General features: G+C 41.0%; 1 protein-coding gene and 1 long non-coding RNA gene across 2 annotated transcripts; one reads left to right on the plus strand and one right to left on the minus strand.

Annotated features, from left to right (window-relative positions):
* Nucleotides 1–107: 107 nt before the first annotated feature.
* Nucleotides 108–832, minus strand: LOC118558792. The gene is made up of 3 exons (XR_004928474.1): nucleotides 745–832; nucleotides 487–495; nucleotides 108–193 (listed from the first exon to the last, which is right to left on the minus strand). It is a non-coding gene; the product is annotated as an uncharacterized LOC118558792 (long non-coding RNA).
* A 12,745-nt stretch (nucleotides 833–13,577) lies between these two features.
* Nucleotides 13,578–39,936, plus strand: LOC118558797 (hepatitis A virus cellular receptor 2 homolog). The gene is made up of 5 exons (XM_036129343.1): nucleotides 13,578–13,637; nucleotides 23,387–23,514; nucleotides 24,497–24,503; nucleotides 34,007–34,344; nucleotides 39,351–39,936. The coding sequence occupies exons 2-5, from the start codon at nucleotides 23,433–23,435 to the stop codon at nucleotides 39,542–39,544; spliced, it is 621 nt and encodes a 206-aa protein (XP_035985236.1). The 5' UTR covers nucleotides 13,578–13,637; nucleotides 23,387–23,432; the 3' UTR covers nucleotides 39,545–39,936.
* Nucleotides 39,937–72,089: the final 32,153 nt, after the last annotated feature.

Below are 72,089 nucleotides of genomic sequence, written 5' to 3' on the forward strand. Positions count from 1 at the left end.
CTGATGTAGTTCATGATACAGGTAGAACCAGCAGGTTGTCCCCATCTATCACACTGAGTCCTGGTTCCTCTGGTTCTGTTCCTCCTCACAGTCCATCCAGCAGAGCTGTTCTCCTCCTCACAGCTCAGAGACACAGAGTCTCCTTTAAAGAACTGAGATCTGCTGGGACTCACAGTCAGACCAGCTGAGAGGACTGAAAGTAAAGTTACAAAATATTAATGATTTTAGTTGTTAGAATTTATGAAAATTTTAAAATAATTATCTAAATCAGAAATGTTCAAATGTTAAAATCCTAAATGATTTAATACAACAGAACTGGACTTTAAAAACCTTCATTTATTGTTGTAAAAGAAAAGTTGTAAAACTGAGATTTAGGGTTTTTAATCAAGTATTCATGTCAGATGGTTTTTAAAAGTTTCTTTTTCTGAAACACTTTTAAAATGTCTGAATGTTAAAATACTTTTATTATTACAGAAAATTACCTACCTTTAATTACTGTACAGCAGAGCAAGGATGTCAGAACTGAAGGAAAATTAATATATTACAAAACTGTTTAACTTCTGACAAATATGGAAATCAAAAAAATTATATCTGCATTTTAAAACCTGTTTATTTTTCGTGAATGCTCTGAATTCTTGTCTTTTTTTTCAAACCAAAACCACCAGAAATACTAAAGACAGCAGGACTTTGATTGAACCAGATACTGGTAAAGTATCCAACCAGACTGGTAAAGTTTCTACTTACAGAGCAGATGTGGTAGAGCTGTGCCTCTCATCGTACCTCTGAATGATCTGACCATCCTTCACTTTAGCTGCTCACACCAAGCTGAGCCCGCCTCCTTCCTCTACATCATGGAGCTCAATACCCCCAGACTAAATAACTGAAAACTAAAAGACTTATGAATAGAAAGCTTAAAATTTAAACTAAAAATAAATCAGAGCTTTTAATTGGGAATAGGCACTGAAATCAAAGCTATTAAAAGAGAAATAAAGGTTAACTATGGGTATCCAGAATTAATGATGCTATCAACTGTAAACTGGATAATTTTGAAAATGTTAAAAATAAATATTTTAATATTTAGGCTAAATGTTGGAATCAAAACAAGTGAGCTCTACATTGATTATGTGTATAAATACAATTTCAAATCATTAATAAACAGCGTAAAAAAGAGATGGGGTCTTGGAACTAATCTCCTTGCCTGACCCAAGAAACTTCCCCAATTAGTTGAACATGATGGCTTAAATATGTTGTAATTTTCCTATTAACCTGAAGATTGCTCTTTGTGAAATGAAAAAAATTATATTATCTTAAAAAATTGTATATCCCTCCATCCATCCATCATCTTCCTCTTATCCGGGGTCGGGTCACGGGGGTAGCAGCTTCAGTAGGGAGGCCCAGACGTCCCTCTCCCCAGCCACTTGGGCCAGCTCCTCAGGAGGAATCCCAAGGCGTTCCCAGGCCAGCCGGGAGACATAGTCCCTCCAGCGTGTCCTGGGTCTTCCCCTGGGTCTCCTCCCGGTGGGACGTGCCCGGAACACCTCTCCAGGGAGGCGTCAAGGAGGCATCCTGACCAGATGCCCGAGCCACCTCAACTGGCTCCTCTCGACGTGGAGGAGCAGCGGCTCTACTCTGAGTCCTCCCCGGATGACTGAGCTCCTCACCCTATCTCTAAGAGAGAGCCCAGACACAATACGGAGAAAACTCATTTCAGCCGCTTGTATCTGGGATCTCGTTCTTTCGGTCACGACCCAAAGCTCATGACCATAGATGAGGGTAGGAACGTAGATCGACCGGTAAATCGAGAGCTTCGCCTTTTGGCTCAGCTCTCTCTTCACCACAACGGATCGGTACAGCGCCCGCTTCACAGCAGACGCTGCACCAATCCGCCTGTCGATCTCCCGCTCCATCTTCCCCTCATTCGTGAACAAGACCCCAAGATACTGGAACTCCTCCACTAGGGGCAGTACATCCTCCCCAACCTGGAGAAGGCACTCTACCCTTTTCCGGTTCAAGACCATGGTCTCGGATTTGGAGGCACTGATTCTCATCCCGGCTGCTTCGCACTCGGCTGCGAACCGCTCCAGTGAGAGCTGTAGATCACGTCCTGATGAAGCCAATAGGACCACGTCATCCGCGAATAGCAGAGACGCAATCCTAAGGCCACCAAAACGGATCCCCTCAACACCTTGGCTGCTCCTAGAAATTCTGTCCATAAAAGTTATGTTATCATCCAAGAACAAGATGAGGGACAGAGACATGTCTTTGGTTCTGAAGGAGGTGGTGACTGATGATGAAGGAACTGATGAGTCCTTCAGAGGAACAAGAGCCAAGAAGATATTTAAAGACTGATCCAGTCAGCATCTATATCCTGGATGTAGCTCCTCCTCCTCTAGGTAGGTCCTTCACTCTGTCGCTGGGTCGGTTTTTATTTATTATTAATTACACGACCAGGCATCAAAACTCACAGTTGCGTGATTTTTATGGCAGTTGGTTGTGTAATAAAAGAAAAAAACACCACATTGTGTTAAAAAAACGCACATTTGTTATGATATTTATCATTTATTTACGATGTAATCTGGTAGTGAGCCGCCCTGAAAGCTCTACAGCTACCAGAGTCAAGGATAGTTCTCCCATCAGCTCCCTGTAGAAAATATAAAGTTTATTAAATAATTCCAGCCAAGAAGGTCCTGGGTTCGAGTACACCCCTGGGTCTTTCTGCATGGAGTTTGCATGTTCTCCCTGTGCATGCGTGGGTTCTCTCCAGGTACTCCGGCTTCCTCCCACAGACCAAAAACATGACTGTTAGGTTAATTGGCTTCTCTAAATTCTCCTTAGGTGTCAGAGTGTGTGTGAATGGTTGTTTGTCCAGTTTTTCTCTGTGTTGCCCTGCGACAGACTAGCGACCTGTCCAGGGTGTACCCCGCCTCTCGCCCAGTGAACGCTGGAGATAGGCACCAGCAACCCCCGCGACCCCATGAGGGATAAAGCGGTTCGGAAAATGGATGGATAAATAATTCCTGTAGGTCTAGTTTTTGGACAGTAACAAGCTCAGCATCAACTAATAGAAAATATTTTTATAACATGTATAAAACAGAATTAAATACAGTCATAGTCAATTGAAGAGATTATTGAAAAAGTTTCTTAACTTCAGTAACTGATCTCTCAGTGAAACACATTATATAGATTAATTACACACTGACTGATATATCAATGCTTTATTTCTGTTAATTATGAGGATTTTCTGCTTCCAGCAAATGAAAGAAGAATTTAAGATTAAAATATTACATCAGAGCGATAAATACATTTTAATACAGAAATGTGGGCTTCATTAGAAGTATGTTTAATACCTGCTTAAAGGTTTTATTTCACCAAACGCCCTGCAGTATTTTAACAGTAGTTTTAGCTATCGACCTCTAGCAGAAACAATATTTCTATGTTTTATTGTAAATCTTTATTTCTTTCATAGAAAGCCTGTTGGAAACAACAAATGATTAAATTATATTTGTTATCTTGGTCAGAAACTTCTCCACTAAATCACAGCCTTGAATTCTGTAGACATAAACCAATGTGATCAAGTCTCATCAGCTTCACTCACTGTCATGATAATCCTTGATAAGAGGCTTCATTTAGTGTGTTTCATCAGTTTCATCTTGACTGTTTTATTTTTATACAAGTGGATCAGAAACACTTTGGGTGAGAATCTGTGAGCCTGTAGTTCTTCTATAGGACAGCAGGGAGCAGTCAATGCGAAGGAGTCGATAAAATCTAAACATTTATACATAATCTCTACAAATAGTGACATTAGGTCTGCTTGGGAAGGACTTTTTAAGAGTCTTGGGAAAATACATTTTTATATTTTCCACTAACCATTTAATAAATCATGTTATTCTATAGCAAGTAGAGGAATGATGGATGTTTTCAGCTCATGGATCAGATCTTCATGTCTCGGTTTCTGCAGAGCTGACAGAGAAACAGCCTTAAATCTGGAGGCTGTGGAGGAAGTCTCAGTTTTTAGCTCTGGAATAATAACGCTATTGTTTTAATTTAGATGATAAAGTTGAATGTTTTTCTGTTAGTGTTGTATTATGAATTGTGATGATTAACTTTATACTGGTGACTATTAATGAGCTAAAACAGAAACGGGCTAATAATTCACAGTATGAGTTATTTTGGGGTAAATTATAAACATGTTGATTGTTCATGTTCATTATTTACCTGGTACTTACATTCAAAAAGGTAATTTGAATACTTTAATTGACAAAATGCCCTATTAGTTAATTAAGGAAGCAAATCACGCGGTGAAACACAGTGTTTGATAATAAAATTGATAAAACATCATGGCAGCATGAAATATTTAGTTTTAAGTCAGTCTGGAGGAATTACAATTAACAGCCGATCACTTTTTCCCAAATTTCTTTTGACTTTCTTTGATGAAGGAAATACAATTTAATTAGATTCAATCAACTTTATTAATCCAAAAGGGTAATTAGTTAACAGCAGCATGTCTGCAACAGCAAATACACAAATCACACATTAACAACATACAAGCAGTGAGTATGTGAACACATAAACCCCAGAGGATCCACACAGAGCTTTGAAGCTTGATAGCAGAAGGGATGAAAGATTTGGAGCAGCGCTTCGTCTTACAATCTCTCTGTTTAAAACTGATGAATTTAGAACAGTTTTTTATAATGTCGTTCAGGATAATCCTGTATTTACCTGTCAGATTGAGAAACCACCAGATAAAAGAAAAACTTAAAAGACTCTGAATAAAAGTGATAAAATCTACCTAAGATGACCGGCGACTTTATTAAAGGCCTGCTGTGCATCATCTACGCTGATTTCAGATGAACTGTAGAACATGTGGGATTGATGTTGAGGAATTTTTTAGTAAAAATGTTTCAATTAATTAGCAAGTTATTCCAACAAAGAGCCTCTAAGTGACGCATTCTGTAAACCAATCAGCAGAGGCTCATCATTTAGATAGAATATTACTGAGGTTAAAGTTGATTTGAGGAAGTTATGTCTTTATGTGATAATGTTGAAGAAATGAAAAGTAAAATTCAAGTTATAAAATAATGTTTAATAAGATGACTCCTAGAAATATAAAACCTGCCTTTAACAGGAATCAAGTGCAGCTATAAGAACTGTAAGAACAGCAGATAAGTCATGAATCCATGTATCAAATGTAAATGTTCTCTTTTGTTTAATAAATGCTTCATTTGAGGAATAACTTGTCATCATTTAGTTATTTTTATCCTGGTCAATGTCAAACTGTGTTCAGAGAATACAACACAATGCTGAAAAGAATTACTATATTTAGATTTTCATTACTTTATCAGTAACAGACCAACTTCAAGCATCTAAACAATTCATTCAAATGAGTGAAGATGTTATTATAAAGAGAGAAATATGAACTATTTATTAAAACTAAATATTATTATTATTATCCAAGGATGGAAGGACACTATCCAACTAAAACTCCAAGAAACAAGTTTTTTGAGTAAATAACATGTGATCAAAAAGGCTCAAATGTATTCAATATTATGTAAAAAGAACAAAATCATTGAAAAAAGGCTTCTCCTTTAGGTGCTTTTAAAAAGCAGAGACGAAGGTGGGCTAAGAACATCATCATCTTCGCTCTGCAGACGCTGCCCACCCAACCCGCGATGAGGTGGCAGCCCAAGTCTCACCCCCAAAAAAGTCAAGCAGTCCAACCTTCCTAAAAAGCCAAAAAAAGCTCATGTCTAACAGTGCTCCACAAATCTATGTGTGAGTAGCAACATGATTAACACATAAGGAGGGACTGAGGAAAAGCAGCAAGGAGTGGCTGGTGTCTTGATGCATTGCAGGCCAAATATGGACTTCCTGTTCGCTCCTCCTCTGGTGGCATCAGGTGGGACAGGAGAACCTGGACCTGGAAGCCTCTGCACAGCAGACAGAGAGCTGACCTTTGACCCTGTGCCTCCTTAACAAAGCAGCATCCTGTGCCTTTCTAGTGAATCTTGGGTTTCAGCGTTGAAGCTTCCAGCAGAACGCTGAGATGAGATGTTTCTTTAAACCTTTAAACGTCCACATGTAGGAGTTCATAACAGAAACACAGATACCTGATCATCATGGCAGGAATAACCTTCAATAGCTCAGAGCTCTGGAGGCTACCAGGAGGAGTAGAGGACCCTCTGAGACTCCTGTCCATGTCCACCCTTAGTGGAGACCCTGGGGAGATGTCCATGAGGCGGGTCCACCTGGTCACCCTCAGAGGAGAACTCTGGAGTCAGATGAAGAAGAAGCCAGGAGGTTAAATGGTAATAAAGATGATTTAACCAGGAGTGCAGATGTAGGTGTGTCGAGGTGAGGATGAGGAGCTGCCACAGGAGTGATGAAGAGTCACAGAGTGGGTACAGGGGAGGCCTGAAGGATCTAGGGAGACGTAGACAGGAACAGTGGGAACCCTGGTCAGACCCTACAGAGATGGAGAGGAGCGTTTTCAGTAGCCTCGTGAGACCATCCAGATCTCGCGAGCTTTCAAGGTTTCACTCGCAGATCAGTCTGGCTACTCTCCGTTAAAGAAAATTTGGAGCCGTTCACCAAACGAACGTCCAATCAGCGTTGGCTTTGAGGCGGGTTGAGGTGTGACGCAACGGGAAGCGCGTCAGTTCAGTCTAAACAACATGGCGGTTTCAGCCGATGAAACTAGCGTTAGCGTGGCTATCGAGCAAGTTTTATCGGAATTACAGAGTATTTATTTGCTGAGCTAACGAGCCTTTACCTGCAGCAGCAAGAGTAGCTTGGCTTGTGGTTGTGTTTTCGTCGTCACTCGTAACAGAGCGACGACGAATCTGATTGGTTCATTTGGCCCGTCTATCACCAACATAGGCCAATCAGCTAACCAGTATTTTCGCCCCTTCCCAAAGTTACTTCAACGGAAGGTTTCCAGATGGATATGCGGAGCAAATCTATCTGGCGGAGTCAGGTAACGTTTTCAGACCATTGGCTGATGAAGAGGAGTTTGCAGAATAAAAATGAGTAAGCAGGTGGCATAGCTGATGCTGAGGATGATGGGAAATATTGGCTGAGGTGGTGAACCCTGCTGACCGAGGTAGAAGGAGTCCAGGTTCCTGCAGAACCTCAGGGTGGAGCTGCTGGTGTCTCCTGGGATGTTTAACCTTGGTTTAAAGACAGTAGATGGAGATTTTTCTGTTTGTCTGCTGGCTGAAGGCCCAACAGGCAGCACTGATGTGTCCATCTGAATACTTCCTGCCTCACTGGTACCAACAGAATGATGGGATTAATTATAAACCATCACTACAGGGACAATACATAGAAAGTCGGAGAAATGAGGATAGCAGAAGGAAACAGAAGAGAGGAAACAGTTATTTCAAGACTTAGATTTGGACACACAGGATTAAATAAAACACTATTCAAAATAGGGAAACATATGTCGGGCAAATGTGAATATTGTGAACAAGATGAAACAGTAGAACATGTAGTAATGTATTGTAAGAAGTATGAAGAAGAAAGAAGGAATTTGGTTAGAGATCTTAATAAGGAGAAAGTTAAATTTGATATAATAGATATTCTGCAGAAAAGGTAAAAAAAAATGTTATCAATATTTATTTAAATATTTAATAATAACAGGATGATAATTAGGATGATTTAGTATTTGTAAATTATATATATATATATATATATAAATACATAATTATAAGTATCTTTGGGAATATGGCCATTTTGACCCACACTCCTCACCAGTTGGTGGCAGTAATGCACACCAGAAAGCTGTTCGCCAACCACCAATAAACTCAAGAAGAAGAAGAAGAAGAAGGAAGAAGAAGAAAAAGACTGACTTTTGACAAAACTTTAATTACAAAAGGCCAAACAATTGAGAAGAAAGAAGAAGAATAACGAAGTGAAGAGAAAGCAGGGCGGGGGAACACCGAGCTGAGCTCCGCGGCGGAGAATTGAACACAACAAACAAAGAAGGCGGTAGGAGCTGAGTTGGTGGATCACATAAGCTGTACATTGACTGTAGTAGCATGGCTTCTACATCAGGAGGAAATAGGGGAAATGAAATGGAGTGGATGATATCGAGGTCAGCAAAAATGAAAAGAGCAATTAGAAAGAGACATGAAAGGGCAAGAAGTTGGTCGGAGGAAAGTGAGCCAGGAGCGGAAGGCTTTAAAAGGACAAAAATAAATCAAAGAGTGAGTTCACGGGAACAAGATAACAGTAATACAGAAGTGGAATACAAAGTTGTGGTGGAATTTCAGCAAGAAAGGGGTTATATTCATCCGATAAAGACAACTAAAGCAATAGAGGTTGAGATAGGGAAAATCAAAACGGCTAGAATCATGAACAACAGAAAAGTGATAATTCAAGCTATCAGTGAGGCACAACAACAGAAGATAATTAAAATGAAAACTCTGATGGGAGAAAAAATTAAATCATATATACCAGGTTATATGGCAAGGTTAAGAGGAGTAATTTCAGGAGTTCCACTTGAAATGAAAATGGAGGAGGTGAAGAATGAAATAAAAGGAGGGAAAATAACAAATGCCACCAGGATTAAAAGTAGAAGAGAAGGGGAACTCAAAGACACTATGGCTGTGATATTGCAGTTTGAAAATAACATGCCAGAAAATATACAGCTAGGATTCATGAACTATAAAGTTAGAGAGTACATCCCGAAACCGCTCAGATGTTTTACCTGTCAAAGAATGGGACACATTGCAAAAGAATGTAAGGGAAAAATTAGATGTGCAAGATGTGGAGGTCCACATGAATTTGGAAAGTGTGACAAAGACGCTAAAATCAAATGCTGTAACTGTGGTGGTGATCACAGTGCAGCCTATGGTGGATGTATAGTTCAAAGGGAAGCTAGAGAAGCCCAGAAAATCAAGATAACAGAAAGAGTTTCTTACGCAGAAGCATTAAAAAGAGTAAAGAAAGACAGTAGTACAAGAGGAATGAGGCTGGGAGAAACAGATCAAAGTTACGCTTATCGGAACACAAATCAAGGACTGAATGATCAGAGACAAATATTAATGCCAACAACAAATATGAATAATACCGTCCGTCCGTCCGTCTTCTTCCGCTTATCCGGGGTCGGGTCGCGGGGGTAGCAGCTTCAGTAGGGAGGCCCAGACGTCCCTCTCCCCAGCCACTTGGGCCAGCTCCTCAGGAGGAATCCCAAGGCGTTCCCAGGCCAGCCGGGAGACATAGTCCCTCCAGGATGTCCTGGGTCTTCCCCTGGGCCTCCTCCCGGTGGGACGTGCCCGGAACACCTCACCAGGGAGGCGTCCAGGAGGCATCCTGACCAGATGCCCGAGCCACCTCAACTGGCTCCTCTGGACGTGGAGGAGCAGCGGCTCTACTCTGAGTCCTCACCGGATGACTGAGCTCCTCACCCTATCTCTAAGGGACAGCCCAGACACACTACGGACACACGAATAATACATGTTTGCATAAATTTAAAATAGAGGAAAATACAATGATGGTGAAAAAAGAAAACTTTATAGCCTTTATATGTCATATTATTAATGTTACAGTTCAAATGAAGAAGAAAAGTGATAAAATAAAAGCAATAGTAACAGCAGCAGGGAGGTTCCTAGATATGAAAGAAATTCAAGCACATCAGATACATACCATATTGAGTGCCACTGAAATAACAGAAAATGGTCAGGATTAGGATATAAGCTTTGTAGATGGTTATTCATATTCTTCAATGGAATGCCAGAAGTTTAATAGCTAATGGACAAGAATTTAAAAAGTATATTTATGAATTAGAAGTAATACCAGATGTAATATGTATACAAGAAACGTGGTTAAACTCAAACTTAGATTTTAAAATTCCTGGATATAACATAGAAAGACAGGATAGAAGTAATGGTAGTGGTGGAGGATGTGCCACCTTAATTAAGGAAGGAATAGCTTATAAGAAAAACTCATTAAATAAAAAATTAGAATGTGTGAATATAGAAATATTTAATTTAAGGAAACATGGAAATATTAAAATCATAAATTATTATAATCCATGTAAAAATGTAGATAATGAAATATTTAAGGAAATAGGGAAAATACATAGAAGAGAAGTTTGGTGTGGAGATTTTAATGCTCACAACAGTCTATGGGGTAGCAAGAAGACGGATTATAATGGTAAAATAGTGGAAGAATTAATGGATGAAAGGTCATTAGTTTGTCTTAATAATGGAAAAGGTACAAGAGTAAATATACATAAAATACAATTTCATGTCTAGATATTACATTAATATCTGATTGTCTTGTTAGTGCATGTGAATGGGATGTAAATGGGGAATCTACATTAGGGAGTGATCACTTTCCAGTGAGTACAATAATTAATGATAATATAAATAGACAAGAAGAGTTTACATTAATAAGATGGTGCTTTAATAAAGCTGATTGGTTTAAATTTAAAACAAAATGTGAGGAAACAAGACATATAGTAACATTAGAAGGTAATATTGAAGAGTGTACAAATCAAATAATAGAACATATTATAAATGCTGCAAATTACAGCATACCAAAAATAAAAGTGAAAGGTCAGAAGAAAGTAGTTCCTTGGTGGAATAACGAATGTAGTAAAACAATTAAAGATCGTAATAAAGCTTTTAATATACTACAGAAAAATCTAACAATCGAAAACCTTATTGATTATAAAAGGAAAAGAGCAAAAGCTCGGAAAACTATAAAGGATGCAAAAAAGAAAACGTGGAGAGAATATTGTTCATCAATAGGTGCAGAAATAAATATAAAGAATGTGTGGTCAATGTTTAGAAAAATGACGGGGAAAAAGAACAATGTTAATATTCCATCCTTAATCAGAGGACAAGAGGTATTGGTTATAAATAAAGATAAGGCAGAGTTATTAGGAGAGACATTTGCGGCAGTTCATAGTGGTGATCACTTGACAGATATTCATAGAAGGCAGATGATCCAAAAACTTGGAAATCATAAAGACTTACTAGAAAAATGTCAAAAATGTATGACAACATTAGATATGAATATAACCATGAAAGAAATAAAAACAGTATTGAAAGGGACAGGATATTCAGCTCCAGGGGAGGACCAATTATGCTACGCTATGTTTCGACAGATTCCGGAAATAACACTGAAATTAATATTAGAATTATTTAATAAAATATGGAAAGAAGGATCAATACCAAATAGTTGGAAAAGGGCAGTAATCTTACCATTTAATAAGCCAGGTAAAGACTCTACCTGTCCAAATAATTACAGACCAATAGCTCTTACTTCTCATTTAAGTAAATGGATGGAGAAAATAATGGTTAATAGATTAGGATAATTTAATTAATGAATATCAATGTGGATTCAGAACAGGAAGATCAACAATGGATGCTCTAATTAGAGTCAGCAATGACATAGAGAAAGCTTTAAAAATGAAGGAAATAATGATTATAGTATTTTTTGACATAGAAAAAGCATATGATTCACTATGGAAAGAAGGATTACTTATAAAAATGAAACAGATGGGAATAGGTGGGAGAATGTATAATTGGATAGCAAATTTTCTACTAGATAGAAAGATAAGAGTAAAAGTTGGGAATGATTATTCAAATGAATATAATGTTGAAAATGGAATACCTCAAGGTAGTGTAATTAGTCCAATTTTATTTAATATAATGAATGATATTTTCAATGATATTTTCTATGATAATGATAAATGTATAAAATCTGCACTGTATGCAGATGATGGGGCCATATGGATGAAAGGGAAAAATATTAAATATGTGGTAGAAAATATTAAAAAAGCAATTAGTAAAGTAGAAAAATGGTCGTATGAATGGGGTTTCAAATTATCAGCAAGCAAGTCTTGTTATATGGTTTTCACAAAGAAGAGAAATATTAATATAGAAACAATAACATTGTATGGACAGACTTTAGAAAGAGTAACAGAATATAAATATCTAGGTTTATGGTTGGACAGTTCTTACTCATGGAAAACACATATAGATAACTTAGAAACCAAGTGTAAAAAAGTTATTAATCTGTTCAAGGCTGTGGCTGGAAATAATTGGGGGGCAGATAAACAGTCATTATTAAGCATATACAGGGCTCTCATGAGAGCAATAATAGATTATGGCAGTATTATATATGGAGCAGCAGCTAAAACATCATTACAAAAAATAGAAAGAATACAGTGTAGAGCTTTGCGTATATGTACAGGAGCAATAAAAACAACACCTATTAATGCTCTCTTAATTGAAAATGGGGAAACTCCACTGGAAATGAGGAGAATTAAATTAGCTTTAGCATATTGCATGAAAATTAAAAGTAATATAGATAATCATGTGAATTCAACTATTATACAAAATTGTTGGGAATATGTGAAGTTCCAAAGTAATGGATTTGGATGGATGGTTAGGAAATGGATTAAAAAGTATGGATTAGAAGACAAGGAAATAGCTCAATTTAACCCAATTAGCATTATTCCTCCATGGCTAATACCAGAGGTTAATGTAGATTTGCAAATTAATACAATGAAAAATGATTGGAATTTAAATGAAATAGGGATAAAAACTGATATTTATTTAAGAACTACATATGATAATTACCTTAAAATTTATACAGATGGTTCTAAGAATTTAAAAGGATATGTGGGAATAGGAATATATGTTGCAGAGTTTAAAAAATGTATTTATAAAAGAATATCAGATCATTTGTTGGTTTTTACAGCAGAAATGGTGGCAGTTATATTAAGCTTGCAATGGGTGGAGGAGATTCGACCAATCAGGGTAGTGGTGTGCACAGATTCTAAAGCAGTACTAGAAAGTATTAAGGGAGAAGGAAATGATAGAAAAGATTTGGTATTAGAAATTCATAATATTTTATTTAGATTATATAGGGGTGGAATAGATGTTTGATTTTGTTGGGTACCAGCACATGAAGGAGTAAAAGGCAATGAAAAGGCAGATAAATTAGCTAAAAGGGCTTTGGAGGGGGAAATAACAATTTCAATTCCTTTTGGGAAAGGGGAAGGGAAATCACTTATTAAAAGTAAAGAAATGGAGGAATGGCAAAAAATATGGAATGAAGATAAGAAAGGAAGAAGATTATATGAAGTGCAAAAGTCAGTTCAAATTCGAAGCATTAATGAAAGAAACAGAAGAGAAGAAATAATAATTAGTAGATTAAGAATAGGTCATACCTACTTAAAAGACATGCTTTATTTAATAGGAAGGAAAAATAGTGATAAATGTGAGAGATGTGGAGAAAAAGAAAATGTAGAACACATACTGATGAACTGTAAGTCATATAAACTTGAAAGGGAAAAATTAAAGAGAATAGTTAGAAGTATAGGGCATGAATGGAATCTTAAAGGTATATTAGGAAATGAAGGAAACATAACAGATATTCATAAATTAAGGAAAGCATTGTTTATTTATCTTAAGAATACAAAATTAATAAATAGAATCTAATAGATGTGAAGTAACGTTACTACACACTCATGTACAGTAGGTGGCGGTATGCACCTTAAAGTTGCTTGTGATCTGCCATAATAGAAAAGAAGAAGAAGAAGAATAACAACAAGAACAAGTAACAAGTAACAAGTTCTTGTTATTACACATAAATCACCGCAGAGAGTGCAGCAACCAACAGTGAGTATAAGCATAGTGTCAAGATATTTTTCTGGGATGAACCCGGACACAGCACGCACACACAGAGTCAGTTCTTATGGGTGAGTTTATTGAAGGGTGTAGCAGGTGAATGACGTGGAACCAGAGTCTTACAGCTGACGAGGGTGTAGAGCACAGAAGCTGGCCGGCAGGAGGCGTGTAACGTGACTGGCCGGGAAGAACTCAGGAGCCGAAGACTTGCGACCAGAACTTCAGAGACGTGGACTTGAGAACAGGACATCGGAGGCGTGAGCTTGAGACCAGAACATCGAAGGCGTGAGCTTGAGACCAGAACACCGGAGGCGTTGAGCCTGAGACCAGAACATCAGCGACGTGGAACTGAGACCAGAACATCAGCGGCATGGAACTGAGACCAGAACATCAGCGGCGTGGGCTTGAGACCAGAACCTCAGTGGCGTGAACTTGAGACCAGAACTTCAGAGGCGCGGACTTGAGAGCTGAGCTGGAGCTGGGCAGTGACTGAAACAAAACACAGTTGGAAAGAAAACCTCTGACAGGAACTGAGCGGGAGTGAGCACTATGGACCGGCGACGGGAACAGAAAGAGGTGAGTCTTATAAAGCGGTGGAAACAGGTGATGGCAGATCAGGGTTAATTGCTGCCTGACAGGTGACGGGGAGTTAAGGCTAATTAGTGTATGGAGCAGAGCGAGGGAGGGCTGAGTGAATTGCACACTAAAGACAGACAAAACCTAAACCATGATAGTACCCCCCCCCCCCCCCCCAAGGCCGGACACCGGACGGCCTAGAACCTCTTACCCAGGGTGGGTGGATGGGGGTTCTAGGATGGCGGGCAAGAGTCGAACAAAATCAGAACACAAGGGAAACAAAAGCCTAGGAGAAACACAGGGAGTACTAAGGCTAGAGACCATGGGGAACCAAAGGCTAGAGACCACTAGGGAACCAAGGAGCTAAAGAACACAGGGAACCAAGGAGCTAGAGAACACTAGGGAACCAAGGAGCTAGAGAACACTAGGGAACCAAGGAGCTAGAGAACACTAGGGAACCAAGGAGCTAGAGAACACGGGGGAACCAAGGAGCCAGAGAACACGGGGGGAACCAAGGAGCCAGAGAACACGGGGGAACCAAGGAGCCAGGGAACACTAGGGAGCCAAGAAGCTAGAGAACACGGGGGAACCGAGGAGCTAGAGAACACGGGGGAACCGAGGAGCTAGAGAACACGGGGGAACCGAGGAGCTAGAGAACACGGGGGGACCGAGGAGCCAGAGAACACGGTGGGACCGAGGAGCCAGAGAACACGGTGGGACCGAGGAGCCAGAGAACACGGGGGAACCAAGGAGCCAGAGAACACGGGGGAACCAAGGAGCCAGAGAACACGGGGGAACCAAGGAGCCAGAGAACACGGGGGAACCAAGGAGCCAGGGAACATTAGGGAGCCAAGGAGCTAGAGAACACGGGGGAACCAAGGAGCTAGAGAACACGGGGGAACCGAGGAGCTAGAGAACACGGGGGAACCAAGGAGCTAGAGAACACAGGGGAACCAAGGAGCTAAAGAACACTGATGTGCCAGAGCACAACCAGGGCGCGGCACATCAGGGAAAGGCACGAACGCTTGACTGCGCCGGGGGAAAGAGCGAGCGCAACACAGCGCCAAAGGAAAGGAAGGGGCGCAACACAGCGCCAAAGGGAAGGAACGGGCGCAACACGGCGCCAAAGGGAAGGAACGGGCGCAACACGGCGCCAAAGGGAAGGAACGGGCGCAACACGGCGCCAAAGGGAAGGAAGGGCGCAACACAGCGCCAAAGGGAAGGAACGGGCGCACGAAAGCGCCAAAGGGAAGGAACTGGCGTACACAGCGCCAAAAGGGAAGGAACGGGCGCACGACAGCGCCAAAAGGGAAGGAACGAGCGTACACAACGCCAAAGGGAAGGAACGGGCCAACGGCAGCGCTAAAAGGGAAGGAACGAGCGTACACAACGCCAAAGGGAAGGAACGGGCCAACGGCAGCGCCAAAGGGAAGGAACGAGCGTACACAACGCCAAAGGGAAGGAACGGGCGCACGACAGCGCCAAAAGGGAAGGAACGAGCGTACACAACGCCAAAGGGAAGGAACGGGCCAACGGCAGCGCTAAAGGGAAGGAGCGGGCGTAAACAATGCCATAGGGAAGGATCGGGCGTATGGAAACGCCAAAGGGAAGGAACGGGCGTATGGAAATGCCAAAGGGAAGGAACGGGCGTACACAACGCCAAAGGGAAGGAACGGGCGTACACAACGCCTAAAGGGAAGGAGCAGGCGTAAACAATGCCATAGGGAAGGAACGGGCGTATGGAAACGCCATAGGGAAGGAACGGGCGTATGGAAACGCCAAGGGGAAGGAACGGGCGTACGAAAACGCCAAGGGGAAGGAACGGGCGTACGGAAACGCCAAGGGGAAGGAACGGGCGTACGGAAACGCCAAGGGGAAGGAACGGGCGTACGGAAACGCCAAGGGGAAGGAACGGGCGTACGAAAACGCCAAGGGGAAGGAACGGGCGTACGAAAACGCCAAAGGGAAGGAACGGGCGTACGAAAACGCCAAAGGGAAGGAACGGGCATATGAAAACGCCAGAGGAAGGACGGGCGGCCTGATCCGCTAGGGCTCGTCAGCGTATGGAAACGCTGGGGCACAACTAGCGTACAGAAACGCCGAGGGGAGACAACGCCGGAGCGTGAGGGAAGCGCTGGAGCCCAAGGGACGAGATCGCCGGGGCGTGAGGGAACCGCCGGGCGCAAGGGAGAAGTTCGCCAGGGCGTGAGGGAACCGCCGGGGCGCAAGGGAGAAACTCGCCGGGGCATGAGGGAAACGCCGGGGCGCTAGGGAAAGATCACCAGGGCGTGAGGGAAACGCCGGGGCGCAAGGGAAGTAACTCGCCGGGGCGTGAGGGAAACGCCTGGGCGCAAAGGAAGAGACTGCCGGGGCGTGAAGTAAACGCCGAGATGTAAGATAAGAGTTCGCCGGGGCGTGTGGGAAACGCCGGGGCAAGAGGAAAGGATAGGCGTGCGACAACGCCAGGGGGGAAGAACTAGCGTTCTGCCAACACCAGGGTTCTACAGCACCCGCTGGAACACACCTGGCATGCAGAAGCGCCAGAATCCGCCGGGGCGTGAGGGAAACGCCGGGGCATGAGGAAAGGATAGGCGTGCGACAACGCCAGGGGGGAAGAACTAGCGTTCTGCCAACACCAGGGTTCTACAGCACCCGCTGGAACACACCTGGCATGCAGAAGCGCCAGAATCCGCCGGGGCGTGAGGGAAACGCCGGGGCATGAGGAAAGGATAGGCGTGCGACTGCGCCAGGGGGGAAGAACTAGCGTTCTGTCAACACCAGGGTTCTACAGCACCCGCTGGAACACACCTGGCGTGCAGAAGCGCCAGGAATCTGCCGGGGCGTGAGGGAAATGCTGGGGCGCGCCGGAGAATGGGGACATTAAAACTCGGGGAACCAGAAGGCGTCCTACCACGCCAGGAACCAGAGGGTGAGCTAGACCGCAACCGGCCAGGTGTGCCAGAGAGCTCTGGCAGTGACCTGCGGGCGCCGGCAACGACACACAGACACTCAAGGGTAAAGCAACAAAACTTAATTTAACAAAAACAGAACTAAGACTAGAGCCGCAGGGCCAGACAGGGACTACAGGGTCGAGACAGGGACTACAGGGTCGAGACAGGGACTACAGGGTCTAAACCTGAAAAGCTAGAAGACTCGGAAGGGGACAAAACACTAAAATAAAACTATACAACAAGCAAAGAGGGAGATGAGGGCAAGTACAGCTAAGCTAGAGAAAAAATAGATAACTAAAGCTAGAAATAAGAGTGCAAGGCAGTTCCAGAAGTCTAAGGTAAGAACTGAAAGCAAAACTCGGAAGATCTAAAGCTAACAATACGACCGAGCTGGAAAAACAAGGCTAAATAAAAGAAACTCAAAACTCCAGAAAAAGAAAACCCCAAAAAATCCTAAGTAACCAAAACTAAGGTTGAACCCAAACAAAAGATAAGAAGGCAGAAACCATTCTTCTAGAACTGTAAAAAATATACAGGGCTAGACAGGAAACTAAGCAAAACCAGAACACAACAAAACAAACCTAAAAAACTCTAAGAAATCAAAAGAACACTAAATACTCTACAACTAAGGAACCTTACGTAACTCAAAACCGAAACCGAAACTAGAAGGCGCTGGGCAGCAACTTCTGTATATGCTGAGCAGTGTCAGAGGCGGGTCTCACGGAGAGCGAAACGTGGGACAGAGTCATTGGCCGGGCGTCGCAGCACAGCGACCCAGGCGAGATGAACCAGAGGCGAGGGCAGACCCTGCCAACTTCTGTACATGGCTCTGTGCGTGCTCGGGTCCATCCCTTGGCCGGTCCATGATGTCAAGATATTTTTCTGGGATGAACCCGGACACAGCACGCACACACAGAGTCAGTTCTTATGGGTGAGTTTATTGAAGGGTGTAGCAGGTGAATGACGTGGAACCAGAGTCTTACAGCTGACGAGGGTGTAGAGCACAGAAGCTGGCCGGCAGGAGGCGTGTAACGTGACTGGCCGGGAAGAACTCAGGAGCCGAAGACTTGCGACCAGAACTTCAGAGACGTGGACTTGAGAACAGGACATCGGAGGCGTGAGCTTGAGACCAGAACATCGAAGGCGTGAGCTTGAGACCAGAACATCGAAGGCGTGAGCTTGAGACCAGAACACCGGAGGCGTTGAGCTTGAGACCAGAACATCAGCAGCGTGGACTTGAAACCAGAACATCAGCGACGTGGAACTGAGACCAGAACATCAGCGGCGTGGAACTGAGACCAGAACATCAGCGGCATGGGCTTGAGACCAGAACTTCAGAGGCGCGGACTTGAGAGCTGAGCTGGAGCTGGGCAGTGACTGAAACAAAACACAGTTGGAAAGAAAACCTCTGACAGGAACTGAGCGGGAGTGAGCACTATGGACCGGTGACGGGAACAGAAAGAGGTGAGTCTTATAAAGCGGTGGAAACAGGTGATGGCAGATCAGGGTTAATTGCTGCCTGACAGGTGACGGGGAGTTAAGGCTAATTAGTGTATGGAGCAGAGCGAGGGAGGGCTGAGTGAACTGCACACTAAAGACAGACAAAACCTAAACCATGACACATAGTTGGTTCGTGTAGTTGTTTCTTATGGGGTTCCACAGTGCTAACGCTAGTCGCTAACTTCTTATTTATTGTCGGTCACAATAAATAAGAAGTTAGCTAGTTGCTACCTTATTTATTGTCGGTGACAATAAATAAGAAGTTAGCGACTAGCTAACTTCTTATGATTATATGAATGAACTTTCTTGTAAGTTCATTCATATAATCACTGATATAATCATTGAGTGTATTTACTGGAATTGGAACTGTTACTGTTAGTTTATGTATTTAAAATGTGACACGTATTGCAGTTTTACAAAAAAATAACTGAATTATACTGTAAGCAGCCTCAATCAAATCTACTGGGTCTCTCATTTTGTTCGCTATCTTTCAGCCACGACAGAATAACACAAAAACACATGAAAGAACTTTAGAAGAAAATAGTTCAGATGAAGGAACCCCTGTAGTTCGAAAAAAGACGGTTAGAGAGCAATTTAAAGTATTTTTAAAGTTAAAGAAGAAGATGAAAACATTCAGATTTGACCGATTGCATTATCAAGAGAGCTTGAGAAGAAGATTAGAAAAAAAAATATTTTGCAAAAACACTCAGACGGTAGTGTAATGATTATTTGTAAAACAGAATAACAGAAAAACAGAGCTTTGACCATAGAAAGTATTTGTAGAAAAAATGTGAAAGACAAAAAGGATTGTTGGAGAAAAGAAAGATGATGAAGATTTATCATCTTAAAAAAACTTAAAAAGGGCATTCATTATGTGGAGGCGAGTCTGGTAAAAAGATTTTTGAAACTAATATATGGGGAAAGATTTGAAAGTTTATCAGTAATGGTAAAGCATATATCTATATATATATATATCTATATATATATATCTATATATATATATATATATATATATATATATATATATATATAAAATATACTTCCAGGGAGGATTAAGATAGGATTCATTAGCTTTCAAGTTAGGCCCTACATCCCTCCCCCACTCAGGTGTTGAAAATGTCAAAGGTACGGACGCGTTGTGGCAGTGTGTAGAGGAAAACAAAGATGTCCAAAATGTGGAGGTGATCATATATATAAGGAATTTGGAGAAAATGTTTAAGCTAAATGTTGTAATTGTGGGGGTGTAAAGTCAGAAAGAAACCCATTGAAGTGGAAAAATTAAGACGAGCAACAATATTAGTTATGCTGAAGCTGTAAAAAGGGTGGAAGGACAGAGTGAAAGGAGGCAGATAAATGTTCAACAAAAACCAAATCCTTAGATAACATCAACAGAGAAAACTGAACCTATGATAACAGTAGAAAAGATCATGTTATTTATTGCATATGTGATTAATTGTGCAGATCAAGTCAAGTATAAAACTGAGAAAATTAAAATGTAGTAAAAGGTTATTTTAAAGTGGAACGCACAGAGTTTAATAGTTATTGGACAAGAATTTAAAGGTTTTATTAAAAATTTTAGGAAAAAAAACGATCTCATATGTATACAGGAAACCTGGCTTAAACCTAATTTAGATTTTGTTATTAAAGGATATACTGGTGTACGTAGAGACAGAAATAAGATTCAAGGAGGAGGTTGTATGATATTTCTAAAAACAGGAATTCAGTTTAGATTGTTAGCAAAAGGAGTTCTATTAGAGTATATAGTTGTAGAAGTTTGGTATAAGAAAGAAAGTATTAAAGTAATACATTTTTATAATCCTCGGAAAAGGATCCAATATGAAACATTGAATGAAATTGAATTATTTAAATGGAAAGGTTGTTTGGTGTGATGATTTTAATGCACATAGTTAGTTATGGGGTACTAAAAATGATTGTAATGGTATAGTTATTGAAGAATTAATGGAGAATGAAAATCTTGTATGTCTTAATGATGGAAGGGAAACAAGAGTTGATAAGAAAACGGAAATAGAATCGGTAATAGTGTTGCACTGATACCAGTATCGGCCGTGGCTCCGACCCTGCACTAAAATGGTGGTATCGGTATCGGCGAGTACCAACAAATAGGTTACAGATACCATTTGGATGTTTGTGTGTCACTTAAACGCAGCCTTCTCTCTCCCGACACTCACTAGTTCTACTGGATTTACTTTGTATTAGTCTTTTTTTCCTGCTTTACAAAAGGTAGCAGCTTGACAAAGCCATGACGGCAGTTATTTTACATCCAAGCAATATGCAGTTCTTCATATATACACACACATAAATTTCAAACAGATGGTATCGGTATCGGCTGATACTGCACAGCTAGGTATCAGGTATCGGTATTGGGGCCAAAAAATGGCATCGGCACAACACTATTAATATCAGAATCAGAATCAGACATACTTTAATAAGCCCAGAGGGAAATTACTTAATAGATCTAACAATAATTTCAAATTCACTGGCATGTGTACGTTTATGGAAAATAAATAAATAAGTAACAATAGGAAGTGATCATTATCCCGTAGTGACAGAAATAAACTTATATTGAAAAGTATGACATGGGGGGGGGGGGGGGGGGGGGGGGTGGGGGTTTAAAGAAATTATCTTTCAGTAGTGCCAATTGTGAAAAATTTAGATCTATAAGTGAGCAGGAATTGAGAAAAATTAATATGAACATTAAAATTAATCATTTATATTTCTGTGTTTGTGATGTCATTTACATGCTGCTAATGACTCCATAAAGAAGAAAGAATGTAGGATGTCCATGGTGGACAAAGGAATGTGATAAAATAATTAAAAATCAAAATAAAGCTTTTAAAACTTTGGAAAGGAATCACAGTTCACATAACTTATAGAATATAAGAGATTTTAGGCTCTTGTGAGAAGAACTATAAAGAATGTAAAAAAGGATTGTTGGAGGAAATTTTGTAATTCAGTGGGAAGAGAAAGAGAGATTAATAAAGTATGGTCAATGATAAGAAGAATGGATGGTATTAAAAGAGAATATGGGTATCCAGTCCTGAGTGATGGTGAAGTAATAGCAGTTAAGGATGAAGAAAAGGTAGAATTGATGGCAAAGACTTTTATTAAAATACATAGCTCAGATAATATTACTCTGGAAGGAAAAAGGGGAAGAGAAATTACAATTTTAGAAAACAGACAAATATTAGAGAAGATAGAAAATGTAAATGATTTATTGAATTACGCAAAATCGGAATTAAATCGAGCGCTTCAGAAAGTTAAATTAACGACACAAGGAAAAGATCAAATTTGTTATTTAATGTTAAAGCATCTTAGTGAAACATCTAAAGAAATTTTATTAGGAAAAGAATAAGTGATGGACTTTCAGTTTATACAGGAGAAATGATTGCAATATTATTAGCTGTTCAATGGGTTGAAGAAGTTAAGCCACTAAGATCAGTAATATGTTCAGATTCTAGTTCATCCTTAATTGGTCTGCTGGTGAAGATTCTCAATCATCCAGGTCATGGTCATTCAAAAAAAGTTAGAAAACAAAACTGGACTTTATTCTGAAGTTTGAAGACATTTCGCTTCCTATCCAGGAAGCTTTCTCAAATTAAAATGTCTTGAGTGATGTGGAGTTGCAAGTTTCCCCATTACTAAGGGGTGGACCTGTTTTGGTTCAATATGCATCTTATCTAAGCCATTACAAGGTATTTGTTGGTCAGTAGTATAAAGCTTGTTGCTCCACATTACTCCAGACTTTTTGAATTGAGAAAGCTTCCTGGAGAGGAAGTAAAACGTCTTCAAACATCAGAATAAAGTCCAGTTTTGTTTTGTTTTTTTTACTCTTTTGGAATCCTTAATTAGTTTGAAGTATAATCAATCAGTAAGCAGGCCAGACATTTTAATAGAAATTCAACTGAGACTATATAGAATAAAAATATGATGGGTTTAATGATCCATTTTGTATGGATACCAGCACATTATGGAGATAAAATAAATTAACTGGTAGATAAGGCAGCAAAAGAAGCTGTTAGAAATGTAACAGTGGATTTTATTTTTAATTTTAGTAAATCTGAAGTTAAAATGTTAATTAAACAGAAAATGAAGGATAAATGGCAAAAGGAATGGGAGAAAGAGGAAAAAAAAGAAAAGAGGACCTTGGTTTTATAAAATTTAAAGAAAACTGGAGAAATGAGAAAACCGGAAGAACTAGAAGAGGAGAAACAATTATTTTGTGCAAAAGTCGAATCACGTGACTTCTTGGAGTGGGACGGTTTATATATTCTATTGGCTGTGACTTATAAATGTGCAAGTGAAAACGTGGGAACATTGGTGTTTTGAGATCACTGCTAAGTGTAGCAACTTATCCCGGTGGAAGAAAGTTGCCCCCTGACAGTTCATTGGAAAGTTCTTAAGGAGACGTCCTACAGATTCTGGCCCATGACTTAAGAAGGCGAAGGTGTCTCTGCTTTCCAGTCGTTCATAACGGAGCCAGAATCATCATATCTGTTATTGTGGATCCAGACAGGAGAGAAGACGCAGCGTGTTACGGGCCACGCTACTTCCTGATTGATTGTTTGGTATTAGACGCGCTCCTTATTTCACTTTGTTTTCTTATTTTATTCCCAAACAAAAGTTATTTAATTCCTTAATGTTGTAAAGCCAACATTTTCCAGCTGTGAGACATTCTTTCTTTGTCCTCCGCAGGGAACGTCTCACCTGTCCTACTGTCCATTTGTCTCTGCGGGACTTGATGGATGGCCAGACATCATCCCTCTATTGGTGCATGCTCTGTCTGGCTGTTCTGGGTCTCAAACCTGCAGGTGTCTCCACAGGTGAGCATAGCCAACTCTCAGGTCCACGAGCAGGCACAGATTAAAAATTTGCTAATCATCAACCAGTGGTCCAGATCCTGCAACATTTAAATTTTATTTAAATAGCACCAATTTATGAAACATGTCATCTCGAGGCACTTTACAAAGTCAAAATCAATAAATTATACAGATTGGTCAAAAAAATGTCCTATATAAGGGAACCAGTTGATTGCTTCAAAGTCCCGACAAGCAGCATTCACTCCTGGGGAACCGTAGAGCCACAGGGAGAGTCGTCTGCATTGTACATGGCTTTGCTGCAATCCCTCATACTGAGCAAGCATGAAGCGACAGTGGAAAGAAAAACTCCCCTTTAACGGGAAGGAAAAACCTCCGGCAGAACCGGGCTCAGTATGAACGGTCATCTGCCTCGACCGACTGGGGTTACAGAAGACAGAACAGAGACACAACAAGAGAGACAAAAAAGCACAGAAGCACACATTGATCTAGTAATCTGTTCTACATTAGATGGTAGTAGCGGGTGAGCCGTCTTCTCTGGATGATGTCACAGTTAACAGAACGCCAGACCAGGTGTACCTACTATGAAGAGAAAAATGACAGAGAACAAAAAGTTAAAAGCTGAAATGACAACAGTCATTTCAATGTAATGCAATGCAAAATTGGAGAACAGTAGAAATCAGTAGAGTGAGAGAAATAAATCCTGATGTCCTCCAGCAGCCTAGGCCCATAGCAGCATAACTATAGAGGTAGCTCAGGGTAACATGAGCCACTCTGACTATAAGCTTTGTCAAAAAGAAAAGTTTTAAGCCTAGTCTTAAAAGTAGACGGGGTGTCTGCCTCACGGACCAAAAGTGGGAGTTGGTTCCACAGGAGAGGAGCCTGATAGCTAAAGGATCTGCCTCCCATTCTACTTTTAGAGACTCTAGGAACCACCAGCAGACCTGCAGTCTGAGAGTGAAGTGCTCTGTTAGGAACATACGGGGTAATCAGAGCTCTGATATATGATGGAGCTTGATTATTAAGGGCTTTATAGGTTAGAAGAAGAATTTTAAATTCTATTCTGATTTAAAGGCATACTATGCAACATTTTTCCAGTAATTAATGTGTTCAATACCGTTTTGGATGATTAAATGAGTCATTTCAGGTTGAACAAAGGTTTTCTCGGCCGCCCTGGTGGTCTGTGGGGGAAATACCGCACTTGCAATTGCAAGAGCCCTCGGCTGGCACCCACAGGCTCAGAAGTCTTGTGCAAGACCGCGAGAGTCGGTCTTGCTTTACGGCGAGAACTCCATGTGTTTTTGCCCTGCCATTCACTATATGCACGCGCGAAAGCAACAACAAAGAACCGCAAGTTTTTTTAAAATTATTATTATTATTTTATTTTTTTTTTGAATGTTGGCGAGGCGGTAGAATTACAATAGTCCAGCCTTGAAGTAACAAATGCATGGACTAGCTAGTAGCTAAAGCAGCTAACTTTTCTATGGCCTAAAGTCAATATCACAATATATGGAGCAGTTCACCTCCATAATTATAAAGTTATTTATTTCCTTTAATAAATAAATAACTATTATAAGTGATAATACTTCACCTCCAGTTATAGCAGGACTTACAACTTTTATGGACATTTAAGAGAGAGCGGGTGCAGTTAACTGCGTCTCATTTTTAACCAGCTAAACAAGGAAGCAGACATGTTTTACTTTAGTTAACAGGTGAAAGAGAAGTGTCAGTACATTATTATTCACTTAGTGGTTAACACAACTGTTCTACTGTTGTTGTTTCTACACACCAACACTGCCTGATGTGAGGAGAATCACTTCTGTTTAATCTCCTTTCAAGTCATTTATGCTCAATATTTCACCTTCAGAACAAGTAAACAAGGCTGTGGTCCTTTTCCAGATTTCTAACAGAAATATAATTTGTTCTGATTGTCTCCAGAAATGATCTCTGCTGCCTCTAAACTCCTCCTTCCTTCCTGAGTCCATCCAGCTTTCTGCTTTATTCTTGTTAAACATTTTGTTTCTAGATAGACCCACATGGATGGGTCACATGAAACAGACACCAAATGTACAAATAATCACTAAATTAAGTAATAAAGTAGTTTTAAATTCTTATTCCGGTATTACTACACTTAAGAATTGAGAACAGCTTTTTTATTTTATTTTATTAAAGAGTTCCACTCCTGCAGGGTTCCTGCATGCTGGGCCTCTTCTTTCTTTTCTTTTTACCTCGTCCCTTTGGAGTCAGATATAAGAAACCAGTGTTTGGCCTTAGTTTTTAGGCAGAAGACAATCAGACTTGTATTACATTAAAAACATTAATGCCTCTAACATCCGTGTTGACCTGGATCTTTAAAGTCAGTATCTGACACTGACGGCTACAGACCTGAATGTAAGACTAGGGAATAATTTTAACTTTGATGCACAGATAAAATCTTTGGTCCAGTTCAGCTTTTTCAAACTGAGACAGCTGACTGAAGATTTTCATTTATACTTTAATTACAACTAGCTTAGATTCCTGCACTTCGCTTTACTTTGGACTTAATAAAATTCTTGTGGCTTAACATCAGGTAGTCTAAAATGTTGCTGCTTTTCTTTTAATTGCTATAAGAAAATAAGAGCACATTTCTCCAGTTTAGCCGCAATTCATCGGCTACTAGTTCACAAACTAAAAAACAGTTTGAGTTGTTAGCTTTTGACATTTTTACTGTTTTTTTTGCATCTTCATTTATTTTAGATTTTGCAGGCTTTAACTTTCTATCCTGTTTTGAATTACTAGTCTTTAGATTGTATAAATAATGCCGAGTTGAGAATATTATTAGTTTTAATAAAAACGGGGGAAATATGTTTTTTTTGCAAACAGAAGCTCTTCAAAAACACCTTTACAATATCACACAATTTTTTTATTCTCTGACGTTAACAAGAAAATATTGTAGCTGATTATAACAATTTTAAAACACTACAGATTATCATTAATCTGTTAATTTTATTTAGTGTAGATCTATGACCAAAATTTTTCAAGATGGCGCTGCGCGGACAGCTGCCAGTCATCTCGGCTGCGTCTTTTATTTCTTTACTTTCTCTTCTTTATAGTTTTTTTTTGGAGTGTTTTAATATTAGTGAATGCCGTATCAGTATCAGGCATTCCGGGATATGTGCACCGAAGAGGCATACTTTTGGGACTCTAGTGCTGAGTTTTTTGCTACTTTTGACACTCTTTGAAGCAGTAAAGGGAGACCCCCTTGTCCGCGACTGCGAGCCCATTGTTTACACTCGAGACCAGCTGCTCGGACTACGTGACTATGCGCTGCGGCCCTGCTCATCAACATGCTGAGAAACCTGTGATACCGGCTGAAATACGGAGGAAACGGAGAGGCTGCAGGGGCGGCAGGACAAAGCGGAGGAAGAGTTATCTACCATCGGTTATCATGGGGAACGTGAGGCCCCCATGGTGTCCTGGATTGTTGATTACCTGACGGGCAGACCACAGTATGTACGCCTACAGATGATGTCCAGGCTTTAGTCCATCTTAGACAATGTCTCACACCCTCTCCATGACACACTGGCCCAGCAGAGGAGCTCCTTTAGCAGAAGACTCCTCTTACCCAGATGCACCACAGAGCGCCACAGGAAATCATTCCTGCCTGTGGTCATCAATCTTTACAATGCCTCCCTCAGTTATCCTAACACCCCCCTCTGTAACTGACATTTATGCATTCTTTGCACTGTTCTTGCACAGCTCACCATCACTTCATTTGGATTCCCAAGGTGAAGTGATATGACTATTGTGATATGTTACTACCTTGTGTGGAATGTTGTGTGTATATATATATATATATAGATATAGATATAGATATAGATAGATAGATATATATATATATATATATATATATATATATATATATATATATATATATATATATATATATATCTATATATATATATCTATATAGATCGATCGATAGATAGATCGATAGATATAGATAGATATACATCTCTCGATCTCTCTATCTCTCTCTCTCTCTCTCTATCTATATATATATATCTATATATATATCTATATAGATATATATATATATATATAAATGACAACGTGTGTATTCTGGAGCATGTAACAAAAGTAATTTCCCACTGGGATTATTAAAGTATGTCTGATTCTGAACAACCCCCCCTGGAGGACCCCTGAGCTGAAAGTCCTCCTGAACCAGAAGAAGAGGGCTTTCTACTCAGGGTACAGAGAGGAGCAGCGTAGAGTCCAGCGGGAACTACAGTGGAGGATCAGGGCGGCAAAGAAGGATTATGGGAAGAAGATGGAGGAGCAGCTGGCACAGAACAACATCAGGGATGTGTGGAGAGGTTTGAAGAACATCTCCGGCTTTAGGCAGAGGACCAGCAGGGCTGCAGACGGTGACACCAAGTTTGTAGATGAACTGAACACATTCTTCACCCGTTTAGACTCCCCCCACACTGGCCCCCTCCCTGTCCTCAACTCTCCACACGTCTCCAACCACCAGCCCTCCAGAGACCTACCCTCCCCCCTGCCGCCACTCTCATCAACCCCCGAGCCATCCACACCTCCGGTCCTGCCTTCCTCCCCCCTCACAGTCACACCAATGCAGGTGAGAGGACAGCTGACGAGGCTGAAACAGAGGAAAGCATCAGGACCGGACGGCATCCCCCCCCAGGGTTCTGAGGACCTGTGCAGATGAGCTCTGTGAGGTCCTCAGCTACATCTACAACCTGAGCCTCAGCCTGGGGGTGGTGCCCACCCTGTGGAAGACCTCCTGTGTGGTACCGGTTCCCAAAACACCCCAGGCCAGGGAACCGGCCCACTTCAGACATGTTACTCTGACCTCCCACCTGATGAAGACCATGGAGCGCCTCATCCTCTGATGAAGACCATGGAGCGCCTCATCCTCTGATGAAGACCATGTAGCGCCTCATCCTCTGATGAAGACCATGGAGCCCCTCATCCTAGCTCACCTGCGCACCGTGATGAGCCCCACTCTGGACCCGCTGCAGTTTGCCTACCAGCCCAACATCGGAGTAGAGGACGCCATCATCTACCTGCTGCAGCGGGCGCTAACCCACCTGGAGTCCACTGGGAGCGCTGTGAGAGTCATGTTCTTTGACTTCTCCAGCGCTTTCAACACCATCAGACCGGTGCTACTGAGGGGGAAGCTGGAGGACGCTGGGGTGGACAAACATCTGGCTGACTGGACCATGGACTACCTCACTGACCGCCCTCAGTACGTGCGGCTGCACGGCTGTCAGTCAGAGGTGGCACTCTGCAGCACCGGGGCCCCCCAGGGCACCGTTCTGTCTCCGTTTCTCTTCACCCTTTACACCTCGGACTTTACTTACAACACGGACAGCTGCCACCTTCAGAAGTTCTCTGATGACTCGGCCATTGTGGGCTGTGTGTCTGAGGGGAACGAGCTGGAGTACCGGTCGGTCATCATGGACTTTGTGGACTGGTGTGAGAAAAACCATCTGTGTTTAAACACCAGTAAGACCAAGGAGATGGTGATCGACTTCAGGAGAAGACCCCCACCTCACTCACCTGTGAACATCCAGGGGCAGGACATAGAAACTGTGGAGAGTTTCAAATACCTGGGTGTTCACGTCAACAATAAGCTGGACTGGACTCACAACACAGATGCTCTGTATAGGAAGGGCCAGAGCCGCCTCCACCTCCTGAGGAGGCTGAGGTCCTTTGGAGTGAGCAGGCCTCTGCTAAAAACTTTCTATGACTCTGTGGTGGCCTCAGCCCTCCTCTACGCTGTCGTCTGCTGGGCTCCTGGCAGTGCAGAGCGGGACAGAAAGAGGCTGAATAAGCTGGTGAGGAAGGCCACCTCTGTCGTGGGCTGCACTCTGGACTCTGTGGAGGAAGTGGCTGAAAGGAGGGTGTTGTCCAAGTTCACATCCATCATGGACAACACCTTCCACCCCCTGCACCAGACTGTAGAGGAGCTGAGCAGCTCCTTTAGTGCAAGACTTAGACATCCTGTCTGTAAAAAGGAGTGTTACCGCAGATCATTCATTTCTGCTGCTACCAGAATATACAATGCTGCACTGTAACTGTAACCAACGTGCAACAATCTATCTAATCCACGGTGCGATAACACGTGCAATAATCCTGTAAGAAGTGACTTCTGCTGCTATCACACCCGAATATATGTCAATACACATGCGTATAAGCCACAGTGAATGCACAGAAGACATCCTCTGCCTTATTTGTTTTTGTATTATGTATGTGTTTTTTGCTTTTTCTTACCTACTCCTTTTGATCCATTGTATAACGAAGACATACTGTGTTTATATATGATGCATCTTGTCCTACTTGACACCTTCTTCCTATGATTACTGAGCCGATGTGACATGTGAATTTCTCCAATGTGAGATCAATAAAGACTATCATATCTTATCTTAATTGGTAAATGAGGCTGAGTTTCATCAAGCCTATATGGTCTGACATTTTCCTCTCAGCAGCAACACTGAAGGACACAGGTTCACGCTGCCAGGGTCGGCCCGAGGCAGAAGCGAACTAAGTGGCCACTTGGGGCCCCCAGACGAACTGAGCTGGATTTTTCTTTTTTTGGTCCGCAGTCAATTAACTTAAACAAGTATCACTATTCAACACATCCGTTTCAGACTGGTATAACTCTGTGGAACAAGTATATTTGTGCATCTGTTAAACATGCAGAGAATAGTTTATATCTGCTACACAGTAAGGACTCAGTCATGGTTTCCACAAACTATAAAAGACTGCCTGATTTTAGTGATGTAATAGGTGTAAACTATTGAATGAAATGTTTTTCTGCATGGCTGGCTTTATTTTCACTCTTATATTTAACGTTATGTTGCAACTTTTCAAGTGGATTGCCGATAATTTCTCCAAGTGCATTTTGGGTAAAACTCATCATCACTGAACGTCCACCAACAGCATCTTCTGTCACTTATCAACTGTTTGTGGAGCATTTTAACTACTAAGCTAACATGAGTGCTTCATATAAGCATAAAAGTGGAGCGGCAAAGATAAAAGAAAAGGGAAAAAGAGAACAAGGAAAAAGCCAAGTTACAAAAACTGTCCAGGAGATGAAGTTAATTGTTGGCAGCGATTCAGCCCCACCTGAACACAGCCAGGGAGGCGAGTTAATCACACGTAGCCCAACTAATAATCACTATTTATAATGTGTGAGTTCGTTGTAGACGAATTCCAGGCGCTTAGTTTATATCTCTTTCACCGCTATACTGCCGAGAGAGCTCCCATTGATTTAGCGTTATGGTTTTGAGTTAAGAGTTAAAATTCATGCACTTTTTATTCTTTTTTTGGAGTACCTGTATCTTTCTTTGACGGCGTGTTTAAGCGTTACCATAGTGACCAGAGTCAGAGCGTTAGAGCTGTGGATGCTGACAGAGAGGGTGAGGGAGAGGAGAGGAGGAGACAACTTAATTTCAACATCCAAACAACATTGTAGTGTTCTATAATTATAGTAAAAACATTTTTTTTACGTATATCAAGATAATAATGAAAGAAATGTGAAATTGCAGGTTCCCCTTTATTTATTTTCCACGTGCATTTTCATTTACGGGCAGAGATGATAAACTTTGATGCTAAACAAATGCCTGCGCAATTTTACAAAGAAGCTGCTAATACACTTTATATATATATATATATATATATATATATATATATATATATATATATATATATATATATTAGTGCTGTCAAACGATTAAAAATTTTAATCGCGATTAATCGCATAATGTCGATAGTTAACTCGAGATTAATCGCAAATTAATCGCATATTTTATCCTTTTATTTCTGAAAGTGTAATAGCCTGTTTGGGCATTTTAATATGCAATTTTGCAATAAAATACATGCTTGTACAAAAAATATTTTTATTTTTTTATTTTTCAAGCACTTTTCAGAATTGGAATAAAAACATCCTGGTGCCAAATGTTAAACTCTGGACTATAATGGCTAAATGACTAATCATGACGCCCTGATGTTTACATGTGTAAACAAATGTGTAAATAAATACCTGTTTTCATGCCGATATATTTTTTTTGCCTCTTAAACAAAGATAGACATGGTATTACGCATAAACATATAAATTAATAAACATTTCAATTTGTTCATTTCTTCTCTCTCTCTCTCTCTCTCTCACATCTAATTCTGAGCTTTTACACCAACAACAATAATTTCTTTGAATATTTTTGCTTGCTGTTTCTATCCATATTCATAGAGTTTAAGCCTGGAAAAAAGGTTTTAAATTTCCAGGTCATTCCAGTCTTACACTTTGCAACTGGGCAGGAGCTTAATACCCTTGAAAAAGACTGTTTAGTAACTGTTAAGTAACTCCAGGTCCTTCGTTTGGCAACGTGATTCAGCCTTAGTTTGTCAAATACAGAGAAAACAAATTAATAAGCATTAAAGTACGGTTAATGGGTTGGGATTCTGCAATGTTATCAGCATGTTAAAAACTCATCTTCAGAACCAATGTCTGCTTAAAATGGTATTCTGCACCAAGTAATCTATTTTCAGCAGTTATCACCGGTTATTGCACCGTAAACTGCAGCAAATACGAGCAGAGTTGCTCTCTCTGCCTTTACTACCGTCGGCTCCTATGGCGGAGGGATATTTCAGCTGGATACACTCAAATGTAGTGCAGGCAGGCCTCTTAATAACCCCTATTTCGTCACTTATTTTAGAGCCCATATAAGCGATTTCACTTTCAGAAACCTGCCCAAAAAAACCGCAACCCGTGACTTATGAAATTTAGAAGCGCTTTTAGAAAAAAGAAGCCCAAAGTCGCATGTGTTCGAGGGTAAAAGAAACCCTTCGGGGCGGGTGTGTTTTGCTACAGTTTTCTAGCACTCTTGAAACTACGGAAAGCGCCGAGGGTAAAAGAAACACAGTCCGGAGAGCGCGGCGGGGAAAAGACATTAGGGAACGGTGTGTGTGCTTTGACGCGCGATTAACGGCGACAAAAAAATTGTCGGCGTTAAAATGGGTTTACGTTAACGGTGTTAATAACGCGTTTAACTGACAGCACTAATATATATATATATATATATATATATATATATATATATATATATATATATATATATATATATATATATATATATATATATATATATATATGAAAACCCCAACCTGCGTGGTGGGAGGGGGGCCCCCAAATCAAATTCTGCTTTGGGCCCCCAAGAGGCTCGGGCCGGCACTGCACGCTGCGTCTTTATGCATGATCCAGCTGCTGATGTTTCCATCTTTTCAGCTCCATGCACTCCTAGACTGTTACAGTTTATAACCATTATCATCACCTTTCACAGCGACAGGTTTCTCATATCAGTTGCCGCGCTGACCAGACAAATCTCCTAAGTGACTGTAGAAAAAAAACACCTTTATGGTAACTTCTGGTATCAGAATTTATACTTAATGATACCGGTTAGAGGCGGTGAGGTGGGAGGATTTCACCTCCATTGGTGCGCTGCTCGCGAGGAATAGACAGTGGGGAAAATGTATAAATAAGGACTGTAAAGGGCTCATTTAGATGGAAGGAAGGGGAGAGGAGCAGTAAAAGCGTTGAGGCACAGAAACACGGCGCATGTAGTTTAAAAAGGCAGAATTAATAAAAACGAAACTTATAAACAGACTAAGTGGCGATTTAGACTGCATCTGGTTAACAGAACTGTTTTCTGATCCAGCTGCAGCCATGACTGGTTCTGAATGAAGGCTTTATCTGGCACCAGCTCTCCCCCTCTTTAAGCCGTGCTGAACTGTTCGACTGAACATGAAACATTAAATAGGGGGTGATTCTTTTCTCATTTAGCTAATATGACTACTGTTTAAACAATAACTAGTATGCCGTCCTATATGTTGTTTTGTGCTCATAAATAGTGCTGAAACATCCTGTCTTATGAGCCCTGAAAGGTAGTAGAGGGATGCCTGACTAAATGTTGCAGAAACAATACCAATAGTAAAATCAAAGAACAAAGCTCTACTAAATGTTGCTTCGAGTCGCATCCATCATGAATGATAAAGTAGGATACCATTCTCTGCACTGACTTCCTGACTTGTAATATTGACTTTAGGGTCGGTTCCAATGGAATCCTAACCTTTAGTTTTTAGTTTTTATTTTGGAATCCTGACATCTCCAACTGAGTTAACCATAACACTTTTTATTCTGGTTTACCCCATTCCAAGCTCCTAGTTTTGTTTTCCGGTGCATATTGAAGGCAACAGGACTGTCTTTGTATGTGCAAGTGCATTCTGGGATTTGTAGTCCTGTCTATAGACACACTGTACTGGTGAAACATGCATGTTGTGGTCCCCTGGCCTTCAGACTGATGGGAGGTCTTTAAAGTCTCAATTATTTAATGTAACAGGCAGCAGCTTCTTCTTCTCATCAGGTTTGTTTGGTTAATAACCAACAGTTTAATAAGTGACCTCTGACCTCTCTGCTCTGCTTCTCTCCTACAGACCCAACAAACGTCACAGCAGAACCAGGACAGAACGTCATTCTGCCATGTAGAACTCCTGACAGTAAACCTGTTATTGCTGTAGAGTGGAGCAGAACTGATCTGGGGTCAGAATATGTTCTTCTCTACAGAAATAACCAGTTTGATCTAGAACACCAGCATCCATCTTTTAAGAACAGGGTGGATCTGGAGGAGGGACAGATTAAGAAAGGAGATGTGTCTCTGGTTCTGAAGAACGTGGTGACTGATGACAGAGGAACATATGAGTGTCGAGTCTCCCAGTCGGAAACAAACAGCAGGAAGGAGACGGTTCTCTACATAAACCTGGATGTAGTTCCTCCTCCAGGTGAGTTGTTGTCTTTTAGTCTGTTTTAGTTTACAGTGGATGTGGATAAGTTTTAGTGCTTGGTGGTTTGGTACTGTTTGACAATTTTTTTTCTTTCGGATTTTCAGTCTGTTACGCAACGTTCATTTTATACATCCTGAGTTGTACGCCTACTTCGTACATGAGACCCCAGGACTGGGTGTCTTCTTGCAGAGAGCAACATTTCTATAATGTTGCAGCTGCCTGCTGGAAATAACTTTTTATTTATCTGATTAATAACATCTTTATGGATCGCTCTGTTATTGTTACTCTGTGCTGCTCTATCAATGTCTCTCTCCCTCTCTGTCATCGGACACAAATCAAATCAAACTTGTATTTTGTGGCGTAAATTGTCAAATATTCAGACTCAGATTTAGAAGCTGGTATTTGAAATAAAGTAAGAACACACACAGGTAGATGATCAGAGTTTAGTCCTCTGCTTCAGAGACGTTTCAGGTTGTGGAGGTGTGGTCCATCTGAATTTCTTTCTTTCTCTGAGCCACAGACGCTCTTGAAAATCCTCTGGATTCTGTTGTGGATATTGTGTGTAACTTTACTGCAGTTTTATTCAAATTAAGTTCGAATTTTATTTCCATAACCTTTGTTATGGTTACGTTGTAACTGCACCTGCAAATAATTTTTTCTTTGAAGATTGGGGGTGCATCAACCCAGTTGGGAGACAGAAGGGGGTGGGAGGCTAAAGAAGTTTGGGAGCTGCTGCTTTATAGTAGTGATTCAGCAGCAAACATGTTTGACCTGTGACCCTTCTTGAGGGTTGTAAGAACAGAATCTGCTGAAAAATTTAGATTTTGGGTCCAAAACTCCTGTTTTCTTTCATAATCTTGAGCTGAGGACATGCAGTGAAAATCCATCACCTGTAGAGCTGAGATTCACTGAATCATCATACAAACCCCTGAGAAGAAACATCAGAAATCTCCTGCAGCAGGAAGTTCTGCTTCCATCTGTTAAAGAATATAAAATCACATTATTTGTTAAAACATGAAGTAACGACAGAGAAAATCAGGAAACAGACATTAAGATGTGGAAAATATGTTTCAGTTCAGACTTTTCTCACGGCTACACTCCTTGTTGCCTTGAAATTTTTCAGGTTCACCAAAATTATGAAGAAGCTCTCTTTGGAAAAAAGGAAAAATAATTCCCGTGATGTGATCATGCCACCAGTGGCTAATAATGTGCGCTAAAGAAAATAATTAAAAGTAAGAAAATAAAATACTTAAAAGGGATTTGGGCCGTGCAGACTACGTCTCTGACTGATGGACCTACGCATCAATGTGACTGAAAAGTGATGAGTCAGACAGGAAGTGACACATTGCAGCATGTAAAACCCTTTTGGAAAAGTTCAAAGTAAGGTAAAGCATTTCAGGAAACAGTGTACTTACTCGTGACAGGAGCTCAAAAGTAAAGCAGAAATGTGAAAAAGCGATCTTTAGGCTCATGTTTTAAGCAACAGCCACTGCAGCTTTGTGGTTAATGTGTAATCTGATTGAATTTGACTTTGGAAAGTGCCTTGAGTTGACATGTATCATGAATTGGTGCTATAGAAATTGAATTACTGCCACACCGACTTGTGTTTATGCTGTTGGGATTTCTGTTAAATACGACGACTCGGCATTTTGATTAAGCGCATAGCCTCAGCAACATTTAAGCTGCCACAGCACAGGCTGTTAAAACAATATAAAGTGTATGAGATAAAAAAAATACACATTTCTAGCCTATATTTGTACACTTATACTAACCATAATCCAAGTTACAATGAATTTAAATATGAAACATTCAAGTATACTTCTGTCATGGTTTAGTTTTGATTCGGCTTTTGTTGCCATTGGTTTTCGGTTTTTCCACCTTGTTTTAGTTTTAGTTAGGGTTTGACTTTATTTATTGTTTTTAGTTTCTCCTTCCCCTCACTTCAGCCTTCCCTTCCACTGCAGTTAGTAACACCTGCCAGCCACTAATTAGCCAGACTCATTTCACCTGCCAGCCTCACTACTTAAGCCTCACTCTGCTGTCACTACTTTGCCGGTCCGTCATCATTCTACACCCTCTCCATGCCAGTCCCTCTGTAAGTCTTTATATTCTGCTGCTCGTTCTTGGAGAAGCTTTGCTTTTTGTCCAGGTGTCTCCTGTGGAGTGCTAACCTGACAAGCTACTCTGGAGAAACTCTGCTCTGTGCCCTGTTGTCTGCTATGGACTGCTAACCTGACTAGCCGCTCTGAGTAAGCTCAGATCTATACCATGCCACCCAGCTTTAACGGACTCTCTCTCCAGCTCCAGCACTCATCGTCTGCTCCAGCCCTGTAAAGTCTCAGGTTTTCATCCTCCACAACTCACCTTCTTAAATAAACTCTCTCTAACTGAGCTCAGTTTGTGTGGTCGTGCTTGGGTTCATGAAGATAACTCATGACAACTTCATTTTGTAAAAACCTACTCAGCCTGCTCTTTCTTTTCTGGCTGAAGCTGCCTGTGGCCTCTGGAGACGACAGTCCAGTGTTTTCATTTAGCCACTTCATCGCTAAATTTAGTCCTCCCTCGATCTCTCCTGGCAGCCCACCACCACGGCTTAATCTTAGAAGGAAGTCGCATATCTTTGTTTGTTTGTTTTTTTACTTTTTGCGAAACCTAACATTTTAAATAAGCTTAAAAAATGTAAGAAAGTGGAGATTCTTCATTAATCGTTTGGTCACAGTTGACACTGCTGCAACAATAGTGAAGACATTAACACTGTCCTACTTGATATTTTTAAACCCCCCCCCCCCCCCCCTTTTGGTCAGTGTTGGATGTGAGTGTTATGTGGGAATGTGTGTACAGCGTCTTTTTTTTTTTTTTTTTTTTTTTTCTCTCTCTGTGTGTGGTGAGTGGGGCACAAGGGAGGGATGGGGTGAATGAGGGTTTTTTTTTTTTTTTTTTTTTTCCAGGTATGGGTGTGGTCCGCTCCCTCTCCCAAGAACATCTCAAGTCTCCGCTAGGTGCGGAGCCCATCCCCCCACATCCTGCCCTCTTCCACTTCGTTGGTGGGCGCCTTGGCCCCCTGGCGCATTGGTTGGCTTCGGGTTTGGGGCGGGTTCCCGGGCGTGCGCCGGCCCACTCCCGGCGGCCTCTTCACAGGGCCTGGCCCCCCGGGGGGCGGCCGGGGCCCTCGTCGCGGGGGCGGGGCGCCCCTGGGGCCTCTGGCCCTCAGGGCCCATGGCCGGGACCACTTCAGCGGGGCTAGCTGCCGGCGGAGCCCACGGGCTCGTCTCCGCGGCTCTTGAGGGCATCGGCATTGCGGTGGCTGGGGGATTTCCTCGGGGTCGTCTCTGCTCCTTCCTTGGGGGGGGGGTTGCAGATATCCTGTGTCGGCCCCTCCTGGGCGACCTGCTTTAGGGGCCCCCTTGGGAGTCCGGGGTTACGGGTCCCCTGACGCCTGCCTCTGTGCTCGGGGAAGGTGGGTCTTTGGTTCTCCACAATCACTATCAAGCTATTTCTGGATAATGTTCACCTAAACTAGTGCACTTTCACATCTCCCACAGGTGCTGGGTCCCAGGTATTAAGTGTTTACTTATATACAGTAATCTTTTTATTTATTTATTTATTTATGTTTTTTCACTTTCTTTTTTTTCAAATATCACATTACACATGTCAGCTTACATAACAATATATATGATTTAGCAATGGCATCTAGGTGTTATTCGAGTGTATCTGTTGCTTTATGTCTGTTGGTTGTGCTGTTCTTTTTGTGTCTCTTTCCAGGTGATGGAGCAGACAGAGAAGGTTTTATCATTCTCTCCCTTTTATCTCCTCTTTCTTTCACCTCTACTCTTTTTTTTCTTTTCTTTCACTTTTTGTTCTTCCTTTACTCTCCCATTGTCATGTCCGTATAATTTGAAATTCTCCTTGCAGGAATCATAATAAAGCTATTTACAAGCATAAATCAAGTGGAGCACTATGGCGAAAGCTGTTTGCTCCACTTGTAAAAGCAAAATCTGTCGAGCTCTATCTGGCATTGAGATATCAATTCCTATTGCCATATTGCTAGACAGGACACTGGGGGGAAAAAAAAAAAAAAAAAAAAAAATTTAAACAACGTTCAAACATCTCGACTTGTTAACACTGAAAAGTAGCACATGTATGACTGACTAAATGCTACTTTAATAATACAAAACTGCTTAAACAGTCAAAATATGAAGCTTTACTAACTGTTGATAAACAGCAGCCATCTTGAGTCCTGACATCAGGTATGGTTGTGATGCTTTTAGTTTCTGTCTCATAGTTCTAACCTCTGAAGAAGTTCCAGTGGAAACTTCTGACTTGGAGGTCAGAGACGATCTGAGGTGAAATAAGTTCTGTGTGTTTTATGCACCTGATGACGTTAAACCGAGGTTAGCTGGCTGAATCTGACGGTCAGGTTCTCCTAGAAGAGACGAGTGTCTCTAATTATGCTGATGAAGCGGTTCTCTGCCTCACTACCTGAAGAAAGCGACCAGTGCTGAGGACATTAATGACTTTAGAATAAATATTGCTGGTTCATTGTTTTTCCTTCCTGGTTTTTCTGTTGCTTGTTTGACCGTCAGTATTAATAATTATTCATGATCATTGCTGAACAGCAGGCTAGTTTTAAAGCTCTGCCAACAAATAAACTAATACCTGGGAGTAACAGCCCTCCCAGTAGGTCAGAAAATAACTCTTCTGAGGTAAATCCACACATAATTCTTCTATAAAATCTAAAGTCCAGAAACCTCCGCTATTCCTCGAGAAACCCAGTTTCTCGAGGAATAGCAGAGTTTAACTTTTCTCTCAGTTTTTAAAAAGCAAATCCAGAATTTCCCACCAACACTTTTCTAGAAAGCTCCTCTGGTCAGAGGTTTACTGATGATGCTGATGATGATGAGACTCTGTAGGAAGCAGCTGGTCTTAGTGCAGCTTTCAGAGAGCAGATGTTCTTCAGTCCCCTCTGACCTCACTGATGAGATTTCACTGGTTCTGTTCTACAGGGGAGCCTGATGACAAGAAGAAGGATGGAGCTGGTCAACTGAGTGTCGTTCTGTTGGTAGCTGTCATAATGGGTATTGTTATTGTCATTGATGTTTTTGTGATGTATAGAAAGAAATTAAAGTTTTTCCGGCCTCCTGAAGAAGCAGCTGAACCTGAAGTCTCAATACCTCTGGACTCATCAGCTAAGTTTTGAATTCAGCAGGTAAAGTGAAGTTCTGCTGATGATGAGACACATTTCAGAGACTTACGGAGGATTTCCTCCTCATGAGGACCAACATCTTCCTCCTCCTCCTCCTCCTCTTCCTCCTCACCACCAACCTGCAGCATCAAACCTGAACTCTGCCATCAAGCGTTTCTGTCCTCCAGCAGAACCTCAGCTGGTCCAGATCTGCTCTAAAAGCCGTTCCAGGCTGGACTTGTTGCCTCGTTATTCTGTAAAGCTTTAGACTGAATGTCAGGATCCTGTTATGAGCCTTACGAGGCTGAAACAGAGGAAAGCTGCAGGACCGGACAGCATCCCCCCTCAGGCTGCTGAGGACCTGTGCAGATGAGCTCTGTGAGGTCCTCAGCTACATCTACAAACCTCAGCCTGGGGGTGGTGCCCACCCTGTGGAAGACCTCCTGTGTGGTACCGGTTCCCAAAATACTGCAAGCCAGGGAACCGGCCCACTTCAGACCAGTCACTCTGACCTCCCACCTGGATGTACTGTATATTCTTCATGCACTTTTTCTTCCTTCGTACACCTTTTGCTGCTTATAAGAGCCAATGTCACAAGTAAATCTCTCCATTGTGAGATCAATAATGTTCTGTCTTACCTGCAGAACCGCTGCAGCTCACTGTGCAGCTCTAGTTGCCTTCAGCAGCAGCTAACTGGTTATTATCTGACTTCATGCTGAGGAGAACTTCAGGTCTCAGGGCCGACCCGCTGGTTCCTCTGGTTCTCCTGTTAATGGATCAAATGGCTGCTTTATTCACTGTTAATGTTGTTTTAACAGAAACGTCTCATTCAGGTTGTTAAATGTTACGCTTGCCTTAAAATTGATTAAATTGTTGTTTATAAACCGTTTATAAATAGTGACAAATTCTCCAGTGTGGAGACAGTGCTCAGTGCACAGTAGACAAAATCTTTATTAAAGTGAATGTTTCCTGAGCTTTATCTGTAAGGTTTGGATTTTTTTAACTTTGCAGGTTTTTGATTCATGTTTTCAAACTATAATCATGTCATCACCTCCAACATGAAATAAAATCAGTTAGAAAATGAGAAACCTTGAAGTTATTTCAGGTTTTCAACCCTTCATCAGCTGTTGTATGACGCTCCTTTCATTTCCTAATGATATATCCAACGTTGTTTTGAAGCACTTCTACGTATCAATAATGGTTCATTATCTTCACTTTTACCACAGAATAGGATGGACGCTGAGGTTAATTTCTGTTTTGAAGCAGAAAGAAAAAGATGTGGAATGAGATTAAATGTTTAGTTTTAATAAATTCTAGATAGTTCATAATATCTTATTTAAATGAATTATTTTAATGCTTGAAATTATTTTTCATAGTGTTAAAAATAATATCAATATAGTAATTGTCTTTTAAACCAGCATTGTGTCGCAATCTTTTTTACAGTTATTTCAGTTATTTGACCAAGCAAAAAAGAATTAAACGGACAAAAAATTCTTGAAATTAAATATTTATAAAAAAAAAAAAAAAATAGAAAATCATTTATATTTGATACATGGATTAATGACTTATTTGCTCTTATTATGGTTCTTATAGCTTATTGATTCCTGTTGAAGGCAGGTTTTCAATTTCTAGGAGGCATCTGAATAAAAAAAAAAAAAAATTCACATTATATTTTATAATTTAAGAATAATTTTAATTTCTCTAACCCAACTGTATCACATGAAGACACCTTTAGATCCCTCACAACAAGAACACCTTAACACCTTTGTAAGAATCTAGCTGAATGATGAGCCTCTGCTGTCTGCTGTTTACAGTATATGTCACTCTTAAAGGCTCCTTGTTGTATTAATTTGCAAATTAATTACAACATTGTTGATTCCCTTATTACTACTACATTGCCTAAAAAATCACTCCCACCTGTTTTATAGTACAGCTGAGTAGGCCTATAGTTAAATGCGACAGTCACTATATGAGATTTTAAGAAAGAGGAACAGATGAGAGTGACAACCAGATGAGAGTGACAACCAGCATTTTCATCTGAACAAAATCTATTTAAACAAGAGATTTAGATTGGTTTTGATAAATATCCTCACAAAAGTACATCTATCATTACAGGAGCTTTGCGTGCTAATGTTACATTAGCACGCAATGTAACATTCGGAAATGTCGGCTTCCGATCAAATCAATCAGCTGTAATTGTCGCTATAGTCGGACCTTACCCTCACAAAGTCGTAGATATTTTGGTGCGTTCCATTTGTATCTGAACTCAAAACTAACAAGTTGCAGATCAGGTCACTATAGGACCACTTCACTGGTGAAACATGCATGTTGGGGTCCCCTGGCCTTCAGACTGATGGGAGGTCTTTAAAGTACCCATGGTTTTATGTAACAGGCAGCAGCTTCTTCCAATCAGGTTTGTTTGGTTAATAACCAACATTTTAATCAATAATGTCTAACCTCTTTTTTTTTCTTACAGAAAGCATTGTGTCTCAAGCTTTTTTGACACAGTTTGACATAGATCAATAAATAAAATAACTAAATGACGACAAGTTATTCCTCAAATGAAACATTTCTTTAAAAAACAACAATAGAAAATTATTTACTTTTGAATCGTGGATTATTGACTCATTTGCACTTCTTCTGGCTCTTATAGCTGCAATTGATTCCTGTTGACGGCAGTTGTTAAATTTCCTGGATTCATCTCATTAAAAATAGTTTTAGTAATAGTAATAGTCAGCAAATTTATTATTTTATAACTTACAATAAATTTTCATTTCCCTAACCTAATAATATCGAATGAAAAGACCTGTAGATGCCTCGCAACAACTTTTACCTCGGCAAGAATCAATCTGAATGATGAGCCTCTGTTGTTTTGTTTTTAGAACATCACACTTAGAGGCTATTTGTTGTAATAACTTGCAAATTAATTGCAAGTCAGTCAGTTGAGTCACTTTTTACTAGAAAATTTTCCCAAAATCAATCACATGTCCTTTAATTCAGCTGAAAATCAGCGTAGATGATACACAGCAGGTCGTCAGTACATATGCACAATATATGAAAGTTCTGGGTTCAAATCCAACCCTGGGTCTTTCTGCATGGAGTTTGCATGTTCTCCCTGTGCATGCGTGGGTTCTCTCCGGGTACTGTGGCTATCTCCCACAGTCCAAAAACATGACTGTTAGGTTAATTGGTCTCTCTAAATTGTCCTTAGGTGTGAGTGTGTGTGTGAATGGTTGTTTGTCCTGTTTGTCTCTGTGTTGCCCTGTGACAGACTGGTGACCTGTCCAGGTGAACCTGCCTCCTGCCCAGTGAATGCTGGAGATAGACACCTGCACTCTTCAGGACCCCATGAAGGTTAGACGTGTTAGAAAATGGATGGATGGATATATGTTAAGATGTATTAACACACAAACTTATTTCATCACTGGAGGAAACTGATGACATTGTTAGCTGTGTTACTAATCTGTTAGATGTAATTATGGCTGACAAGTTCACCGTATTAATTAACAACCTGGCCGATTTAAAAACAATATGTTTCAAAGATGCGATATAAGAGAATATTTACGAAAAAATGTATCTCTCCCCAGGATAACTGCCAAGTGTACTGAAAAAAAGAAAAGATGCCCAAAGGTATGGCTTAATATGTGACTTAATTAGCTGATAGTGAGACCTTAACCAGTTTTTAGCTTACAAAAGGAAACGGGCAACAAATTGTATTTCAAAGTGATCAAAATATGTTAGAAATTTTCTATGCGACCAACAACATATTTACTGTGCTAAGGAGCATGTTCGGATTCAGCCAAAATTAAATATTTATCCTGGCGTGAGTAATATATCAACTAACTCTTACAATATTAGCTTTATTTTCTGGTATTTTTAGACAAATTTGAAGTTGAACGTTTAACAATAAAAACACAAAACTTAAGAGTACACAAGTGAAAACACAGAAACTATCTACTGTTTGTAGACAAAAATCTGAGTAAGATTTCTAAAAAGTGTAGTTTTTTTTCTTTCAATGTTGCTTATAATAGAAGCAAAGTTAGCGATTTGGATCCCACAAGAAGCAAACATAACACCACTGGGGTAGAAAAACAACTGACTCAGATTTTACAGCCACAGACTTTGTAGTGGTTTAGTCATTACAAAAAAGGGAATGCTGTAACTTTTTATATTTTCTCATTATATTAAAACCAAGAAAATCTTGTAAATTACTTTAGGAATATGTCTTACTGCTGAATTTTGTATACAGAGATATATCTTGCAGGTTTTACTTAAATCAAACAATAAAGGGTTTGTAGAAAAGGTCTAAGAGAAACATTCTCCTTTCCTAGGGATGCATTCTTCTTGTCAAACAGTGCTTGATTTAAGCAGATTTCTTTGATGCCAATACCTAATTTTTTGCGTTTGGACTCGATACTAAAATTCACAGAGTATCAAGAAAATTAGAAGATGAAGAGGTGAACCCAGAAAGTATGTACCTTTAAAACCTAAGAACCATGTCATTCAACTTTCTGCCACAGTGTAACCAGTAACTTCAATGTTAATGTTCTGAAAAATGTGGATAGCATTTAGAAGATGCAGGATCCTTTTTTCCCAGAAATCTGAAAAGAGTGGTGTGTTCATATTTATCACTCTTTCTCTCCAAGAAAAAAAATCTGTTATCCTAAAAGTGACCTAATTAGTAAAAAGATGATGTTTAAATAATATATTACAGGATCTCCTGGTCAGCTATTTTTATACATTTTAATCAAACACAGGTGTGATGAAATACAATAGCCATTTGCCTCGTGTACTTTGAAGGGGCTTTGGTGGTGGTGGCTGATTTTTAAAGCCATGTCGCTTTCTATCAAATAGGTTTGCTTTAAGGTTCATGATTCTTTAAAAAAAAATTGCTGTTTAATACTGTGTGGTTATTGATGTCCATCCATCCATCCATCCTCTTCCTCTTATCCGGGGTCGGGTCGCGGGGGTAGCAGCTTCAGTAGAGAGGCCCAGACGTCCCTCTCTCCAGCCACTTGGGCCAGCTCCTCCGGGGGAATCCCAAGGTGTTTCTAGCAGAGAGACATAGTCCCTCCAGCGTGTCCTGGGTCTCCCTCTGGGCATCCTCCCGGTGGGACGTGCCCGGAACACCTCACCAGGGAGGCGTCCAGGAGGCATCCTGACCAGATGCCCGAGCCACCTCAACTGGCTCCTCTGGACGTGGAGGAGCAGCGGCTCTACTCTGAGTCCTCCCCGGATGACTGAGCTCCTCACCCTATCTCTAAGGGAGAGCCCAGACACACTACGGAGAAAACTAATTTCAGCCGCTTGTATCCGGGATCTCGTTCTTTCGGTCACGACCCAAAGCTCGTGACCATAGATGAGGGTAGGAACGTAGATTGACCGGTAAATCGAGAGCTTGGCCTTTTGGCTCAGCTCTCTCTTCACCACAACGGATCGGTACAGCGCCCGCTTCACAGCAGACGCTGCACCAATCCGCCTGTCGATCTCCCGCTCCATCCTCCCCTCATTCGTGAACAAGACCCCAAGATACTTGAACTCCTCCACTAGGGGCAGGACATCCTCCCCAACCCGGAGAAGGCACTCTACCCTTTTCCGGTTCAAGACCATGGTCTCGGATTTGGAGGCCGCTTCGCACTCTGCTGTGAACCGCTCCAGTGAGAGCTGTAGATCACGCCCTGATGAAGCCAATAGGACCACGTCATCCGTGAATAGCAGAGACGCAATCCTAAGGCCATCAAAACGGATCCCCTCAACACCTTGGCTGCGCCTAGAAATTCTGTCCATAAAAGTTATGAACAGAATCGGTGACAAAGGGCAACCTTAGCAGAGTCCAACTCTCACCGAAAACGAGTCCGACTTACTGCCAGCAATGCGGACCAGACTCTGACACCGGTCGTACAGAGACCTGACAGCCCTTATTAAAGGGCCCGGTACTCCATACTCCTGGAGTACCCCCCACAGGATCCCCCGGGGGACACGGTCGAATGCCTTCTCCAGATCCACAAAGCACATGTAGACTGGTTGGGCAAACTCCCATGCCCCCTCCAGAATCCTGCTGAGGGTATAGAGCTGATCCAGTGTTCCACGGCCAGGACGAAAACCACACTGCTCTTCCTGAATCCGAGATTCGACTATCCGATGGACCCTCCTTTCCAGAACCCCTGAATAGACCTCACCAGGGAGGCTTAAGAGTGTGATTCCTCTGTAGTTGGAACACACCCTCTGGTCTGAATGAGATGTAATCTTATAGTTAAAAAAAACATTTTTTTTACTCTATATAAGGATATTATCTTAAACAGACAACTTTATTTGTCATTTTGTATGCACAGAGTGCATACAGAACAAAATTTCGTTTGCATACAGCTTGAAAAATCACAGTAAATTACAGTTTCCATTTTGTGGCTTCAGCAGTCAACGGTCTGATGGCATATGTGCAAATGTGCAATATGCGAATATGGTACAGAGTCCATTTAGCATTTTGTGGCTTCAGCAGTTTCGGCAGTTCAACAGTCTGATGGCAAATAATACAGGATATCTAACTAAAGAACTGAAATAGGCCTGAAATAAGTGATTGTTATATGCTATGTTAATTGATAAACTTTAATAAACATAAAAAACATCAGTTCCTGACCTCTTTAGAGAATACAAGTGTTGAGAGGTGATAAGACAACACATGTACTGAGAGCTGAGCTAGAGGAGAGATATGACGCACCTTGACAGGTCCCTTAATTTAAATGCAGCCATCAAGATTATATCAGATTCTCCAATAGGACGAGTGAAAACTTTCTTCCCATCCTTGAAGTGGTTAAAGTCAGCTGAAAGTGTGTGTAAGGAAACAAATTGCACATCCTGTTACGTGAGAGGCTCTTTCCACCCACCACCATGATGAGACAGACACAAAGAGAAACAGATGGGCAGAAAGATTTTGGACGAGTAAAACCTTTGTTTCTAATGAAATATGCAGTGGTATTTAGAACCTCCTAATATCAAGGTCTGATAGAGCTGGTCAATTAGTAGATATCTATTTCTCTTTTGAATTTAGTCTTGACTTGACAGGAAAAAAAGTTGTTTAGATAGGGCTGGACGATACAGAAGCTGCTCAAATAATAACATAAACATGTTGGGTGAGAACAATGATTGTTTGTCCTGTCTGTCTATGTGTTGTCCTGCGACAGACTGGCGACCTGTCCAGGGTGTACCACGCCTCTCGCCCACTGAACGCTGGAGATGGGCAACAGCAACCCTCATGACCCCATGAGGGGTTAGATGGGTCTGAAAATGGATGGATGGATGGATGTTGGGTGAGAACAATTTTATTTGATAATTTAAAATATTAAATAATAGCTCTCAGAGATTTAGTGGAGTGTCTCAGGTGATACACTTCCCTAGTCTTTTCCTACATGTCTTGAATGGATGCATGATTTCTATCTGAAGAACTTAGTTCAAACAGGAGTGTCTCTATTACTGACTTGATGCGATGATCCTCAGCCTGTATGTTGTGCATGCTCAAGAGATTCTGGATAGATTAAGTGAGTTGTGGCATATGGAGTCGACCCATGATACGGTAAAATCATTGCTGATAATTATCTTCATTCACCGCCTTCAAGCATTGGTAATGAAGTTGACTGATTTACTCCACAACCGTAGCACATTGATGCTGAAGTTAAATCAAGATTCAAGAGTCTTTATTGACACCGTTATACACAGGAATCAGGTCCACAGAGATGTGATTTAATGAACCAAAGTGAGGAGCTGCAGCAGTTTGTATGCTCCTGTGATGTTACAGTGAACTTGATCTTGTGTATTATTGTCTCTGGTTGGGAACTTAATAAATTTATGGAACTTTGAGAGCACACCCTTTAAATTAAAATGGCTAAAATCCACAGCAATTATAGCCAGTTCTGGATTACTGTTCATTTGGCCGGTAACAAAGCAGCAAAGCTGCTCCAGAGCTAGCTTAGCATTAGCTTTCGGCTGGATGTAACTGCAATGATTCTCACAGAGCTGGGCTTTCTAGTCGGTTTGAATGGTCTTCACTTAAATGTAAGGTATTCCAGGTCAGGTGACCAGAAGCTTCCGAAGACTTTTGTCAAAGTGCACCTGGAGTTGTGTGTGTAAATTGCCAGACTTTTTTTTTTGCTTTTATTAGCATGTGCCGTTCGATCATCCCTAAAAAAGCGTGCACTTCCCCAATCCTACCGCTTCGTTACCGCTACCTTGACCTGATCTCATCAAGTTTGTTGGTGAGGGATCTTACGTTGACCAGAATCAGGCTTGGGAATGTTGGTCTGTTTGGTTCACCTTTTAGCCGAGTCAGCAGGCCAGCCTCGCCATCTTTTTCTTTGCTAACCCCAATTCCTGGGCATCCAGATTGGATACAGTGGAGCTTCTGGTTGTCTGTTGCAGGTCGGGATGAATAAAGTCTGGATTCAACGGTCTGTACGGTTTGTGCACTCTGGGGTTAAGTGACAGCTTCAACAGCTCCTCCCTCTTCTGTTGTAGTAGATCTAGGATTAGTGAACAAAAGTAAAAACACAAAAGCAAATAAAATTAACCGAAGCACCTCGGCCGCTGCATAATCCTGCGCTGCAATCTTGGCTTCGGTTGTTTACGTCCGAACCATAGCATGTATCTTTTAGAAATTTTCAAAGGTATCATTGAATAGATGAAGTAAAGCCATTTTCATTGTAACGATGAGTGTGGAAGACATCCGTCCTTCCATGGATTTCATCCTGCGATGCTTTGAATGGGGGTAGTGAGCTCTTGGGGGCCTCCCCATCGGCTTTTAGAGTCGACCCTTTCTTTCTGCCATCGACATTCTCCATCACAGCCTCTGCTGACCCATTCACCATGATTTCCCCAGGTTGGGTGTGTGCAACGATAAACTCACTCGGAGATGATGCTAGCAATGGGGGGGTAGAGGACAATTGTGAATAGAAGATCAGTGAAGGAGGGTGGTAAAACCGCAGATTATAGGTTTCACCATCTGTATAATCTGACTGTATTCCAGTACGTAGGCATCATCTTGAAGAATTTAAAGTGTGTTTTTTTCTGAAGTCAAAGAATGAGTGACGAATCAGTGTAAAGGGAGCCTTGTTTTTCTAGAGGGGGCGGGGTCTTAGAAGGGGATTGGGTCCCGAGGCTGGTCCTTGATATGTCAATGTTTTTCTCATTGAGAGAATATTGAAGCAGCAACGTGAGCTTCTAAAGAGGTTGGAAATACAGGCCCCTATTTCATCCATTTCTATTGCAACTGATCCAGTGACCACTTCTTCAATTTGTGGTTACTGAATTAAAAAAGAATGTGTCATTTAACACATTTTTTCAATTGTATTTAAACTAAAAACTTCAACCACAAGTTTAGGAGGGGGCATAGTTAGAAGTTGGTCTCAACATGCTGTCTAATATCTGGTCATCTTTAAGTCAGAAATTCCCTGTCATAATAGGTAGAAATAATGAATAGAAATAATGCTGTTAGTGGAAATCCACTGTTGAATGAGAGTAAGTTGATGGCAATATTGTTTTAAAATGACAGATTGTGTGTAGAAAACATTAAGATTTAGCTTAATATTTTTTTGTGAGAATTATGAGATTAGATATTTAATTTTAATTTTTTATTTCATTTCTGTAAAATAAGTTATTCATTATTTACCACAGTTGCCTCACTGGTTGGATTAGTCATTTCATGAAACACTGATCCAGGTTGAGTGCTTTGGGCATGTTTGTGTGTGACAGACTGCACACTCTTGTTCACCTGACTATTATTTGAATCTGCACTGTAATCAATTTTCATTAGCGAGAGAACAAGGGCTAACTTCAATATTTATAGCTTTTTTACATCAGAAGACTTTGCGCCTCCACAATTGCAGCGGCAGCACTGCAAAAACGGAACTAAAAATAAGTAAAATGTTCTTAAAATGGTTGTATGTGTCCTTGATTTGAGCAGGTAAATAAGCTGATTTGCCAATGGAATTAGATTTTTGCACTTAAAATAGGAACATTTCATCTCCATAATCTTATTTCAAGTGCAGAATATCTAATTATCTTATTTTAGGGGTCAAAATACTCATTCCATTGGCAGATAATCTTACTTACCTGCTCAAATCAAGGACAGATACACTAACTTTGAGAACATTTTACTTATTTTTAGATCTGTTTTTGCAGTGAGATGCTTCTCCTTTTCTTCCATGCACGTACACAACACTGATGTCATTTGAACTTGTCACCAAAGGGGGCTGAGATCTGCAAAAATCCTGGATCTTGTACCACGCTCATTTAAAATATATTTTGATAATATTTCCATCTTCCACATAAGGAGGGGCAGTACTCTGATGCCCCCTATAGGCTAGATGCTACTGCTAATTAGAATTTTTCACAATTGGGTGGCATAGGGCACTGGGTGACAGAAATTGAGTTTTACCCAGTAATGGCATTTTCATCACTCAAGTGCCTTTTCAACAGCATTTCAAAAGCAACGTACAAAAAAAAAGTGTTCTATGAGCGGGGGAAGTTTTCCATTATTTACGCTGCACAGTGACAAACACATGTTTTGACCGCTCAGAGAGCATGTACCTAGTAACCACAGGAAAGAGAATTTCTCCACATTAAGTTCTGAGTCTTAGGTTACATTGGGGTGCCTGCAGTGAGAGAAAAAGACGTCTCCATTGACTCAACTGGTTCAGTTTCATTTTAAAGTAATGATTAATCAAGAACCTGCAGAACAGAACCAAGGAACCGAGATAGCGTGATGTGTAAATGGTCGTCAGAACCAAGCTCGGTTTGGTTAACTGATCCAAGCTCGGACTGAGCTCGGCATGGATCGGTTTAACAAGGGTAGTGGAAATGGGGCTTTAGGCTTAAAAAGTCCTTTACCAGCAGTTTATCAGGACAATACACATGAATTTTAAAATCTCCAACAATAAGACATGATGGTAGCTGGGCATAATCCCAGTCAGAAAGCATGAGAATTAATTCATGAAATTGAATTATTGTATTTTGGGGGACGGTAGATGATAGCATAGAAAATAGGACTAGAACCATAATTATTTCAACAATGATATGATAACTGTACCTCTAAAAATAGGGTATTTTAACAAGGAGTATTTTTTATTCTTTTTTGTCTCATTGGTGCTAACAGTTATCTTTTTTAATTTTAGTATTATTTTTAATTTATATTTGTTATTAATTTTGTTTCAGTATTATATTTGCTTTTTTTTTCTTTTTAGAATGTCCACCAGAACCAGAAGTTGTCTATTCTTCTCTGAGGTAGTCCTCCAGTCTCAGCAGAAACCTCCAGCTGTCAGTTCATTAAAAGGCTTTAGGCTTCAGGTGAGGCATCTCTGACTCTCTCTTTCTCTCCAGGCTCCAGGCTGAGCCACTGATGCACCTGAAAATCCTCAGGTTTCTGTTGTGGATGTTGTGTGTAACTGTATTGCAATTTCATTTAAATTATGTTCTAACTTTATTTCCATAACCTTTGTTATGATGGTTGTATTGTTGTAACTGCAACTGAAATAAATAAAAAAGGGGGTGCAGGAACCCAGTTGGGACACAGAAGGGGGTGCGTGGCTAAAAAAGTTTGGGAATCCCTGCCTTAGCAGGAACAAGCAGAAAATCCAGGGGCTGACACCTTGCTGTTTTAAAGGTTGCCTCTGTTTTTGGTAATTGGGAAGTTTTAGTAGCATTAGAATTAGCGACGTGCAGAGGGGTGGGTGGGCTTAGGGTGCTTGAGCCCCTGCCCCTTTGCCTCTTAATGCCCTAAGTGCCCTTTTGTCAGTTTTTTTAATGTTTTTTATTGTGTGTGTGTGTGTGTGCATGTCCAAAATAATAAAAATTTACATCTACATGATCCACATAACGTGCCCTCACTCTGCCTTTCTTCTCCTCTCGCAGCTCCGTTGCCTGGTGGCTGCGGCTGCCGCTCCGTCTGACTGCCAGGTCTGTCCTGTCCCTTTAAATCTGCAGCACACAAGACTATGCTGTTTGCTTTTTAACTCCACTCTCACTGGTTGTACTGCCTTAAATTCCACCTAGTGCGTGTGTGCTTGGAGCGCGAGATTTAAGTTTTGATTCATACTGGTATACTGTGGTTAGCAGAATTAATAATAGACTACAAAACTAGTCCCAGGATTACAGCATCTGAAACGTCCGACAGCAGCGAGCTGCTGATTAAGAAATAGTCCAAACGAGAATAAGAGTGGTGAACATTTGAAAAAAAAGTATATTCCCTACTATTAGGATGAAGAGAACGCCATGCATTGCAAAGACCAAAATCACTCATGTATTGTTTGTCTATATTTAATGACTGCCAACTACGCTGAGACCCTGTTCTATTCAGCCTGTCTATTTCCTCATTTAGACCAAAGTTGAGGTCACCCCCAATAATTAGAGAACAATCCCCGTGTTTTGAAAGTGCATGAAAGAGTTTGTGGAAGAATGAGGGTTCATCAACATTTGGACCATATACACTAACAATGCATAACTTCTGGTTATGAATAGATATTTTAATTATTATGAATCTACCTTCGGGATCAATAATTTTGTCTAATATTTTAAAACTAACGTTTTTGTGGATTAAAATTGCTACTCCTCTCTGTCTAGAGTTATAGCAGGCAGCAAACACATTGGGGAACTCAGGTGAGTTAAGATCACTTACAGTTGTATCTGATTTATGGGTTTCTTGCAATAAGACAACATCTGCCTTTAATCTTGTAAGCTGGTTAGAGATCTTTAGCTGTTTTTCCCTGGTGCCTGCTCCATGCACATTCCATGACACAAACTTTACATTCATCATAGGTGAAAGTGAGAAGTTGAAAAGTGCATGTCCTCAGAAGAATAGTTATACAAAGACCCGGGTAGCATCATCTGACGAGCTTGTGATTTCCTACCTACAGGTGCCTGGATCCAGGAATTTAAAGATTTACTTATATACAGAAAAGCCCTGTTATTATCTACAGCTGTCACTTTACATATTAAATAATACTGTATATTATTTAGTGATGGTATCAAGGCATTGCTTGTTTGTATCTGTAATATGTTATTGGTTGGTTGTGCTGTTATTTTTATATCTTTCTTTGCAGGTAAAGAAACAGACTGGCGATGTATCGTTCTCTCCCACCTTTCTCTCCTCTTTCTCTTTCACCTTTTCTCCTTTTTCTCTTCTACCTTCTTGTTTCAGTGTCCATTTACCATGAAATATTCCCTGTATAGATTATAATAAACCTACTTAAATTAAGTGGAGCACTATGGTGAAAGCAGTAAGGCTCCACTTGTGAAAGTAAAATCTGTTGGGCTCTTTTTGGCATTAAGACAACAATTCTTATTTCCACATTGCCAGACAGGACACACAAAAATAATACAAACAAGACATGAGGGTCTGTATGCACTACTAGTGTCTCCTGGTGTTTGGGGTCTAATTGCTGAGGCTAAAGTTGAGTTATTTTTGTAATAAGCTTTGTTTTTCTTTCCTTGTATAAAAGCATATTGTAGCTGCAACATTTGAGCTATAATATGTAGATAGATAATATATGAATGCTTCTGCTCACTGTCTTCATATGGTTGATGCTGCTTATCATGCAGCTCTCTGCTTCCTCATTCACTGTAAAGCACCAACATACAACTGTTAGCTATAGACCAGTTCACTGCTATTGTTTTCATCCGGGTTTTTAGCGCATGCGCGCCGGACTGGAAGGCAGAAGGCAAACACACGGTGGGCGCAGACATTGGAAATTGACGAGTTCTCCACGTATTTTTCTTCTTTAGATAAAGACCCCATGAGGGATTAAGCGGATCAGAAAAAGGATGGATGGATGGATGTTCAGACATGTTTGTGTAACAGCACAAAGCGGAGTCGAACACAGACCACGCCTCAGCAGAGAGGAAGACCCGCCCGGTAGGTTAAAAAAAAAACATTGTTCACTACGGATTATTTTGGTGTTTCTGTCTTGTTAAAATGGGTGGAGGTGTCGGCGACATTGCAGCGTAAACACAGAAGTACTAGCGCGCGTGAACGGGGCGTAATGGAGCGGCTGTCTGGAGCAGCAGCCGCTGTCTGCTGCTGCATCGACTCCGCTTCCCTCGCCCCGGTGTAGCGATCGCTACCTCCCCTCCGCCACTATTAAAGTAGAACAATGACTAGAGCAGAATTAAGTTGTATTTACCGGACATGAAGTGTAGACTGCAAATTCTGTCGGGGTATGATGGCTTCCACAGTCGATTGGGAGTGTCTGCCTGCGTCCTTTTCATTGAAAATATCCATTTCTTTTGTCTTTCTTTGGTAAATGACAGAAACGTACATCCGACGATTTGGAATGCCTCTCTGTGCAACCGGGAGCACAACAAGTCGTAGGCATTGCTTAGATTCCAAAAATAAACGAACTAAAAGCACGCTCTAAATCACCCGTTTTGTAATGATAGAATGCGAGAACAGTCCTGTTTTTGCCTACACGCCGGACCCGGAAGTAGCGCGGACGTCACGAATGAACTACCCTATACTTCAATGTGGGAAGGCTGGCTGTGGCCACAACAAGGAACGGCCCCTGCACCACTGCCTTTGTACGTTTCTAACCTAACTGCAGAGAAAGGTGCTGCTCCTTCATGTGACTTCCTGTTGCCTTCAGGTCTATTTGCCTGTAAAAGAAACAAGTAAAAAGTTTTGCTTATCCAGCAACTTTTACAGTGAATTGAATATGTTGTAGAATCTGTCGGATTTGTTTAAAGTGTGCATACACAGTATGTGTATATAGGTATATTTAGATCGACAGCTCCTCTCCCCAAAATAACAAACATGCTGGAATCAGTCTGACGAGCTGTGAAGATGATAAGGTGATGTTTCTCTAGAAATGTTAATTTGTTTTCTTTAGGTGGGTGTTCTTGTTTAGTGTTTGTGTTATTCTGAATATTCTCATCAAAATTCCATTACAGTTACAAAATGACAATAAAGACATGATTCTTGATTAATTATGCATAATATTCAACACTGCTTAATTATGCACCGCTGCGTAATAGATATTTCTGAGTTTAGCCTGAAACATTTTAAGGTTTTAAACTGACCTTCCACCAACTAAACACCCAGAGAAGCAGAGACGTCTCTGCCTCTGCAGTTTCACACGTCTACCAGCCTTCACCACAGACCCTCAGTGGTCGGAAAAAACACGAGAAAACCAGAAGCTCAGCAGCTTCAGTCTGTTTCTGCTCCATCACCTGTCATCATATTCACTAATATTCTCAGTCTCTCAGACAGCTCTAACTTAGCCTAGAAATTTCTACCCAGCTCTCTTCTCTCCGGACATTTTCGTTGATTACCATTAGGTGCTGTGCTGATTCGTCATGTCATGCAAAAAACCTAAACGGTTCTTAGCACCAGCAGTTTACTTTAGCTTCTGATTCACCTTAGATGATGATTATCTTAATATTTAATCCCAGTCAGAGGTAATTTTCAGTTTCAAGCTTTGCTCCAAAAATTTTCTGATTGTTTTTATTTAAGAAGACAAATAGAAAAGTACAGAATATTTAATGAGACCTAACTGAATTTCAATAATTTCCTAATGCATTGCTTTAGTTAAACTCATCTCATTAACATCAAACACGTAAAGCTGCTATTGTGTTCCTGTGGGTCAAACAGGCCAGAGCTTCATGTCTGATATTCTGCATTACTGTAATATTTTATTGTTTGCATCTGTGTTAAACCTGCTCATTTAAATCAAAGTGAAAACTGAGAGCTGCTTCTCACTGTGAAAATATTTTTCTTATTAAATTGGTGAAGTGATACTAGCTACATGAAAGCAGGCTGAATAAAGGGTGAAATATTTACTGTATTTTACTAAAGTGAGGAGCCATTTAGAAAGGAAAATGTTGTAATAGTAGAAAATAAGGTCTGGTTGTAAACAGCAAGTTTAAAGGTTTTTAGCTTCTTAAGCAGTTACATGGAAAACCTTTTCTCATTTTGTTACATTATAATCACAAATCTGGATGTTTGTTATTGACCCAGTTCTACGTTCTCCATGGTTCTGTTTGCTCTTTAGCTAACATGTGAGGTCAGAAAAGGAAGAACATCAGTTCTACTCAGATTAAATTACACACAGAAAACAATAACAGGTCTGTTGTTGGGACAGCATTTTTTTTTCCTGGTATCTGAATAAAGGGACTGAACACAAATACAAGCCACACTTTTCAGATACTCTGTGTAAAACCATTTCAAAACCATTTCATTCCATATTGTTGTGTAACCACTGGTTGCAATTCTGAAATATGACCAGAAACAAGATCCTTAACAGGGAGCTGCATTTCATTTGAAAGTTAATTTAGTGATTCAATAAGAGACATTTCCTAAATGTTTTGCTCAGTATAATCAAAAATATTTTTATAGAACATTTTGTCATGTAAGCAGATTAAACTTTACCAGATAAAAAATAAAGGACTTAACTTGTTATAAATTTTAAGAATCTGTATTGGTCAATAAACCAAAACCAAATCAGTCCAATTTAACATCTAGAGAGTTAAATATGGAGACAAGCTGCAGATTTCATCAGGGGGTAAAACTCCTGATGGCTGAGCTGTGATCCATCAGGAAGCTTTGTTGAGAAAGAATCAATGAACCAGTGGGTCCAGTTGGATTTTATTAAACTTTACTGACATACATTACACATAAAAAGGATGAAGATATAAACTATCACAAATATACAATGTTTATGTTTTTAATGTACAAAATGTGAATTAGGATTATTCAACATTACCTGCAGTTTGTTGCATTTTAATGCCTTTCTAGATCAAAACCTCAAAAACAAGCTAAAGTTTTGGTTTATCACACTTTTCTGCAGCTTTTAACAGGTTTGATTCTGCGGTTTTGGTTTTATTTGATAGAAACTATTCTTCACAGCAGTTTGCATTGCAGTCAGCCACAAACAAACAGAAACATCGGGTCTATTTTATCAGAAACAGTCTGAAGAACCGCAGGTGAGAACATGTTGAAGCTGCAGAGGAACCATCATGCTGCAGAGGTTATAATTTAACAATGAATCTACTGAGAACATCAGACAGCACACTGACAGGGAAACACTGAGATACATTCAGGACACCTTTGATTGCATCTTAATAAGCTAATCTATAGAGAAATAAACACATTTTCACCAGAAATAGATCTTCAGAAGAAGGCTGTAAATGAGCCGACAGCTGGAGGTTTCTGCTGGAACTGGAGGACTACCTCAGTGAAGAATAGACGACTTCTGGTTCTGGTGGACATTCTAAAAAAGAAAAAAAATAATACTGTAACAAAATTAATACCAATAGTTCAATTCATCTCAAAATTAGGGCAAACGATTAGCACCAGTGACAGATTCAAAGAAGAATCAAAATACTCCTTAGAAAAAGACCCTGTCACCAGAGCTATAGTTATCATATCATTGTTGAAATAATTATGAAATTTCTCCTGGTACTCCCACTTGTTCTTACAGTCTGAAAAAACAGTTTGATTAACCAATCTCTCTTAACAGTAAGTTGTTTTGTACATAATTGCTTGTGAATGGATCATTTTTGTGTGTGATTTTGGGTTCCTTGACATCCCTCCTGATTTTGTAACACTTTCTGAAGTTCAGTCATTGAATTAAAACGAGGAACAAAAGGGTTCATAACCTAATAACCTCCAACCTAATGTTGGAGATCAGCCGAGATAAATTTTATCAATTAGGAATCAAGAATCTTTTATTATCACTGCATGTTATCATGGTGAAATTTTTCCCAGGACGCCAGCTTGGCCATGAACAATGACTATAGGCATATATATATATATATATATATATATATATATATATATATATATATATATATATATATATATATATATATATGTATGTATATGTGTGTGTGTGTGTGTGTGTGTGTATGTATCCTGTTTAAATATGCTTTATTGTGTTGCATTAGTCACCCAAAGCGCATCTTTGTCGTTTCAAAAACAGCACAGGCGTACAAGTGGAGACCAGAAAATGAGTGATACCACTTTGAGCTGCAATGCCAATTCAGCAAAATGGACAGTTTTCTTTTTACTTTGTCATGTAATTTGGATTAAGTCCTCTATGGGTTGATAATCTTCATCAGATAATGTTGCTTCCTACACAGACAGAGAGAAAGATGGACGGACGGACGGGTAGATGCATCCAAGTATATCCTCAATCGGTTTTACGTGTGCGATTTCGTCATTGTGTTATTGCATTAAAAGTCTAACTATTTTGTGGCTTGTATCCACTTTTATCAGGAGGACCAGTTTTGTGGAGGGCTGGTAAGTCATACGAGTTTTTATAAAGCTTTACAGTGGAAACCACAGGACATCTCACCTCTGTTTGCTCGATGACGTGCATTCACATCAAAGTAAGATGCAAACAGTTTCTGAGGGTTTAAAAGGGATCAGTTTCTACAAACACCAAACCACAGCCACAGTTTTAGCCTGATAATATCAACTAAAAAGGCTTCAACTGCCTTCTAAAGTTTTGCACCACACGAAACAAACATAGATATTGATCTTTTGTGCAGCATGAAAATTGCACATGTGAGCAAGAAGGTCACTTTTTGTGAGTTCAACATGGAAAGTTCTGACTGCTGTCTGTGCCTATGCCCCAAACAGCAGTTAAGATCAGCCGGCCTTCCTGGAGTCTCTGGACGGAGTCTTAGAAGTGATGCCATCTGGGGATTCAGTGGTACTTTTGGAGGGGGGGGGGGGGGGGGGGGGGGGCTTAAGCATTCATGTGGGCAATGACAGTGTCTCCTAGAGGGGTGTGATTGGGAGGAATGGTCTCACTTATCTGAATTTCACGTCTGTGAAAAGCACAGAATGTCCATCGCAAACATTGTGATTGAGTCTAAGTTGGTCCGTAGGTTTCATTGGTACCAGGCCACCTTGGGCTTAAGGAGAATGATTGATTTAGAAATCATATCATCAAATTCATGGCGTTACGTCTTGAACTCTCTGGTGAGGAGAGGGGCAGAGTTGTCAGTCACCACCTGGTAGTGAGTTGAAGCCAGTGGCAGGGTAGATAGCTGGACAGATCTGGTAAAAACAAGCAAGTGGTGAGGGTAAACTGGGAACATCTAGCTGAAGAACCTGTCCAACTGATCTTCAGTTCACACCTCTGGGACAATTTCTCTCATCTCCCAGGGGAAGTTGGAACACAGAAATTGTAATGCACCAAACGTTGGAACAACTGATCGGACCTGGTGTACCCTCCCAGATTCTGAGAAGGTTGGTTGCTTCATCTTTGAGTTCTCTAGCTTTCATTGAGTCCTCCACAGCCACTACCTCTTAACATATAAAGCCCTTAATAATCAAGCTCCATCATATATCAGAGCTCTGATTACCCCGTATGTTCCTAACAGAGCACTTCGCTCTCAGACTGCAGGTCTGCTGGTGGTTCCTAGAGTCTCTAAAAGTAGAATGGTAGGCAGATCCTTTAGCTATCAGGCTCCTCTCCTGTGGAACCAACTCCCAGTTTTGGTCCGTGAGGCAGACACCCCGTCTACTTCCCTTGCTGAGTTCTCCTACTGCTGTCCAATCTGCATTGTTTGTTGTTATTTCAGCTTTTAACTTTTTGTTCTCTGTCATTTTTCTCTTCATAGAAGGTACACCTGGTCTGGCGTTCTGTTAGCTGTGACACCATCCAGGCGAGACAGATCATCCACTATTACCATCTAACATAGAAAGTACTCCTGGGTCAATGTGAGCTTCTGTGCTTTCTGTGTCTCTGCTCTGTCTTCTCTAAGCCCCAGTGGGTGGAGGCAGATGAGCGTTCACACTGAGCCTGGTTCTGGTTCTGCTGGAGGTTCTCCTCCCTGTTAAAGGGCAGTTTTCTTCTCCACTGTCGCTTCATGCATGCTCAGTATTAGGGATTGCTGCAAAGCCATCAACAATGCAGACGACTGTCCACTGTGGCTCTACGCTCTTTCAGGAGGAGTGAATGCTGCTTGGAGAGACTTGATGCAACCTGCTGGGTTTCCTTAGAGAGGAAACTTTATGACCAACCTGCAGGATCTGATGGAATCTGACTTTGTAAAGAGCCTTAAGATATGACATGTGTTATATAAATAAAATTGAATTCAATTAATCTCTCTTTCCTTTTCAGTTGTTCCTATGAGTGCTCCTGACAGTTTCCTGTTTCTCACCAGATAACAATTTTCAGATTCTCTGTCTATGGTTTTACAGTGCCAATCCAGTTGAAGTGTTCATCCTTATCCATCAGGTTAGGTGGTTGGCAATGGTGGCAAAGACCATAATGACGCAGTGGTGGTAGGGTGCCAAGCCGAGTGGGTGGGCCCGTGGGTCGTCTGGTCAGGGTACGGGATTGTGGGACAGGACCGAAGCATGAACCTGGTAGGTCGGGTAGTGATGGTGCCCCCCCTCGATCTTAAGTTTATGGTTCACTTACCAGGCACGGGGGCTGGGTTCCCCTTTGGGGTACCAGTAGCTTGACCTGGGAATATGGGATGTGTGTGGTAAGTGCGAGTGTGTGTACTACATCTCCCTAACCCCCGTCCTACTCCCCCCCGCAGGCTGGTGCCTTGGCCCACTGGTGCATTGGTGGTACTCAGTGTCTGGGGATGGGTGGTGGCTCGCTCCTGGAGGCTGCTTCACAGTCAGGCCTCGGGTCCCTGGGGCCCATGGCCGGATCCTCACCAGAGAAGCTGGCTGCCGGCGGAGTCCATGGGCTCGTCCCCACGGCTCCCCGGGGCTTCAGCATTGTGGCTTTTGAGGGGTGCCATCTCTCCTCTTCCCTTGGGTGGGGGAGGAAGATTTCCTGTGTTGGCTTGTCTTGGGCTTCTTTACTCTGAAAGTCCCTTTGGGCATCTGGGTTTTTGTTCCCCTGGCATCTGCCGGGTGCTCTGGGGGAGGGGGGGAAGGGCATCTTTGGCTCCTTTGGCAGCTTGGCATGTGTCCTGGGAGCCACTACAACCTCCCATGGACCAGATACAGACATGGCTCATTGGTCACATAACAAATGACAGTTACTGCATTACCTGTTAATCCTCCAAAAGAAGTCCCAAGAGTCCTACCCAGGGTCCGAAATTAACACTCGGCAGTCGCCAAATGCGAGTAAATTTCCCGTTTGGCGAGTGAATTTCAGAGGGCTAGCTGCCACATGGCGAGTAAATGTTTGTACCAAATAAATAAAAAATAACAAAACCCATCTGGGCTGCGAATGACCCGTTCACAGCTCTGTCCATCCAAAGCTCAATCTAAACTCTGCCTTATGGGAGCAGGAGGCATGAGGGGAGAGCGGCTCCCAGATAAATCCTTCATTCAGAACCAGTCATGGCTGCACGCTGGATCAGAAAACAGTTCTGCTAACCAGATACAGTCTAAAATGCCAATTAGTCTGTTTGTAAGTTTCGTTCTTATTTATTCTGCATTTTTTGACTACGTGCGCTGTCTTCATGTCTACAGTCTTCATTTATGCATTTTCCCCACTGTTTATCCAGCAGCTGGATCAGCGTAAAGACGCAGCGCGAACCCCTGCGTACTTTAAGTGTTGCAGCTGAGGGATGTTGGACCATAGGCTTGATGAAACCCTGCCTCATTCACTAATGAGACCAACTTGGATAGAATAATGATAATCTGTAGTGTTTTCGTATTGCCTGGATGTGAATCTGATAATTCATATTGTGCCTTTTATAATAAATTTAATATTTTCCTATCAAAGGTAGGAAACAAAGATTTCTCTTCCAGGGTCCAGTCAGCCACGCCCCCAACCACGCCCCCCCCCCCCCTCACACACCAAATTAACATAATCTCACTCTTAATTTTTGGTAAAAATTGAGAGGTCTGGTGAGGATTAATATTTTGGCCGGTAAAAAATATGCCTGGCCGGTTGATTTTTACATCTACCGGCCAACTTGGCCGGTGAATCAGGAAGTTAATTTCGGACACTGGTCCTACCCCATCTTTGGCCGCTACCATATTTTACCATAGGGCCAGATTGGTTTAGATAGCATTTTCTATTAACAGAAGAAAGAGGTTAATTAATGTGTTAAAGATGACACTGAAATATGTAGAGTAATTATATTATAAAAACATAAAATATTTAAATACAATTAATTTAATTAAAACTGTCTTGTAGTAAAGCTCAGTCTCTTCATATCAGTACTGCAATGAACTCATTTTACAGTGTGGGCATGAGAACCTACAGCTAACACTTAGAAACAGGAAACTGGACGGCTGGAGAGTCTGTTAGAGTCAGTTAGCAGAAAAACCACAAACTGCAGCACCAGGGGAGCAAGAACATAAAGAATGAGAAAAGAAACAAACTCACCTTGGTTTGGTTTGTTTTTCCCGTTGTTAAAGGCATACTATGCAACATTTTTCAGTTAATTAATGTGTTCCATACTGATTTGGATGATTAAATGAGTCATTTCAGGTCGAACAAAGGTTTTCTCGGCCGCCCTGGGGGTCTGTGGGGGAAATACCGCACTTGTAATTGCAAGAGCTCTCGGCCCGCACACACAGAAGTCTCGCTTTACGCCGAGAACTCCATGTGTTTTTGCCCTGCCATTCACTATATGGACGCGCGAAAGCAACAAAGAACCACGTGTTAACGTCAAATAAACATGCAAGCATATCGAGTATTATTATTATTATTATTATTATTATTATTATTATTTTTATTTATTTTTTTATGTTGGCGAGACGCTACCGCGGCGGCTGCGGCGAGGCGGTGGCGGTAGCGTCTCGCCAACATAAAAAAAATAAAAATAATAATAATAATAATAATAATAATAATAATAATAATAATAATAATAATAATAATAAAACTGGCGAGGCGGCCGCGGCTTGGCGAGGCGGCCGCCGAGCCAAGATAGTGCTGCAAGAAGCTTGATGTTGATACCTTCACTGTGTTAGTCATTGTTTGTACTGCTGTTTTTCCACTTTTCGTTGTGTTCGCCTGTCTGCTAAGCTCAAAACAACCGCGCCTGGCTTGATGGAGAAACCAGAACAGCTGAGCATCTTTACGACAGTGCACTTTTACTTTCACCCTCTGGGGGGAGCCTCGCTGGAAAATCAACCCCGGTTGCATAGTATACCTTTAAGCTGTGATATTTCACCATACTGTAAATTATAGTTTCTTCTCCACCTTCCTGGTCACCTAGAAATAAACAGATATTGATCTAATTCACTAGTTCGTCTTTTGCATATACAAGTTAAACGAAAGCATAAAAACTTTCATCTAAAATAATTGATATTCATGACAGATGTTGATCTTACCTTTAGATGATCCATGATGTATCACAACTAAAACCAGCAGTAAAAGCACAACAATGGCACATATTAAAGAGAGGAGCCCATAGGAAAGAAAGTGGGATGAAGTTGGAGAGCCTGATGTGGGAGAAGGAGTGGTTGTTGGAGAACATGTGGAGAATTTCTCTAAAAAAGAATCATTAGAGGATGAATAATTAATATTAACACTCAAAGTTAAATGTTTGTTTAAATCCTGCTGACCTGAGACAGAGATCCAGCTGGATGGAGACTCTCCATGACCTTTGATGCTACACCTGTAGAGGCCTTCATCAGAGCTGGTCACATGGTGGAGGGTCATGTGACCTGCAGGCTCAGTCCTGATGAGGGAGCCATCTTTATAGAAAGCAGCTGGGAGGTTGGAGGGAGCGGTCTTTGTGTGACAGCTCAGAGTGACGTCATCTCCCTCCATCACAGGGAGGACAGGACTCTGCAGGATCACTGATCCACCTCAACACAGAGACAAACTACAGCATTTCATCCATTTCCACACAGCTTCATCAACACTAACTCCACAGTCTGATCTTACCAGTGACAGTGAGCTGGATGCTGCTGCTGCTGGCTGCTCCCTCTCTCCACTCACACCAGTAAACTCCACTGTCATGTGGGAAGAGGCTGCTGATGTTACAGGTAGAACCAGCAGGTTTCCCCCATCCTTTATACTCATTCCTGGTTCCTCTGGTTGTGTTTCTCCTCACAGTCCATCCAGCAGAGCTGTTGTCCTCCTCACAGCTCAGAGACACAGAGTCTCCTTTAAAGAACTGAGATCTGCTGGGACTCACAGTCAGACCAGCTGGGAGGACTGAAATGATAAAATATTAATGATTTCAGATGTTGTGAAAATGAATAAAAGTGAAAAAAATAATTATTAAAATCAGAAATGTTCAAATATTCAAATCTAAAATTATTTAATACAACAGAACTGTACTATTCCAACCTTTAATTATTGTAAAATTTGTAAAATTGAGATTAAGGGGTTTTAATCAATTATTCATGTCAGACAGTTTTTAAAAGTTTATTTTTCTGAAACACTTTTAAAATGTCCGAGTGTTAAAAGATTTTGAATATAACAGAAGTTTACCAACCTTTAATTACTGTACAGCAGAGCAAGATGGTCAGAACTGAAGGAAAATTAATATATTTCAGTAACTGAAACCGTTTCACTTCTGACAAAAATCAGGATAGATTATATCTACATTTTAAAACCTGCTTATTTTCTTAAATGTTCTGATTTCTCAACTTTTATTCAAACCAAAACCACCAGAAATTCTAAACCCAGCAGGACTTTAATCCAACCAGACCGGAAAAGTTTCTACTTACAGAGCAGATGTGGTAGAGCTGTGCCTCTCATCGTACCTCTGAATGATCTGACCATCCTTCACTTTGGCTGCTCACACCAAGCTGAGCCCGCCTCCTTCCTCTACATCATGGAGCGCATTTTGTCAGCGGCAGAATTACTTTCCCATCCGATTAAATAATTATATTTAACTGACAAACTAATTATTCTGAACTAAGTTCAGAATAATGATAACAAATAGTAAGATGCTTGTTTATACTCAGCAACACTAGGGTTAAATATGTTGTAATATGCAATGGTAACAGTTTTCTACATGACGAGAATAACATTGAACAACGTATCTTAAACTGGAGGAGTTTGGCAGAAGGAACCGATTAAGACCTCAGAGAAGATTTATGAATGTAGAAAAAGAGGACTTAAAGATGGTTAATAAATACTGTGGTTGCTCCTTCTTCCTCAATTTTTACATTCTGTGGAGCCTACCTGGCTGTGTGGGCTGAGCTGCTCCTCTGCTTGAGTTGTGGTCAATCAAGCGCATCAAGCAAACTGCCCTAAAGGTTCTGCTAAATCCTACTCCAGATCCTTATGTTCAACTATGAGAGGTGGTCTTCTTGTATTGTGTTATACACTGGACCTCTTCTTTATCAAGGCATATCTGATAGGATCACACCTCCACTCTTGTAATCTTTCATCAACAAGATGTTGCCCCTGAATCCAAACCCCGGAAATACAAACAAGCGCTACCTGATGGGGCCCCCTGGTGGTCTAGGTCCTATTGCTTGACTTGACTGCTGGACTTAACAGACGTGGACTTGGGGTCTCTACTGGTGGACTGAGGAAGAGTCCTTGGTTTCAAATGGTGGTAATGTATGATCGGAAAAATACCAAACATCATTTACTTTCTGGGTATTTGATTTGGCAGAGCATAAGGTTTCACAGTAAAGTTAGGAACAATTTTAAAATTAATAAATCGAATAACTTTATTTTTAGCACCCCAGACTAAGAACTGAAAACTAAAAGATTTGTAAATACAAAGCTTAAAATTTAAACTGAAAATAAATCAGACTAAACAATGTTAATGATAAATATAGTTATGCTTTTAATTGGGAATAGGCAGTGAAATCACAACTATTAAAAGAGAAATAAAGGTTAACTATGGGTATCCAGAATAAATGATGCTATGAACTGTAAAGTGGATAACTTTGAAAATGCTAAAAATAAATATTTTAATATTTAGGCTAAAAGTAGGAATCAAAACAAGTGAGCTCCACATTAATTATGTGTATAGATAAAATTTCAAATCATTAATAAACAGCTTAAATAATAGATGGGGTCTTGGAAGTTATCTCTTTGCCTGACCCAAGAGACTTTAAAAGGGTCCATAATTAATTGAACATGATAGATTAAATATGTTGTAATTTTTCTATTAACCTTAAAAATTGCTCTTTGAGAAATGAATAATTCAATTTAACTGAATACATTTTATTTATGTTGCGCCAATTCATGAAACATGTCATCTCAAGGCACTTTACAAAGTCAAAATCAATCATATTAAATTATTGGGTCAGATTATACAGATCAGTCAAAAATTTCCTATATAAGGGAGCTATAGGGAGAGTCGTCTGCATTGTCCATGGTTTTGCAGCAATCCCTCATACTGAGCAAGCATGAAGCGACAGTGGGAAGAAAAACCACCCATTAACAGGAAGGAAAAACGTCCAGCAGAACCAGAACCGGGCTCAGTATGAACGGTCATCTGCCTCGACCGACTGGGGGTTACAGAAGACAGAACAGAGACACAACAAGACAGACAAAAAAGCACAGAAGCACACATTGATCCAGTAATCTGTTCTACATTAGATGGTAGTAGCGGGTGAGCCGTCTTCTCTGGATGATGTCACAGTTGACAGAACGTCAGACCAGGTGTATCTACTATGAAGAAAAAAGAGATTCATTTCAATGCAATGCAATGCAAAACTGGAGAACAATAGAACTCAGTAGAGTGAGAAAAATCGAAAAATAGGCCCTGATGTCCTCCAGCAGCCTAAGCCTACAGCAGCATAACTATAGAGGTAGCTCAGGGTAACATGACCCACTCTAACTATGAGCTTTGTCAAAAAGGAAAGTTTTAAGATTAGTCTTAAAAGTAGACAGGGTGTTTGCCTCACGGACCAAAACAGGGAGTTGGTTCCACAGGAGAGGAGCCTGCGGGGACAGCCCTTCTCGAAGCAGGGGTCCCCTGATGCTATAAAACTTTCTTCCCACAGACAAAGCCCCTATCTCTCGCTCTTCAGATTCTGCAGCTCCAAGCTGCTCACACCACCTCTACCTGGAGCAGACCAGGAAAGAGCTACTTTGGGACCATGGGCCCTGGCTGGGCCTGACCGACACACAAACTAGCACCTGGGAGAAACTTCTCGTCGCCCGGAGGACATGTCTGGGCAAATCAGAGTTAAGTCTGCTGTCTTAACCTCATCATCAGTAGCAGAAGGAAGGATCCTGGCTGCCAAAAACAGATTTGTTGTATTTCTCCTCATCCATTACAGGGAAGCGAACCCCAGACGGAGTTGAAAAGCCGGCAGAAGGCCCTGCTGGCGAGTGCTGAGGAGAACCTGCTTAAATCGGACTGCAGAGACTGTCTGTAGGATATCAGGCCTCCGATTCCGACCACATGTTGCTGCTGTTAAGCCATTAGCCGCTGCTGAGCTAGCAATGGTTCCCCTTTTACTGCCCACCTAAGGATGCCAATTTAATGTTATGCTAGAAAACTATTTGAATATGATTATTATTATTATTAATCACAATTTGCTATTATAATTTTAATAATACGTTATTCAAACGTAAATGGTAGCTATAACAAATAAGGGCTATAAGCTTGTAATGATTAATACCAATAATGCACTTATTAATAAGCTGTTATGAACTCATTTATGCTGGAACAAGGTGATCTGATCGGTTTCTGACCGATGAGATTTATCCAGCAAGCGTCGAGAACTCAATTATAACTGCAATTAGAGTTTAATCCTTACTCCTTTATCACCAATCCAATGAAAATGTCTCTGTATTAATCTCAGATGTTACCGCAAACAGAGGTAATTTTGTATCCTGAAAGACCATGCAAAGTCTGGATCGAAATGAACACAAGCAATTACTATTCCACACGTTATTATTTATTGAAACCGAAACAATTCCTGTCACAGTAATTATTCTAATTCAAATAACCTAGGAAACTCTACTCACTACTAAAATGAACATGCCAAAGAAAAATCTATAAAAATAAACATGTCAAAAATGGATTAAAATGAGAGGTAGCAAATCTTAGTTCAACTCACAGTTGTATGAACATCACATTCAGGACGTCGGCACTTGACGTAGCAGCATTGACAGACAAAAATAGCTCTGAGAAGCTGGATGGGCGCTTTAATGTTCTTCACCAAGCTAGCTAACAGCTTAGCTACGCTGCACCTTCCCAAGATGGCGACTATGACGACACATGACCTACAACCTTGTGTGATGCGTAAAGGGGAGGTTTTAATGATGTAATCAACGCCTACGCTGGTGTGGGGTGTGCCTTGACCAGAGAGGCGGTCTAAACTGAATGAGGAATTCAAAGACAGACTGCAAACTAAGAATTTTCATTTTTCAAGATAAGAAGAAGAAAAGAAAAAAAAGGAGGAAAAGATGGAAAAATCAACCTGCGGCGAGGTCACTTATGAACCACAATCAAACAGCCAAAATCACTTACATAATCAGAATCAGAATCAAGTTTAATCGCCAAGTAGGTTTGCACTTACAAGGAATTTGACTTGGTGTTGATGGTGCAGACAAAAAATAAAAATACAATAAAATAAAGTAGATATATATATACAGAAGCTATATACACTCAGTAAACTGTGCGTTAATGTAGCGCAGAAGCTTGTAAGTCCTGAACGGGGGAGAGAGTGTAGATATTAATACCAGCCTGCTCCTGCTTAGCTCTAAAAGGCCCATTCTTACCCCCGTTTTAAGATTTGACAATAAATGAGGAAACATTGATCATAGATAAAACACTGTAATTTGCTAATTTAATTTATTAGAAATTAAATATGGAGACAGAGTATTACATTACCATTATAAGATGATTTCACAGCTCGATGTAGGAGTCTGTCTGAAGTAAATTTTGGAAAGACATCCTTTTTATCAATTTAGGGCTCCTCCTGTTAATCTCAGGGGAGGGTAGTTGAGCCCCTCCGTTTGGAACAAAGAAACCCCTCTTCGTCTGACCACAGCCTCACTGGTCCACTTCTTTGATGTCCTCACTACAGGTTTGCTGAGCTTTAGTTTCTGCTTGTAAGCAGGAATCAGGTGAACCATGACGTGGTCAGACTGGCCCAGTGCAGCACGGGGACGGCGTGATAAGCATCTCTGACTGTGGTGTAGCAGTGATCCAGCATGTTCTCCTCTTTGGTCGGGCATTTGATAAACTGTCTATATTTAGGAAGTTCATGAGTGAGGTTTCCTTTGTTAAATTCACCAAGGACAATAACTAAAGTCCGAATTTCTCTGCTCCACGTTCAGTATCTGCTCTGCGAGCGTGCACTGTGCGACCTGCACGTTTGCATGCAGCGCGATGTAAACACCGACCAGAATGAATGAAGCAAACTCGCGGGGTGAATAAAAAGGCTTACAGTTTATGATGAAGGATTCCAGGTCAGGAGAACAGTGCTGCTGGATCACTGACACATCGTTGCTCCAGCCGTTGTTGGTGTAGAAACAGATCCCTCCACCCTTCGCCTTGCCGGAAAGATGTGTGTCGCGGTCAGTAGGCCAGCTGACAGCTTTGGTAGGGCCCGGGACAACGCAGTCTTTTTGGGCCCCCCCTCTACACCTGCTGCCAACACACACACACATATGCACATACACACACACACACACACACACACACACACACACACACACACTAAAAAAAGTCAACTTAACTGTGTACTTCATGCCCTGGAAATCTCTTTATTTTATATTGGATATTTTAAACCCATCTATTGAATTTTGTGCACTAGTTGATCTTTTATTCATCAGAGAACAGCAAGCACTGCAGCCAAAATATGGCCTTTTTTGACCTGCTGTATATCAGCCAGTCACTAAGCTTGGTGTAAAACAGTTGACCTTCCGGGTTTTGTGATTTTTATTTTACTATTACAATTAAATAATAATAATCTTATGTTCATAGTGTTTTTTTCCCCAAATCAACCTCCTATATCTTTCAATCCCTATGTAATTTTGTCTGTGTTGTGTGCACCTGCCTGTTGCTTTAATCCTATTTATTTCCCAGTCGTGGGGTAAATAAAGGATTAGTAAATGTTATTTTATCTTAAATAACACTTTTTAATAGGATATATGTACTGGGTTCTTTCAAGGTCTTAATTAAATTTTCTGTGTGGGCTCCAGTAACATATGATAGATAATGACTACTTTGAAAGTTAACATGAAATGCTGCTGAAGATGACCACTCTGATCTACCTGGATGTTCTCTGGAGGACTGAAACGCCTCAGTCAGTGACGTCAGTCTGTGGGTCTGTCGAGCAATGAGAGAAGTTTCGTCTCCTCTCTCCGTTTGTTGCTAGACGTTTTCTTGATCACGGTTTTTCCCGTGGTTATATAAATTTATGTTTACACTGAATTTAACCGGCTTTTTACAAACCATACAGCCTGATATCATTTACGATATTAAATTTTAGCCAAATGGCGCTTCTTTCCCTGTTCATGTTTTTTTCTGCTCGTGCAGTCCCTCTCTCTCTCCGAGTCTGATTTGAACAGCACCGCGGATGTTTGTGTTTAGAGCAGAGTGGGCGGGCCGGGCTGAGCCTGCGTGCTGATTGGCTGGCGCCGCTGAGCCAGGTAGGAGAAGGGAAGGGGAGCAGCAGAGTGCCGTGAGGGAGACTTTGGTGCAGCTTCTGCAAGCATCGCGCACACGCTGGTCAGAGTCAGTTTTGGGCCCCCCTCTGTCCTGGGCCCGGGACAACAGACCCGTTTGTCCCCCCCCTGTCGGCGGGCGTGGCGGTCAGCTCGGTGAAGTTGGAAACCGTCCAGCTGCAGCGCGGAGTCCGGTAATAATCCATACAGCCACGTATCCATGAAACAAAAAACAGAAGTTTTTTGCCAGCATCAGTTTCAGTTCGGGAAAAAAACAGGGACTTCTCTTCATCTGCTGTTTTTTGTTTCACGGAGACGTGGCTAGTTGGACCCTTGCCCTCCTTCTGGATCTACGTTGACGTCTTCCTTCTTTTTAATCAAGATTAAAAACATGTTTATTTAGGATTGCCTTTGAGTGTTCTAGTGAAAATGTTTTACTGAAACATCATTAGTTCAACTTTGTTGTCCAACTGTTTTTACTATTTGATAGTTTCTATTTTCCAATGTTTTATTTAGTTTCATTTGTTTCTACATTTTATTCCAACTTGACTGTTTTTATTTTGCTTTACATGATTATATTTTAATGTAAAGCACTTTGCATTGTCTTTGTACTGAAATGTGCCATACTCATACATTTTGTCTGTCTCCATGGCGCTTAACTGCCTGTTTATCAGATTCTAAACTATCCTCTGCTGACCTGTCTGACATCGCTGCAGTGAGTAAAGCCTGCTTTACTCACTGCAAAGATATTTCCTTCTTGTTCCTGCAGAGGTTCCCTGGCTTTCACCTGCTTTTCTTTTTGAATAAACCTTTTTAGACACATTTAATGTGTAGCTGGAATTCTGAGACCACGGTCTGTTCCTAGACATAGAAAATAATGTGGATGTGTTTTTAAAAAAAAATGATTTGTGGCCTTTAACTTTAACATTTAGACTTTTTAAGCCGACTCCTCCATTTTTTCACATCTGTGTAATGAAGAGGCATGAACCCAATATTCAGCCAGACACAATGGGGAATATTAAGGCAGTTTATTAAATGAGTGAACAAACAAACAAGGTGCAGGGAGCAGACGCTGAGCAGAGGAAATAATCCAAAAGGGGAACAGAGCTTGAGTAGAAGTCCATCCATACCGGGGACAAAGAGACTTCGGTCCACACCAGATCCGAGCAAACCTGCAACTCAGAACACAGACAAGGGTTAGCAGACTCGGCAACTTACAGGCAGGCAGTGGTCAGGTACACGGGCAGACAATCCAGGACAGAAACAAGCAGAAGTCCAGCAAAGGATCAGGTCTTGTTCCCAGGCAGGCAAACAGGATCCAGACAGGGGTCGGGCAGGCTCAGTACCGGGAAACAGGACACAGGTCAGAAGCACAGACAGGCAGGCAGAACAGGAAACAGCTGAAAGTTGCACCGTGAGGAAAGCGACGTTCTGGCAAAGAAGTGACAGGGGAGGCAAGCTTAAATAGACAGGTGGACAGGTGAAAATGAGTGACTCTAATTATCTTGGACAAGTGGATGTAATCAGGGGAAGTGAAGTGGCTGACAGAGAAAACAAGCTGACAGGATCAGTGGAGGGGAAACAGGAACTAAACTAAACTAATCCAGAACCTAAAACCACAAGGACCAAACCTAAAAGAAACCCAAAACAAAGACTAATACAAAGACAGGAACTAAAACTATGACAATCTGCCCTACTGAGGGAAGAGCATCGTCCGTTCCTGATCCCTTCACATCCGGCCTCACTAGAAGAGGACCCAGCAAGACACCTCCCCTGCATTCTCTCCAGATTTGGCTCTACAACTCGCTGATTCAAGATTCAAGAATCTCCTATTTTCACCACGTGTTACTGTGGTGGAAATTTTTTTCCAGGACATACTCCAAGATGGGTGTTGCTGTGACAGATGAGTTTTTTCCAAGATGGCGCTGCGCAGGCAGCAGCCGGTCACATCTGCTATATCCTTTATTTTCCTACTTTCTCCTCTATATTGTATTTATTGGATTGTTTCTATATTAGTAAATACCGGATTGGGTATTCTGAGCGTAGATGCCCTGAAGAAACAAACTTTTGGGACTTTAGTGCTAATTTTTTGTTACTTTTGG

This window comes from Fundulus heteroclitus, unplaced genomic scaffold (assembly GCF_011125445.2).
Source record: "Fundulus heteroclitus isolate FHET01 unplaced genomic scaffold, MU-UCD_Fhet_4.1 scaffold_158, whole genome shotgun sequence".
In the NCBI taxonomy this organism is placed as follows: domain Eukaryota; kingdom Metazoa; phylum Chordata; class Actinopteri; order Cyprinodontiformes; family Fundulidae; genus Fundulus; species Fundulus heteroclitus.

Coding starts and splice junctions, on each gene's coding strand:
- LOC118558797 (XM_036129343.1), top strand. CDS start 23,433: ATGGATGGCCAGACATCATCCCTCTATTGGTGCATGCTCTGTCTGGCT. Junction 34,345..39,350: donor GGATGTAGTTCCTCCTCCAG/GTGAGTTGTTGT, acceptor TCTGTTCTACAG/GGGAGCCTGATGACAAGAAG.